General features: G+C 37.1%; 3 protein-coding genes across 3 annotated transcripts; 2 read left to right on the top strand and 1 right to left on the bottom strand.

Moving 5' to 3' along the window:
* Positions 1-33,403: 33,403 nt before the first annotated feature.
* On the top strand, positions 33,404-35,268 carry LOC145140963 (Sterile alpha motif (SAM) domain-containing protein). The gene is made up of 4 exons (XM_079074332.1): positions 33,404-33,559; positions 33,658-33,759; positions 34,369-34,561; positions 34,790-35,268. Exons 2-4 carry the CDS (start codon positions 33,706-33,708, stop codon positions 34,918-34,920), a joined length of 378 nt encoding a protein of 125 aa, XP_078930458.1. The 5' UTR covers positions 33,404-33,559; positions 33,658-33,705; the 3' UTR covers positions 34,921-35,268.
* Positions 35,269-57,875: 22,607 nt separating this feature from the next.
* LOC145140058 (uncharacterized) lies at positions 57,876-58,474 on the bottom strand. Its single transcript, XM_079073672.1, has 2 exons — positions 58,370-58,474; positions 57,876-58,262 (listed from the first exon to the last, which is right to left on the bottom strand). Exons 1-2 carry the CDS (start codon positions 58,472-58,474, stop codon positions 57,876-57,878), a joined length of 492 nt encoding a protein of 163 aa, XP_078929798.1.
* Positions 58,475-60,093: 1,619 nt separating this feature from the next.
* On the top strand, positions 60,094-61,982 carry LOC145137988 (putative serine/threonine-protein kinase WNK11). The gene is made up of 3 exons (XM_079072132.1): positions 60,094-60,226; positions 60,790-61,348; positions 61,439-61,982. The coding sequence occupies exons 2-3, from the start codon at positions 60,848-60,850 to the stop codon at positions 61,823-61,825; spliced, it is 888 nt and encodes a 295-aa protein (XP_078928258.1). The 5' UTR covers positions 60,094-60,226; positions 60,790-60,847; the 3' UTR covers positions 61,826-61,982.
* The last annotated feature ends 10,107 nt before the right edge of the window (positions 61,983-72,089 follow it).

The following is a 72,089-nucleotide window of genomic DNA, read 5'->3' as shown; positions in this document are numbered from 1 at the left end:
TGGTGGTGAATACGGGTGGGGGATTTATAATACCCCTCGAAGATGTTGATCAACCCATTGGTCAACAGTAAGAAAAACCACGACAAAGGGAACGGTGAAATGTTAGATCCCATGGGGAAAGGGGCCAACCGCAACAACTACCTCAAACATTTGAGGGTGGGGTACCAACTGACCCATTTCAAAGTCGGGTTGGTACTTATTTAGACAATCTCCGCGGGGGTGTCAATTACCACAATCAAGCTATTGATGTCTTGTTTACACATCTTAATGTGGAGCGACCTCCAACAATGCCGCCTCATTACCCGTACATTCCAACTTGGGAGGAGTTGTGGACAAGGCAAGGAGATAGAGCTGGACCAAGTGGAGCGCAAGAGGACATGGATGATTATTAATCTTTTATTTAGTTTTTATTTTGTTTTGTTTTTAAGTTTTTAATTGGTTTGTTTTGAACTTGTAACCAACTATGGGATGGATATTTTCTTCTTTCCACAATCCGTTTACTATGTTGCAGATTTGGTGAGCTATCGTGAACGGAATCTTGAGAGAAAAGAGAAAGGAGCGTTCAAGTAAAGCCGTGTAATTTGAAGTTATGAGTCGAAACCCACAAATTTTAATAAGTGTGGGGTTAAGTTCGTAAGAAAATAGAGATGAGGGAAGGGTCAAGGAAATAATAGAGTCTTGGAAGGGTCTCAAAACATTTATACTGTTAGTTGCACTTTACATGCATAGAAGAATTACTGTGCAAATGTATTCTGTGAAGTCCAGTTTACACTACGTTGATCTTCACTCCACGTCGTGACTTTGGAACCCATCGCGATTTCAAAAGACGATTTAATTCGACAACACGTCGTGAATTACAATACCACGACGTGGTCAGCATAATTGGCTTATTACTTTTCTCTTTCAAAAATAGAATGTGGCGTATGCTTTCCCAAATTGATGCACTATGCTTTGAAGACCATAAAACACCACATTTTTTGAAGATTCAAGTTTTGGATTCGCATTTTGCCGGCACATTTATCTATCTCAGAAGATCCAAGTTCCATTCACATATTCAAGATGTTCGAGTTTTCCCACCAACGACCAGAATTCGATTTCGCCACTACTACCCAAGGGGAGTTTGTTCATTTTCTCCCTTTTTACTATTTTTATGCGTTTAAATTGTTTTATGCACACGATGAGGTCATTGTATGAAATAAGTGTAAGGTAGGGGGTCAAAAAATTAAAATTTTAAGCTTAAGTTTGTAAGGAAAATTGCTAGAAAATTTAAAATTTTCAATAGATTTGAAATAATAATCTAAAAATTAAATCTGGTAATAATTAAAAACTTAAGTTGCTAGTGTTGTGTGGGATGATCCAATGCGAGCTCAGATGTTTAGTTGAGCCAACATATGTTATAGTGTATTTGTGGCTTCCCATTCTTAGTGAAAAGCCATGAGATATGAAAGATAATCTGGTAGTTTATATGCATAATAAGTTTTGCAGCGTGTACCATAAATCTATCTAGGAGAGCTTATGTAGTCATTGCACTTAGACTAATACCTCTAACCAATAAAGGTTGAAGTTAAGCTCCCTTGATTAAGCATGTAGGATTTGAGCAAAAAAGTGAGTTATATATAAAAAAAGAGAGAAATTACCAAAAAGTTGTAAGAATTTTGGAGCTATCACAGTATGAAGATCAAAAGATCCAAATTCTGAAAAGAAAAACAAAAAGTTGAAGATGCCAAATATCAAACAAAAAAAGTGGTGAGTTCAAAGAAATCAAAGATCAATTATTCAAAGAAGTGAAGAATTCCAAGAGCTCCATTGTGGTATCTTAAGTTGTAATTTTTCTAGATTATGTATGATTGGGTAGCTTAACCAAAAATACCTTGAGGTTAAGAAGGATTTCTGAGGATTGATTCGGAGGGTTGCAGAAATGAGTGTCGTATAAGCTAAGGGGTGAAGGTTCATAAGGATTGTGAGTATTTAGGATTAGGAAGTTGTTAGGATTTTAGACACAAATATACGCATTGAGGTCTTGGTATAATGGATGAGTTCAAAATGGATTGTCTTATGTGATATTGGTGATGGAAGTTTGACTTAAAATTAATAAGCTTTGCTTGAGGGCAAGCAAAAGATAAGTGTGAGGTATTTGATATTGCCATATTTATATACAATTTTAGGCATTATTTTAATGCATTTTGATTAATATTTTGGTTATTTGCAAAGATATATGATACTTATGAGATTAAATTATATTTTTCAGCCAAAAGGAATAATCTTGAAGAAAAAAGACCAAAATGACAAGAATTGGAACTTTGGAGGATTGAAGAATTAAAAGAAGAAAATCCCTGCAAAAAGCCCAAATCACGCAATGGCCATGACTTACACGACGTGGAGTGAGTGTTCTAGAAGATAAGTGCACAAGAACTCGGAATCCAATGATTCATCTTAAATCATGACATGGAATCCTTGTTCACGACGTGAATTACAATAATTCCCGAAACTATATATATTCATTCACTCTTACGAATTAGTGAGTTTTTGCGGAGACTTGGAGGGTTTAGAGAACAATTTCTGAAGGAAGTTGAATCAGAGAAACCAAGTCTAAAGCATTGGAGGAAGGAAAATTACTAAAAGAGTAGAGATTAAAGATTATAATCATCCTTTCAGTTTGGTACATTTAATTATGTCTTTCAAAATTGGATTTATGTGTGTGATTTCAGCCATGAGTAACTAAATCTAGTTGCTTCTGTTTATCTATATGAAGCTTAAACTCTACGGATTTGTTTAATTAATTATGGATTTTAATAGTTGGTTATGTTCTTGTTGTTACTACCTAGCATCTAATTATTGATACTTCAATTTCTTGAATTAATGTTATTTGTAGCTTAGTGACTACTAAATTACATGAACTTGACACCTAGAGATTTAGTGACCATTGAATTTCTAGAGCTAGGATCGACCAAATCTTAGATAAGTAATTAATATAATTAAATTTAGTTGTGCTGGAGAACATAAATTATGAGCATAATTGTGTTTGTTAAATAAATCTTACATAGCCCCATTGATAATCCATAACTGATTTTGTGTTTGATTGTGTGTGACCATACATAGTTTTACATGAATTAGTGAAACATTAGTAAATTTGGACTTAAATTACTAATAATATAAAATTTGGTAACCAACCTTAATAATCCATAATTAGTAGCTAACCATAGAGGAGAAGTGGATTCGAACTAAACATAAGTGTTCTTAGTAATTGATTGAATTTGATAGTTAAGTGATTAAGTTTGTCTGAACTTCCAAAATCAGATAAAAAATCCAATTAACTTTTACTTGTTTTTAGGTTAATTTTTAGTAGTTAAATTAGTTAATTAAATTCGTTCCCTGTCTTCGACCCCAACTTACTTTACTAGGTACACTGCCTATAGGTGCAAGAATAGATAATAAGTTAGGTTATAAATTTAAAGCTAGATAAGGTATAGTTTGCACCCACATCAGGCATCCTCGAAGCGACCTCAATGATGTTTGGGTCGATCAAGGAGGGTATCATCGAGTTGATGGAGGATCGCATTTGGATCCTTCGGGCCGATTTGGCCACAAGTCAGCACGGAGCCCATACTCTCTCCTTCAAGGATTTCAGGGGATGTGGGGCGCCAGAATTCTTTGCGGTGAAGGAACCCATTGTCGCCAGACGCTGGATAGCAGATATTAAGTGTCCTCAGATGACTAGATTTTACCCCGAGGGGTCAAAATTAAGGTTCGTTGTCGGCTGTCTGAGGGAGCGATCCTGAGATTGATAAGGAGGTTGGCTACGCTTTGGGGGCCCCAGCCATTGAGGCTATGACCTAGCCGAAATTTGGGACCCGGTTTTGAGCGGAGTTTACACTGGTTGTTGAGGTACAACAATTGGCGAGGGAGTTCCTGGATATGCGACAGACGACTAAGACCATGGCGGAGATCACCGCCAAGTTCCGAGAGGGAGATTTATTGGTGCCCCAGTACAGTACAGATGATGAGATGATGAAGACCTGATACCATGACATGTTGATATCAGATATCAGGGAGTTTGTTATTTTTTCTACATGTTCGATATTGGATGACATGATAGCTAAGTCCTGGGAACGGGAGAGGGAAATTTATTTGGAGCATATATGGAAGAGGATGGCAGAGCACGGGCAGACGACTGCGGTTTCGGTGAAGAAACCCAAGGGTTTCAATTCTAGATTGAGGGGCCAGCAGGTTCGGGGCCGCTTTGGCAAGTGCGGCAAGGCGCATGACGGAGTCTGCAGGACGGGTGGTTCAGGGCACTATTACAGGAATTGTACTGCACCTACTACCACTCAGGTATATAATCTGATTTGCTTCCATTGCAATCAAAAGGTCCATAAGAAGTCCAATTGCTCGAGTTTAGCAGCAGTATGACCAGTAGCAACACCTGCTCCGGCGAATTTGAGGATCACTGATGGCAGCCAGGAAAAGGTGGAGGCGTCAGTTGTTCGGAGTAGGGAATTTCAGATGACAGCCGAGGAGGCTCGTGCAACACCTGATGTGGTCATTGTTATGTATCTCCTCCCTATCTTTTTATTTATGTTATTTGTCATGCTTATATATCTGTGATATTTCTTAGGGTCGTTCCTGGTGAACGGTATTCCTGTATTTGTTTTATTTGATTCGAGAGCTACCCGATCATTTGTATCCCTTGCGCTTTGCAGGAGGTTTGGCAATGCTCATGGGGAGCTGGATAATCCATTAGAGGTTGAGACCGCTGACGACCATCCGGTGCAGGTATCGAGGGTTCATCAAGGATGCACTTTGGAGTTATTTAGCGAGTAGTATCCGATTGATTTGGTTCCTATTCTCATGCGAGAGAGCAAGGTCATTGTGGGGATGGATTGGCTGAGCCCCAATGGGGTGATGATTGATTGTGAGCTTCAGTTGGTGCGCGTTCTGATGGGTTTTGACACAAAATATAAATGTATTTTTCATAAAAAACGGGCAACGAAAGCTTTAAAAATAACAATATTATTTTCGAGTATATAACAAAACCAAACCATCTAGGATCCATTTATAGAGGTTTGAATGATATTAAAACAACCATAGGATGTTTTAGAGATAACCTTTGAAGCCTTTGAACCTAATTGGTTTTGGGGTGTTGATGAAGATGTAAAGATCAAAGAACATGATCTTCTCTACAAGTATCCACCATCAAGATGAAAGCACTTGGAATGCTAGTTCCTTCTTGTATAAAGTACTTCTTAAGCCTATAAGTGCTTAACTCAAATAAGCACTAAAGGAGAAGCACTTTGAACCACCAAAGACTTGAATGATCTTCAAAAGAAAAGCAAGAGGAGTAACACTTTGCTACTTACAGTTTTGGTGAGAAGAAAGGAAGAAGAAGAGAGTGTTTTCACTTGGCTAAAATGCAAGCCTCATGCATCTCTTATATAGTCCATGCAAAGTAAGGCATTTTGATTAAAATACTCTAAAGTATTTCTAGCCTTTAGAAGCATGGGAGAAAAAGCACGGGGCAAGGTATGGAGGTTGAGAAGCAACCTCCATAATATAATATATATTTCGGCCATACCTCTCAACAGAGGATGGGTTCTTTATTTTTTATAAACTCTAAGTTCATAAAATATAAACTTTGTCTTTAGATAAAAGACAAAAGAATCCAACTAGTCCAAAAGGTTGTGCATGACTTATTAATTCATACCATATATAATAATAACTAGTTATACTCTCTTATAATTATTATTTTCACAAAAAAAAAAAATTATTCCCTAATTATAATACAAGAATCAATATTATTGATTAATAATTATACAAAATGTGCCAACTTGATAAATGTGTGACCCTATAGGCTCATATATTATTAGCAATATCACTCCATAATGATTCTTGGGAATATAAATTCAACACGTTCGAACCCCAAGTGGGGGAGAGTTGGTGATCTACGGTGAGGGTGCTCAGCGTGGGCCAACTCTCTGTTCGACAACAAGGGTCGACGTTATCTTCAACAAGGATATTCCGGGTTTGTGGCATATGTGATGGATACCTGGGAAAATGATAGGGTGACTGTGGATGATATACCGATTGTTCGAGAATACCCGGATGTGTTCCCAGAGGATTTTCCCGGAGTTCCTCCGAAGAGGCAAGTGGAGTTTCGGATCAACTAGGTTCCAGGTGCAGCTCAGATAGCCAAAACACCTTGTCGGTTAGCACCTCCAGAGATGCAGAAGTTGTCTACACAACTTCAAGAGCTGTTAGACAAGTGATTTATTTAGCCGAGTAGTTGACCATGGGAGCGCCAATCTTATTATGAAGAAAAAGGATGGGTCGCATCGGATGTGTATTAACTACCAGGAGCTGAATAAGCTAATGGTGAAGATGTTGGATTAATGTCTAAGTCCATAACTATATTTGGTATGTACTTGACCCGACCCGGCATGGTCCATTTGGGTTGCACTTCACCGGTACAATTTATATGGATAGTCTTTTGAGAATAGTATATTTATGATTTATATTAATATATTATAAGTTCTAATATATTAATATGGAATCATATTATTTAATTAGTATTGATCAAGAATTAATTTAGAATTAATTAAGTGATCAAAAAGAACTAATTAAATATGGACTCTTATATATATGGAATGGACCAAGTTCATTTAGGTTGGGCTAAGCTTTCATGGATGGTCCATGGAGCTTTTAACCCATGGATCCTATGTAAATGAAAGGTCATGGGTATTAGGGTTTACATGGATGTAACCCTAATCCTCCATAATATATAAAGGGGTCCTTGGCTCACAAAATTGGCACAAGTGTGTGAAAATAAGAGTGGGCCGATTTTAGTGTGCATACATATTCTCTCAAGTTCTTCCAAGGTGTTTTGGTGATTTGTGATTCCATTTGAGGCTTCCACACTATTGGGGCTAAGCTCTTAAAGCTTGAAGAAATCAAGCACCAACAAAGAGGTATGTAATTCTACTAGATTTTATATTACATGTACTTTATATTATGCTAGTTAGAACAATACCTTGGAAAATTGATATTTGCATGTATAATAGAGAAAACATAGATCCAAGGTATTTAGGGTTGCATGTACACCATAGGTGTGTTAGAATGCTCAAAACCCAACAGTGGTATCAGAGTCATGGGTTGTTTTCTATTATATTTGATACAAATGTATTTTTTTTTCAAGTTGAAGGAAAAAAAAGGGGAAAAAACATGAAGTTTGTCATATTTTAAGATAATTACTTGATTTTATGAAAAACTAATTATTTTTAAATTTTGAGTCACTTTACTATATGAGTTGAATTAGGTCAAATTTAGTAAAAGATAAAATGATATGATTATTTTATTAGTTTTAAAAGTTTGATCTAAAGAGTTTTTTGAAACCTCCATAAGTTATGGATATGAAAAGGTTTTAAAAAAAATTGATTCAAAGTTTTTTATGGAGTTACAAAACTTGGTCTTAATGTTTTAAAATTCCATAACTTGTTCTTAAGTTATGGAACATGAAAAGTTTTTTTGTGTTACCTTGTTTTATGAGTTAATTTAGATTGATGAAAAATATTATTTGTTAAGTTGCTTTCAATCCATATTAATCTAAAAGAAGTTCATAAAAGGTGTTTTTGTAACTTTTCCTCAAGTCACATAAAAGGTCACATTTATGAATCTTAAAACTCATAAAAGTGTCATAGGTTACACAAAAATGAAGAGTTTTTTTTTTTCATTAAACTATTTTATGACTCCATAACTTGTCCTCAAGTTATGGATGCTTAAGAGTCACTTCTTTAAAAGTGTTATTAAAGAATAAGAGGTTACATAAAAATGAAGAGTCTTCATTTTAATGAACCATTAAACTCATAAGTTATGAAATGAAAGGTTTTGAATAGTTTCAAAACTTGCCCTCAAGTTTTGGAATTTGTAAAGTCTCACACACATTAATGCTTTAATTCCAAACTCTACAATTTTAAAAGTTAAAATTCAAACTTTATGGACTTCATTAAATTAGTTAAAGTGTTTAATTAAAAGAGTTAATAATTCAATAAAGACATGGTTTAAGTTTAATTAAATTAAGAGTATAGTTTAATTAATAGATTAAACCACCAAGTATTTTAAATGTTTAAAATACACCCTTATACTATTATTATAATTTTAATTATATAGATATGTATAAGATAAAGTCAATCTTACCGTTAGTAGGCCTCATTCACGAAGCCGGTCTATAAGGGGGGTATAAGGTTACTGCCTATAAAATGGCAGTTTAATGGATGTCCACTCTCACCCACCGCTTCCTTGACCGGTGGAGGGTCGTTAGCCGAACAGGTAGGACAAGGACTATAATTCTCCCTTCATTATAAGTATAATGATAAATATTAAGTAACTAAAAAAATTCCCAATCTTAGTTACTTAGGAAAATGTGAATAAGGTGCTAATCCATGAAATTACACTTTGAACTTTGTTTAAGCTGTTAGTGGAGCGTGTGTGGTTAACCGGCACACTAACCTGGACTTAACAAGGTAGGCAAAGGGTAACTTAATGTTTATCATAGTATCGTTGGAGCGTGTGTGGTTAACCGGCACATCGATTGAGGGGTAAATATTAAGGGTACCAAGTATATTTGCATAGTTACTTCACACCTTGTTTTGTGATCCTCGGCATCCCAGTCACAAAACCTGAAGGGCACACTCGAGATTGAAACATGCCATTGAAAAGTTCAATGAATCTCAAAAGAATCTAGGAGTTTCAAAACCAATTAAAACCTAATAATACATTTCGTTTATCTTGGTGGAAATTGGTGAATCGTCATTCACCTACCTTCAAATATTTTATAGCTTGGATTACGGCATCCCTCTTCCAAGTTATAAAATAGTTTGTTGGGTCCTAGCCTTAATATATCATATTGGGTGTTATATTAAGGACTTAAATCAACTTTACGTGAATTTCTCCCATTGTTGATGTCTGGTTTAGACAACAATGATCTTCCCAAACCAAGCTTTCCTAATGAATATGACTTCCCGAGTTTGGCTCATGGAAGTCATACTTCTCTTCCTCCACCTCCTCCAATTATTCTCCCTAACCCACAAGTTCAAGGTCACTCAAGCCCTAATGGCAAGCAAGGTCTATGTGTGATCACATCTTAGAGATGAAGTCACATATTGACAAGCCGGGAGAGTTGGGTGTCAAAGTCTTGAGAAAGTTGGATGTTCAATCACTTTCTAAGTCACATAGTGAGTTCCTTTGGGACTACTATGAAACAGACTATGACATGAACCTTAATGATCATATCTATTTGCTTGATGCTGCTGAATCAGCAATGATTTGGAACGATAGTAAAGCAAATTTGATTAGAAGATCAACTTCCCAAAAACTTTATGGACAGTGACAATGGTGACACTGGAAATCCAGAAAAAGCATTCTCTTCCCAATGGAAAGGGATTGGCCATAGTCAACCCGGTTGACCAAATGGGAAAGAGAAAGGCTAAGTCTGAGATAGTCCCATTACCAAAGGGTCCATATGTTTATTTTGCCAAAGGAAGGGGCGTTGATTGCAAAGCTGCCAAATTTACCTAAGGATGTTAAAGTCAATAAGTTAACTCTACATCAGGTAGAGCCCATTATCTAACTCTGTTAAGTTCTATTCTGAGATCCTCATTACATGATGTGACTGGGTCACATGTTGATGTTTTAAGAATCAAAGAATAGAGAGAAATCTTAAAGGAAGTATATGCTGATTCTGATCGCGAAGGTGGATTTCTATCGCATCAGAATTTTGAGCAGTTGCTTAAGAAGTTATGATATATTGCTAAGGAATAGATAACAACAATTTTCCATGTGGATTTTAAGGATAAGTTTTTCCGCAAAGTTTTAAAATAAAAGAAAATTGTTTAATTTTATTTATTTGAAGTATCCTTACAATGGCATTTGTGGAAAATTGTTGCTTATATGATTCCACTGACAGCAATATTGGAAAATGGATTTGATTCTTTCATTTGTGGTAGTGTCTAAATTTACCAAATCAGGAAAGTTCCTCATCGCCCAAGTTTCAATTGGACCGAAACTTGGAATTATGCAAGTTGAATAGTATGATGAATGATAACTTTCAAGCATTGGAAAATCAAGACTAATTACTTGTTCATATGGATGTGTGAGTCAAGTGAAGGACTAAAGGGATCGAGTACACATTCTTGTGCACTGGTCATGTCCACCACAAAGCTCGTTAAGGCTATTTGATTTACTAAAGTTTAGTAAACATGGTTATACTTACAAGTTTAAGTATAATTTTGAAACATTGGAAAAGTCTCAATGTATGGCAGAACGAATGGGAAGAATCAAATTAGGCAGAAAGATAAAAGTTTCTCAAATCTGAAAAGATGGGAGAGTACTTGTGTATCTTGTTTTATGATTATCTTAGTGATTATGGAATCATATCACAATTGATCCTCTAAGGACACCTTAGTGCATTGGTTTGCCTAAGGAGAGGAATCGTGAATTGTTGAAATCGTTAAATCAAAAGATAAATCATACTTCGTTCCAAAAACAAATCCTGGAGTTATACTCCAAGATTGTAACTTGAGTGACATAGTCTTTAGAAAGTTTTTAACACTTGTCAAATGTAGAAGTAAGATGTTTCCTGTTCTTGTACATTTGAGATTGGTAAGTTGTGATGTTTTGGATAAGACAAAGACCAACTAAGACCAATTGTGTGAAGTGTTTGTAAAAGAATCTGCACTATCTCTTGAATATTTGGCAAGATAGTCTTATATGTCAAGAGGATAGTGGGAGTCTTAAAGATCCTAAAAAGAATTTCAAGAACTAATCATGAATAAAACCTTTGGTTCTTCACTAGCACACGACTTGAGGTTTATAACCTATCGTGTTGACATATTCTGTGCCCATTCCAGTTAAAGTTGGCTTTGCATAGGAGTTCTGAAAGTTCCCAATTGGTTGCATAACAACTTGGAAGCAATGGCAGGCCCTGTACTGCCAGGTGGCAAGAAGTTAAGATTGCATAAGTTCAGTCCATATGAGTTTGGATTTGTCATTATCCTTGTCTTGTGACTATGGTTTTGATGATTCACATGGATAAGAACACATACACCATAAAATCTAAGGGTCATAAGGTTTCTCTCCGATTGATGAAAATGATGGTGAGGAAACACTTCCACCAAGTAGATTTGAAGCAGATGGCAAAAGGTCTAAACAATTGAGACTATGTTTACGGCATCCATTTTCATAGTTCTGAAATTGTTTAGACACGCATGCATGCTATCTAAGGAAAGGTGTATGATTTTGATAAAGTTTTATCAAAGCATCTCGTATCAGAAATCTGAACTTTGGTAAGAAAGTCAATAAAGTATTGATTTCTAGAAGTCCAGCTGATTTCTGAGTACATGTCAAAGCTAGTGGGAGCATAAGTGTTATGCTAATAATCATCATGTTAGTGGGAGCATGATAATTATTGTTAGTGTTGCAAGTTAGCAATGTTAATTATAGAAAACAAAAGTTTCAATTCGTGAGGCTGCAGGGATTGAAAAAGTTGTTTTGCTATAATTAAGGGAGAGGATATACTTCATTTCAGTTCTAAAGGCTTAGATTGAGACCTTAATCATCTTTAGTCAAGAATATATATATGAATTTCATGTTGGATTGGTTCAACTTAAGGAAATTCTATATATTGCGTTCTCAAAATTCGATTATGATTACGGCATCCCTCTTCATAGTCAAATTTTGAAAACATGGCAAATAAAAATATTGTAGCAAAAGACTAGTCTAGAATCATGTCTTTATGTGAGACATCATGAATCGTGTACCATTTGCTTTGGGTACAGGATCGATTGCATGTGCTATAATATTTGTCATTTCTAAATTTTTCGAAATGCCCAGAGGCATTAAGAAGGGAAAAGGTCTAGAATTAGATATGACTAAAATGATTAAGCAATTGTCGAGGACAATCTGAGGTTTACCAAAGATTGGTTGCTCAGGGACAGTTGGAAGTATAGTGCTAATTTTTGAAGGACCATATTGACATATTCTGAAAAGAGGCATCTCTTATTCAGAAGTGATAGTCAAAATGAGAATATGGAGTTGTCTCCATAGGTGGAAGTTATCTGTGTAAGATTAGAAAACTTAATGCAAGAAGCATGTCCAAAGCAATGTACTTTGAATATGAGACTTAGTTTCCATGGAGTTGATCTCCATTGGAATACCTTATAATGACTGTTGACAAGTCTTTGTGACTTTGTACATATTCATTACAGGAGGGTCAGTGCATATATGAGTTGTTACTATGAGTTGGTTATACATTGATTGCACGAAAACGCATTTGGTAACTCGATGTTATAAAATGTGCCTTTGTGTATGATTCAACAAGTAGTAGAACAAGCCATATGAGTCGAAGTTTATCCATTCCTTTTACCTTCGGGATAAAAGCGATATCTGTGGGCCCCTCGATGATTTAGCGATGACACATGTGAGTGCTTGGCCAAGCCAGGACTGATTTGATTTGTTCAATCAGTCAATCATCATAAATCGAAAATCGGGAAACAACAAATGGACAGAGAGAATGATTATAATCCATGTCTCAGTCCATATGATATCTAGAATGGAGGAATATATGATCCCTTATCTAATGGACAAGTCATTGACAAGGTCAGAGTTCGACAACGGCTTTAAGAGCTACGATTGCCAGTTAGGTTTTGAAGTCATACTCAATAATAGTTTTAGACTTATCCAAGTGGGAGACTGTTGGATTAATGTCTAAGTCCATAACTATATTTGGTATGTACTTGACCCGACCCGGCATGGTCCATTTGGGTTGCACTTCACCGGCACAATTTATATGGATAGTCTTTTGAGAATAGTATATTTATGATTTATATTAATATATTATAAGTTCTAATATATTAATATGGAATCATATTATTTAATTAGTATTGATCAAGAATTAATTCAGAATTAATTAAGTGATCAAAAAGAACTAATTAAATATGGACTCTTATATATATGGAATGGGCCAAGTTCATTTAGGTTGGGCTAAGCTTTCATGGATGGTCCATGGAGCTTTTAACCCATGGATCCTATGTAAATGAAAGGTCATGGGTATTAGGGTTTACATGGATGTAACCCTAATCCTCCATAATATATAAAGGGGTCCTTGGCTCACAAAATTGGCACAAGTGTGTGAAAATAAGAGTGGGCCGATTTTAGTGTGCATACATATTCTCTCAAGTTCTTCCAAGGTGTTTTGGTGATTTGTGATTCCATTTGAGGCTTCCACACTATTGGGGCTAAGCTCTTAAAGCTTGAAGAAATCAAGCACCAACAAAGAGGTATGTAATTCTACTAGATTTTATATTACATGTACTTTATATTATGCTAGTTAGAACAATACCTTGGAAAATTGATATTTGCATGTATAATAGAGAAAACATAGATCCAAGGTATTTAGGGTTGCATGTACACCATAGGTGTGTTAGAATGCTCAAAACCCAACAGAAGAACCATTATCTACTCCCGAGGATTGAAGATTTATTTGTCCAGCTTGGGGGCGCATCTTGGGTCTCCAAGATTGATCTGAATTCAGGTTATCAACAAATGAGAGTCGGAGTGAAGGATATGCAGAAGACATCCTTTCAAACTCATTATAGTCATTACGAGTTTGTGGTGATGCCCTTCAGGCTCACCAATGCTCCAATCACATTCATGGATCTCATGAATCGCATATGCATGCCTATGTAGTGATTGTGTTTATCGATGACATCTTGATCTATTCCAAGACTCAGGAACAACATGAGGAGCATCTGTGATACGTATTGGAGACTTTGAGGGGGGAGAAGTTGTATGCAAAGTTCTCCAAGTGTGAGTTTTGGTTGTGTGGGGTGCAGTTTCTGGGACACCTTGTCAACCTGAACGGTATTCTGGTCGATCCGTCCAAGGTTGAGGCGGTGATGAAGTGGGAGGTTCCGAGGTCTCCATCTGAGATTCGGAGTTTCCTTGGATTGGCAGCTTACTATTGGAGATTCATTCAGGATTTCTCCAACATATTGGTTCCTTTGACCCAGTTGACAAAGAAGACCATCACTTTTTGTTGGGGCCTGAGCAGCAAGCAACAATTGAGAGTTCGAGGCGGAGATTTTTGAGGCGCCGATTATGACCCTGCCTGAGGGTGTAGAGGATTTTGTGGTATACTGTGATGCGTCGATCATGGGTTTGGGTGTAGTTTTGATGCAGCGGGGTCATGTGATCGCTTATGCTTCGAGGCAACTGAAGCCTCATGAGGAGAATTATCCTAGACATGATTTGGAGTAGGGGCTGTAGTTTTCGCCCTCAAGATTTAGCGACATTACCTCTATGGGGTCCATTGTACTATCTACATGGATCACAAGAGTCTGAGGTATCTGATGGATTAGCTGAATCTGAACATCCGGCAACGTATATGGTTGGATGTAGTGAATGATTATGATTGTGAGATCCTTTATCACTCGGGGAAGGCCAACGTGGTGGCCAATGCTCTCAGCTGCAAGGCGGCTACTGGACCGATCAGGGATGTATGTTTGAGGATGATTGTGATTACCCCACTCTTGGAGCAGATCTGAGAGGTTCAGGTTGATGCTATGAAGGAAGAACACTGAAAGAGTGAGCATATAGTGGGTCAGGTGGCTTCTTTTGATTATGATTGAAGGGGATTATTGACCCTCATCGGAGAGTGTGGGTTCCGTATTAGGGTGGAGCGCGTCAGGTTCTGATGGAGGAGGCGAATAAGTCAAAGTTCTCTATTTATCCCGGAGCTACAAAAATGTATAGAGATCTTCGACCTGACTATTGGTGGCCATGCATGAAGCGGGATATGGTCTGGTATGTCGAGATGTGCTTGACTTGTAGGAAAGTCAAGGTCAAGCATCAGCGATCACACAATAAAATGGAGCCGCTGGGAATTCCCGTTTGGAAATGGGAAGAGATTATGATGGAATTTATCACAAAGTTACCTCGTACGGCGTGCGGAGTGGATTCAATATGGGTCATCATGGATCGATTAACTAAGAGCGCACACTTTATTCCGATCCAGGAGAGTATTTCGGCTGTAAAGTTGGCCGAAATTTACATTAGAGATGTAGTAGCACGACATGGGGTGCCAGTTTCTATGGTTTTTGATACAGATGTTCAGTTTACATCCAGATTTTGGAAGAGATTCCATGAGGAGTTGGGTACTCGTATGCATTTCCGTATGAATTTTCACCCGCAGACTGATGGTCAGAGTGAGCGGACTATCTAGACATTGGATGTCATGCTGCGGGAATGTGTAATCGATTTTGGTGGGAGTTGGGATACATTTCTTCCTTTGGCGGAATTTTCATACAACAACAGTTATCATGCTATCATTGATCGACCTCCTTTTGAGATGCTCTACGGGAGGAAGTGCAAGACCCCAATATGTGTGGGCGAGGTCGGTCAACGGGTTATGGGCAGTACAGAGGTGTTACTTCGGACGATCAAACTGATCCAGCAGGTTCACGACAAACTTCAGACTGCACAGAGCAGACAGAAGAGTTACGCAGATAGACGCCGATCAGACGTAGACTTCTAAGTTGGGGACATGGTAATCCTGAAGGTGTCACTTTAGAAAGGTGTCATTCGATTCAGGAAGTGGGGTAAGCTGGGCCCCAGGTATATTAGTACTTTCAGGGTTTTGGCCCTGGTGAGCAAGGTTGCGAATCATTTGGATATGCCAAAGGAGCTCAGTTAGATTGATAGCACTTTTCATGTCTCTTAGCTAAGGAAGTGTTTGATTGATGATTCCGCAGTGGTTCTATTGGAGGACATTCAGTTGGATGAACGCCTGAATTATATAGAGAGACCAGTGCCGATCCTTGACAAGAGGATGAAGACTCTGTTAAACAAGGTTGTGGATCTCGTAAAGGTGCAGTGCCAACACCGTAAGGGTTCATAATGGACGTGGGAGCTGCATGAAGAGATGAGAGAGAATTACCCCGAGTTGTGTGAGGTGGCGGACTTCGAGGACGAATTATAATTCAAGTGGGGGAGAGTTGTAATGCTCGGATCTTGAGGTACTTTGATCATAATAAAATGATATTGCCATGACGTGGTGGAGACACCACCACGACGTGGCGATGCAAGAAGGGTTCGAGTGCTTTATTTTAGCCACCACGGCGTGGTAGTATTGACCACGGCGTGGTGGACGGCTGACGTGAAAACCCTATTATTCCGTTTGCTCCCTATTTAAGGGAATGATGAGGATAGGGTTTGCTCATCCTCAGTCTCCATTAGCCCCCTCAAGCCCTAAAGAAACCCTAATCACTTTCCTCCATTATTTAGCTACTTTTGGTGTTCCTTGAAGCTAAAGAAGGAAGAAGGGTGAAGAAGGAAGCAAAGATCAAACAAGAAAGTCTCTATTCTTCACCTTAACACTCTTCTGGACCTTTGTAAGTGTCCAAGACTCAATTTATATCATGATAGGTTGCTAGATATTGAGTTTTGTCCCATAAAATTCTTGTTCTTGTTGGTTGGGGTGGTGAGATCTCTTAAAGTTGGCAACTTTATGAATCTTTGGGGCATTTGGTGTAGTTTGTGGTTTGGATCTGGAGTTTGGTTGGGTTTTCAATCAATGCATGAGATTTAGGTCATAAACCCTCATTTTTACCTATTATGGGTTCAAGACATGCACTGGACATATATGTCTATAAAGCACCAACTTTTAGGTTAGTTTTGGTGCTAGATTCACTTTTGGAAAGGATAGACTTCAGACTATATGGAATAAGTGCTTGTTGGTTAAGTTCTTGCATTGTTAAGCCTTTTGGAACTTAGGGATTTGGGTTTTGGACCTTCTGGGGTGGTCCTAATGGATAAATTTAGAAACTTTAGCCTTCTAGATCACATTTTGAATCAGATCCGAGCTTTCGAGCTCTTAGAATCGATGAGAAGTGCTTAATTCATTAAGCAGTTGGAACCTCGGTTACCACAACGTGGGGGCTGGGAATTTCCCGACTATTTGGTCGTATGCAGGCCACGACGTGGCCAAGGAAGACCTCGTCATGACGGTCGGCTGGAGTCAACATTGACTGTTGACTTTGACCGTTGACCTTGAGGGTTGACTTTTTACTTGTGGATTTTTGTTCAACTATTAATGTCCTAATAAGTAGATTATGGTCCGACCTTGTGTGATTATCTAGGTGGCGTTTAGCACTTGTTGTGGGATTTTGAGGCCATGTTGACTTTTGAGTTGATTTGCAAGGTGAGTTTCTTTACTGTACTCGTGGGTCGAAGGCACCAATGCCGACCCACTGGTTTATGTTTATAGGATGAAAGTGTCTTCGTCACAAGTTCCTGTTATGCTTGTTTATGCTTGTTTTCTCTGTGACTCTTGTTTTTATGATTGCATGCTATCTGTAGGGGTGAAATGGACTCGATGTCGGTTGAAAGAGACCGAAGGGGGTGAAATAGACCTAGTAACAGTTAAAAGAGACCGAAGGGGGTGAAATAGACCCAATATCAGTTGAAAGAGACCGAAGAGGGGGTGAAATAGACCCAGTACTAGTTTAAAGAGACCGAAGGGGGTGTAATATACCCAATTATGTTTTGAGTATTATATATGTATGGTATGGGGTATTTTGGGGAGCTCACTAAGCTTTGTGCTTACAATTTTTAGTTTATGTTTCAGGTACTTCCAGCTTGAAAGGGAAGAGCCCGACTTGATCGCATCGCATCCGCCCATGTTTTCCGCATTATGTGATTTTGGGATTTTGTACTCTGATGATATTTTCACTATGATACATTTTTGGTTGATTTGACATGATTATTGTATGTTTGAGAATGATTTAAAAATAAAAATTTTATCTGAATTTTTGGGATGTTACACTTAGTGTGTGACCTGCGCAAGAGTTAAAGCGCAACATCAGAAACCGTATGGGAGGTTAGAGACCTTGCCTGTACCCATGGGTAAATGGGAAGACATCACCATGTATTTTGTGATTAAACTACCTATGACGAAGAATGGTCACGACCTGATTTGGTAATCGTGGATCGGTTCACAAAAAGTGCACACTTTATAGCGACTAATGAGAGGTGGTCTATGGATAAACTTTCAGATGTCTTCGTGAAAGAGATAATAAGGCTACATGGTGTTCCTATAACGATTGTGTTAGATCACAACAACCGTTTCACTTCAAGGTTTTGGAAGAGCCTACAAGAAGAAATGTGTACGAAGTTATGTTTGAGTACAACCTACCATCCACAGACTGATGGTCAGAGTGAAAGGACAATTCAAACACTGAAAAGATATGTTGAGAGCATGTACCCTAGAATTCCAAGGTTACTGGGATGAGCATATACCCCTAGTAGAGTTTTCCTACAACAATAGTTACCATTCAAGCATTAAGATGGCACCTTATAAAGCCTTGTACGGAAAAAAATGTCGTACGCCATCTTTGTAACACCCATAAAAATCATGCCAAATTTAAACTTTTTAAAACATATAAAAACCAACAGTCATTACAAATTCGTTTTCAAAATAGTCTATATCAGAGTCTCCCAGAAACAAAGGCATAAAAAGTGAGGAGCGGTACGATTACGCCTTTGCCTTGCCACGGTCCCCTGATGTACCTGAAACAATAAACTGAAACTGTAAGCTTGAGAGCTTAGTGAGTTCCCCCAAAATACACATACATATCATAATACACATATAATCGTAAACAACATACTATGGGTCTGGTCAACCATCGGGTTGGAATACCCCAGGCCCTCAACCATCCGGTTGGAATGCCAACATACTATGGGTCCAATCATCCTCGGGATGGAATACCCCAGGCCCACAACCAACAGGTTGGGATGCCTACATACTATGAGTCCAATCATCCTCGGGATGGAATACTCATGGCCCACAACCAACATGTTGGAATGCCCAGGTCTATTGGCTTTCGCACAAAGCAGATAAGCCTCAACCGCCAAACAAACATGTGCACATATAACAGATAATCACATAATAGTCTATAGACAACAAACTAATCTAGCGGCTCATACCACATAACACATAATACCATCCTATCTACCAGGATACCGATCTAACAGATCATGCCACATACCATATAATACCATCCTATCTACTAAGATATCGTTCTAACAGATCATGCCACATACCACATAATACCATCCTATATACCAGGATACTGATCTAACAGATCATACTAGCATAACATATCCAGATATCAATCAAAAGGGCCGGCCTTGGTGCCTTAGACCCTTGAGTATAGTGAGGATAACTCACCCTGCAACTGTCGATTCGAAAGATAAGCTCAAACTCTCGGATCACCGCTACAAACTCCACCACCTATATTCACCATATAACCATACTCATAAATTTCCAATTTCCCAAAATGCCCCAGAAGTCAAATAGTCAGCCCTTGGTCAAAGTCAAATTCAACAATCCAGGTTGACCCGACTCGTCGAGTGAAGTCACTGACTCGTCGAGTCCTTCTAGAACTCGAGTAGTCGTGAAAAACCCCCCACTGACTCGTCAAGTTTCCCTGCAACGCGCCGAGTCCAAGCGTGTCCAAAAGTCAGGAAAACCCAAGTTGACTCGCTGAGTCACCCTCTGACTCGCCGAGTTCATGCAGAAGTCCTTGCACGACAATCTTCATCGGACTCGCCGAGTTGACCATGCAACTTGCCGAGTCCCTTCAGTCCACTATCCATCCAGATGCTTTTTAAGCCATTTTAAGGTCCCATATTACAGATCCAGCTTCCCAAGGCATGTTTATCACGTAAAGTTGCAAGGTATCAAGTCGTTACCTTGACCTCATTTCAATCTAGATCTCATTTGGTTAAAGATTAGGGCTTGTCTAGCATAATATGAAGTTATTCTTGGGTATGAGCTAAGATCTGAAGTTGTAACTTCAGATCTGAAGTCTCTTTGACCTCTAAGTCCATAAAGCTTTTAGCTTTAGCAAGTATGAGCCTCTCCTTAAGTGTAAAACTTCATTGCAAGCTTGGTTTGGCATTATGAGTTTTGCATGCACGTAAAGTTTGCAACTGAGGTAGATTTCAGATCCCCACACGTTCCTTGCTTCTAGCCTCTTGCTCTCCAATCTTCTTCTTACAAAGATTCACCTTCCAAAGCTTAAAACACACAAGAATGAAGCACACACACGGATTAGGGTTTTCCGGACTCTTAAGAGGCTGCAAGGGGGCTAAAGGAGGTTTATGATCCTTTAAATAGGGTGCAAAACCCTGAAATTTAGGGTTTCATCCTCCAGCTCCTACTCGTCGAGCCCATTTTTGGACTCGGTGAGTAGGTCACTTAAACACATGGCCCAACCCGCTTCTACTCTACGAGTCAGGGCATCCAACTCGTCGGGTAGACCTTGAAATTTATGAAAATTAAAGCTATAAAATTATCACTTGAGATTCAGGGCGTTACAATATTGTTGGCTTGAAGTTGGAGAAAAACAATTTATGGGACCGGATATAGTCCATCAGACTGCTGAAAAGATAAAAGTAATTAGAGAAGGTATGTTAGCAACTCAAGATCGTCAAAAGAGTTATGCTGACAAGAAACGGCGACCTATGACCTTCGAAGTTGGAGATTTGGTGTTGCTTAATGTCTCGCCATGGAAAGGACTTATCAGATTTGGAAAGAGAGGGATACTGAGTCCAAGATTTATTGGACCATTTAAGGTTCTTCAAAGAGATGGGAACCAAGATTACAAGTTGGAATTGCCAGAAGAGCTGGATGACATTCATAACACTTTCCACGTGTGTTATTTGAGGAAGTTCGCGGGACAAGTCCCCGATATAATTCCACTTTCGGAGATAAGGATTGATGAAGACAAGAGGTTAATCGAAGAACCTGAAACCATTGTTGAACGTAAGACGAAGAAGTTACAACGTAAGATGGTCGAATTAGTGCTAGTGCGTTGGAAATATTCGAATGGGCCGAACCTCACCTAGGAAACAGAAAGCGAGATGAAGAATTTCCACATCTTTTTACTGATGCATGATTCTGAGGAAGGAATCATCCTAAACGGGAGAGAATTGTAACGCCCGCGTTTCCCGCTAGAAAATTAATAAGATGATATAATAGTTAGGGTCAACAATTGTAACCTATTTGATATAATAAAAGAAGATTTTGTGAAGACTACATGTTCTATGTGTAAATATTTGTAGTATACATGCTTATAACAATATAATAAAATAAGAATAAACTACACGTCTAAAAATAATAATAATTAGGACAAATATCCTTGATGAAAGTTGAAGTACTCGTAACAAGGATTCCGGAGATATAAGGGACGATTGAATAAGACTTATAACGAAGAAGTTATGATCCGTTTAAGTTTCGCAATTCAAACCAATACGACAAGGCGCGTCGTAAAAAGTAAATTTTTGTTAGATTACCTTTTACCTTAGTGATCTAAATGAAAGTTGTAATAGTCGTTAAACTGAGATCATGCATATAGAGAACATCTAAATCCGACTTCATCAGAGAAAGTTATGGTTTTTCTAAGATTCAGCATAGTAGTATATAGCTCTAAAATCGAATTTTAGATCGGTCGATTTTTAGCCGAAATAATCTAAACGAGAGTTGAAGATCTCGTTGATAGGAGTTCACCGATATAAAGATAGTCGAAAACGGAGGTTGGATGATAAATATATGCATTTTACACAGACTTTAACAGTCTAAGCTTGTGTGAAATAAATAAAGTCAAAATTAGCCGATAGAGTCTAAATGAAAGTTGTGGATCTCGTTTATAGATACGTGTGGATATGGATTAAGTAAAAAATGGAGTCCGTATGAAGAAGTTATGCAACTTTGAAATTTTGAAATTCATCACGCATGCGTGCGCGGCGCGCATACCTTCTAGAAGGAGGCGACATGACTCCAACCAAAATCAGACACGTGTCAGTTGTAGAGAGGGCCAACCACGCCAGTGCGTGGTGTGCATCTGGTCTGTGCACGACACACATATGGATTTTGGCTTTATAAATAGCTGGTGCGAGTTCATTCTTCCTCACATTGTCCATACAATTCTCTCTCGATTTCTTTCAGTTTTAATCCCAAAATGTCCTTAGAGTTAGTATCTCGACGAAGTCCTACAATCCCCGAGTGTCTGACAAGTAGTAGCCATCGAGTAGGAACTCTTCCAATACAATTTCCACACTTTTATCTAAGGAATCTCTCTAAGTTAAATTACACTCTATACTATTTTAGTATAATTTATATTTAAAATTCATATTCGTTGTTATGAATTTATAAATAAGATTTGTTAGTGGTTCCAACGTCATATTACTGATTGATCTACTTATATGGATGATGTCTAGGCTGGATTTAGTGATGTGTTTAAAGTGGGATTTCCAAACAGTATACTATGTATACCAAACGAACCCTACCTCCGATATGATCCTACATGCTTATCTCTTATCAGATATAGATCAGTAGACATTGGGATTGTTGAGAAATTTAAACTATTAAATAGTCATAAGAGATAATAAACTAAGTATTAGAGATAACTAAACCTAGGTCATATTAAACGAAAAGTCAAGTGCTGAAGCGAAGCGTTGTCCTACTTTTTAGTCATTCAATTTAACAAGTGAGTGCATAGTTACTTTCATCTTACACATAGATATATAATATTTAAGATATTTACATGCAATATGTGCATATCATCTGTATCTATGCTAGACGAAAGATTTATACATGTTTTACTTGATTTAAACTGTATATGTATTTTACACATATAAATATATTGGGTAGAGATGGGTAGATGAAAGGTAATATAAATGATAAGAGATGAAAGATGAAATAGATGATAAGAGGCCTTGACTTTAAAGATGATCCGGTCATGTAGCGGAGTATAGATGACGACCACAAGCTATTCTAGACAGTCTAGTGGAACGCTAATAGGCTCACAATGTGTAGGTGTTTTTGAACTAAGTGTTGACCAGGTGTACTCCATCCTCCCCACGGTTGCCTTATTGACATGTAGTGGTAAGGAATCCCTTCAGCATTGTTGTCTATCCTGAAGATAATCCTTAGGATAAGTTCCTCGCATTAGATGATTTAGGGACAGAGAGTGAGGATAACGGGAATGGGTAATCAGGTTGAATGATTTGATGAAAATAAATATATAATTGTGGGTTGAAATCCTATTTCCTGACCATGCTCCTAAGCCTTACCCACTCAGTTTCTTGTATTATAGGTAGTGACACGAGAGTACATGTGTGATGATTGATGAGATATTTATGGACTATATGTGAATAGAATAATTAATGTTTTTAAGGCCTGTATTATTTCCGTTTATGCTTATGTATTGTATTGACGATGACATCCCAACGCTTTTTATATAAATAAAATACATTTCTTCGGAAATGCTTTGATAATATCATTATCATGTTTTAGGGGATAAAATTTCATAATATTATTCTTTAAAAAGAATACTCTGATTTTCAATAAGCATAAATAAATCGATCTTTTCTGGCCGTGAAATTGAAGATGTCACAACCTTAGTATCAAGGTCAATGATCATCATAGAGATCGAGGAATAGTTTCCCAATTGGATCCTCTAAGAACATCATCGTATAATGGTGTTTCTAAAAGAAGAATAAAATGTTATATGGTTCGATCTATGATGAATTATGCTTCGCTACCAATTACGTTTATAGGGAACATACACTTGTAATAGTAGAGCACTTTTTAACCTTGTAACAAACTAAATAGGTTTTGAAGACACCTCATCAAATCTGGAATTGGAAAGTTCCCTCATATTTAGGTCTGGTGTTGTGAGGTCTTTCGTTAGACGTAAAACCAATGACCAACTTGAATTGAGATTTGAGAAGTGTTACACTGTTGGGTATTCACTAAAGACTTTTGATATATTTTTTTAAAGACCCATGAGAATGTGGTGTTTATAACTCAAAAGATGTGTTCCTTGAGGGAAGAATATATACATATCAAGAAGTCAGTGGGAGTCATATTGACCTTGAAGAAATTTGAGATATGACCGATAATAAACCTGTATTGGCACTAGCTCTCAACTTAAGGTTGAAGTACTAGTTGAGTCAAACAATATTGCCTTACCTCTTCATCGATTTAGTAGAGTTAGTTCACCTCCCAAGCTTTATAAGTTTCATCTAACTGTGGAAGGAGTTACATTTATTAGTGATAATAAAATAATGATCAATTAGGATAAGCTAATAGCTACTAGGAAGCAATGCCATGCCCTTGGGCTTCCAATGAGAAAAGTCTAAGGATAGGGAAATTCAATCCATAAAAGATAACCAAGTTTGAAATTGGTTGATCCAAAGCTTAGTCATATGATAGTAGGTTGCAATTAGATCTTCGATATGCAAACTGACATGGACATGAATGTACACGATTTCAAAGCTAGTACGGTGGAAAAGGTTTTCGCTCAGACTCAAGAAATTGATTATGAGGAAACATTCTCACCTGTAGCTGAGAAAAAGGTCTATTTGGTTATTTGTTACCATTGTTACCTTCTTTGATTATAATATATGGTAAAGTGGATTTTTAAATGACTTTCCTTAACACGAAACTTTTGAAGGATGTATTACACATCCTAAAAGGATTTAAGCATACAAAAAATCCAAACAAGGTATGTAAGCTTGAGAAGTCTATTCATAGATTTAAACAACCATCGCGTGGAAAGATTTCGTGCTTTCGTGAGAAGAGTCAAAGAGTGTTGTCTTTCTAGAAGTACAAATGAGTCTTGAGTACATGTCAAAGCTAGTGGGAGTGTCGCTATCTTCCTGGTGTTGCATGTTGATGACAATAATACTCATAGGAAACATTATCCTTAAATTGAAAAGTGGCAAAAGATCGAGAATTGTTACGCTATGATGGACATAGGGGAAGCGACATTAATACTTGGTCTTTAGATCTAAAAGTATAGATCAAAATTTTCAATAGGACTCAGTAAAAGCACAATATGTTGAAAGGTTTCAACATGTAAAATTCCAAGAAAGGAATTGCTCATATGCATCATAGCAATGACTTGAGTGAATCTCAAAGTTTTTTTCTAATCATGACAATGATAGAATGAGACGAGTCCTATATGCTTCAGATATAGACTCAATCATGTATGTTATGACTTGTGTTTATTCTGATGTCTCGGATGTTTTGAGCATCATGAGATTGTGTCAGAAATTTGTTCGATTGAATCGCTAGCCAACTATTAAGAACATTTTGAGGTATCTGAGAAATACCAAGGACTGATTACTTGTAGATAGTAGAGAACATGATTAGGATGACTTTGAGTCATAGTCTAAATGAACATTCATTTTGAATTGTAGTGTGATAACATGAAATGTTTCATGTAAGAGATAGTGGTAGACTCACCAATATGAGTCAGACTACATTAGTGTAAATGAAGTATCCAAGGAGCGTACATGGACTAAAAAGCTTTATGGTTGAACTTAGAGTTGTTTTGAGTAACAAACTGCCATTAGAAATATTCTGTGAAAGTGCAATTGTGTTGACTAAGGATTCTTGGGATCGCAAAAGGTTAATGCATAGAAGGAGGAAATTCCAATACATCCAAGATAAATTTGAGGATGGAGATCTAGTTGTGAAGTGAGTATCTTCCTGATGATTCGTTCACAATGGTGATGACCAAAAGAAACCATGATGTGCATGCTAAGAGAATAGGCATGAAAAATGATGAAAACTTTAGTTGTTAAGTCGTTATCCCAAAACATTTATACAATTCATAAATTGGTAATTTTATGGTGATTAAATAACAGAGAATTATTTATATTCAGGAGTATGATACCATAGACAATTAGTTTATTATTGTGTTTCAATTTACGTGTTACTTCCTGAATATTACTTTATTCGAAATACCACAGTCAGTCATACTTCTGGGAGTAAGTATTGATTTAAGGCTTTCATGAAAATATTTATAGATTGTCTATGGTGATTGGACAGTGCATAAGGATTGTTGTAGTATTCATGAGTACTTGGAAATAAGAATTTTAAGTATTGGTTGAACCTGCGATTAGAGATTACTTCATGGATTCAATCATGAGTAATTCTAAGACAATAATATCTTCTATTCTTGAAAAAAAAGATGTATAAGTCATAATTTACAAGTCTGTTGTGCATTGGTTTTACACAACGCATCTATAAATGGATGTTATAAAATGTAATTCCATGTATGGCATAGTGAGTAAAGGGTATTATTATATAGTTAAAGTTTATTCGTTCATTTTTCCTTAACAGGAAAAGTGATATATTTAGGCCCTTCGGTGATTTGATGTTGACATTCATGTGTTAGGCCTAGCTCAGACTAAATTGATGTGTTCAATTAGTAGTCTGAATTTAGTCATCATAAACCGGAAATTGAGAAACATAATCTTGGGCTATGAGATTGATTTATATCTATGTTTCATATCTATACAATATCTTGAAGAACGAAGGAATAGTTTATCACTTATCTTAGGGCCAACGTTTGATTTTAACCAGAGTTTGGTAGTGGTTATGGAAAGCACTCTTTATTGGTTCTTCAAAGTATATACTTGCAATTGTAGTTGGCGACTTATCTAAGTGGGAGACTGTTTGATTAAGGTGTTTAAATTCTTAACTAAATCGGTATAGTCTTAGTCAATAAAAGTAAAGTCCTTTTTGAGTTACCTTCAAAAGCTAGAAATATCTAGAAATGACTTTAAGAGATAGATAAAATAATTTATTAATATATTATATGATTAATAAATTAATTAGAAATAGTTGGAATTGATTAATTATTAATCATAATTATTCTAAATTAATTCGAGATTAAATGGAACTACTTAAATATGCATGGGTTGAATTGTAATTATTCAACAAAAATGAAACGGAATTCTTGGATCTATGTACGGTCATGATGGGTATGGCGGAGTATATAGAACCCTTTTGTTGCTCCTGCGGGGTTTCCTGTGTTGTTCTCTTCTTCTTCCTCTTGTTTCTCGACTTCCGTTTATAGTCCTCTCCTTCGATGGCTCGAGAACGGGGACTACCACGCCATGGCGGACTCCATGGTTAATGAGTCGCTGAGCCAGACGTTTGGCACAATCGAATATGGCTGGGTTAGAAGACAGCACATCCCCTTGGGTCGGGCCAGTTAGACCCCAGATGTATCTTTCTATCTTCTTGTTGTCCGGGGTAACCATCCCGGGGCATAGTGCTGCTAGGTTGCTGAACCTGTCAGTGTAGGCCACTATGTCTGAGCCGACCATCGTGAGCTCCCATAGTTCTTGTTCCAGCTTTTGAACTTCGCCCAACGAGCAGTATTCTTCCAGCATTAACTCTTTTAGGTTTTCCCAACCCATTGAGTTGGCCACTGATAGGGTCAGTGACTGAACATGGCTATTCCACCATGTTAGGGCTCTGTCGGAAAAGTTGCAGGCAGCAAACTTCACTTTGCTCCCTTCTGGGCACGAAAATATTTCAAAGACCGAATATGTTTTCTCGAACCATCGCATCAGAGCAATTACTCCACCATTTCCATTAAAGGATTTGGGTTTGCAGTTTATGAAGTCCTTGTACGAACACTCCCTTGGGTGTCCTTGAGTGACTTCGGGGTTGGTTAAGTGGGTACCGCTACCAGATCCGAAGGTACCACTTTCACCGAAATGAGCTAGAGTAGTTGCCACTGCGGAGGATATCGCTGCTTGGAGAGCAGCAGGATCAAACTGTGGAGGAGGTAGTGGCGGTTGAGTTGGAGTTATCGGAGTAGTGCGTCTGTTTGATCTGCGAGGAGGCATCTTTGCTAAAAGAATACAAAGATGAGATGGAATAAGTCTATAGCAGTGGTTTATAAGCCAAAAGCTGAAAGACAAGGTTATCCTAGTTCTGAGTGTATCTGGTTCTGGAAACAATTCATAAAGGAGTCTATACCTAATAAATTTTATGAATCAGAAGTGGCTATCCTCGAATGAAAATTTGTAACCTGAATAATTGTTACCAGTTGCATGTAAAGAAAATAATCCTAACACATAGTGTGAGCAGTGTTTCCACTAACTCATTAAGTTAACCAAGATTATTATTTATTAGTGTGACGCATAAGACGTTTTGGTTACTTCGGCTGATCCTTCTTTGAAAGCTTCTCCTGAACCTGCTCTTGTTCCTCTTTAACTCTTCTGTTGACTGCTATGAGGAAGTGGTTACATCTATCTGGGTTTGTCGTGCGAGAATGGAAGTGTCTAAAGAATCTATAAGATTAAGTGTAACATTATGGGGTGATCCTTACAGAGTCCTCCTATAATTGCACAATGTATACAAGTTGTATATAATTTAAGATTAAATAGACCTTCGAATAAGTGATCCTACTCCAAAACCACAACGAAACAAGGAACAGGTAGTGAAGCGTAGATCACAAATTCTAAGTCTATAGACTCTCAATAACATAAAACCTTGGAAGTATGCATTGCAAGATTATAGACCTATCCGTAAGGGTCTTTTAAGTTATCACATAAGTTATTTATATAGTGCCTAAAATACTCCTATAGTATTTTAATGTAATGTACTTGGTATGTTTTAAACTTGTTGTTGTGTTATAGTATCATAAAATACTCCCATAGTATCTTATCCTTATGTTCTGATCCAGAATTTCCTTGAATAGAGTTAGGTAAGTTTTAAGACTGTTGCAACACCACATCACCCCCAAACACATGCCGCTCATATCTCGAATGAATATAGTTGATCAGGCTATATTGATCCTAGATATGATTACATAACTGTCCAGGTTTGACCACAGTGTTCAACCTTTAAATACTTCTGTTATGTTCTTCTTGTGATACTTGTTCTAGTATGTATATGTATAATCATGTATGTATACCTTTATAAGGTATTTTTATATCTTTAAAATATATTATTATCCAGAGCACTTCGACCCAATTGTATTTATAGTTGTATATCTTTTATCGGTTGATATACTTAGTTCACTATAAACAATGCTCTGATACCAATTTGTCACACCCCAAAACCGGAACGGCGGAAACGTTCGGGGGCGGAGGACGTCATTTTTAGTATCACAAGACATGCATCATAGTAATCAAAGTAATAAAAAACCATTTCATTAGAAAGAAAGTGTTTACAAAGTATGTGGTTCACATAACATAGACTACAAAGTAAATAACAAAACAAGACATGAAGCTATACTGCTCCATCTTCTGAATCCCAGAGCGCGTACATGTCTACTGGTCTCCTGAGAATACAAGTTATTTTGAAAGTGTAGATCAAAATTTAAGCTGGTGAGTTCATAAGATTTTAGTGATGTAAGTAAGTTGTAAGAAAGTTGTAGTAAGTTGTAAGTTCTTTTTTAGAAAAGTTCGCCTGTTCCTCCAGAAAATCCTATATTTCCTGCTTTGATGAAAGCTAAGTAACAATGACTCTACAATCCTTTCAATGAGTACTAAATGGATACAAGTTATATGAAACCCAGAGTAAACAAACAATCGGTTGTGTATATCTGCCCTAAGCCCACAACCAAACAAGGAACAGGAAATGAGGCGGAAGGCACACATCCCATTGTTTGTTAGATCATCATTGTATATAACCTTGGCGTATTCACTTGGTACTCACGGAGTTAACTGTAATAGTTCCTTTGTATTTTATGAAAAGATTCTTTAAGAAAACCCTTATTTCTTTTAGTAAAAATGGTAACCACAATAGTTCCTTCTATAATCACTTAGTTTATACTAGCTATATATAATCTAATATCGAACAGATAGTTAGTTATGTGAATCTGCCCTAAGCCCACAACCAAACAAGGAACAGGAAGTAAGGCGGAAAGCACACATCCAACTACCTATCAGATATTAATTATATATAACCCTGATGTATAAACTAAGGTATTATAGAATTAACCACCTAAGGTCCTTTAAGTTATATGGGTTTAATAAAATGGATTAAACCTTTACTGGTATGTTTCTAGTTTTGACTACCAAATGTTCTATTTGAAAAGTATGTTTTGTACTAGAAAACGGTGCATTGAATTAGTGTCCTATAACCTGACCCATTCATGGTACTCCTTATGATTACTTGGTGTATACGGAATATATATAGCTAAGATCGGAGAGATAGTAGGCTGGGTGAATTTGCTCTAAGCCCACAACCAAACAAGGAACAGAAAATGAAGCGAAAAGCACACATCCTATTACCTGTCGGATCCGATTAATATATATCCCTGATGTATAGACTAAGGAATCATAAAGTTAGCATTATAGGTCCCTTTCTACTGAATGTACTAGACCCGACTGTTCTGTTTGTCGCTTGAAAAGATGTATGTTTTCCCTAGTTTATAATTATCTTAACTCGAAAATAGTTTGCATTAACTTTCAAATGGAACTGTCACAATATGAAAGTAATGGGAAAATGTAAGTACACAGTTGTCTTTTGAATTGACAACTTGAACTACTGATTACCTTAAGACAATTTTGTTTTATTAAGGTCATAATATGATGTGGTTGTACCCATACTATACGCTCTCCCTGCAAGAGATTTTGGTTACAAAACACGACTTCAGCAAACAAATTGCTAATCCGTGAAGTAGTCTCACATTAAAGTTATAGTAGTCTTGTATACCCAATTTATTATCACCTTTTGTTTAGAACAATGAGTTAGTGATCATTGGTATATTTTGTTAATCATGATTTGTTCGTCTGTTATAGCGTATAGTGTTCTCTCTGTCATAGCATCTTAGTATATTCTTTCTGTTATAACATCTTAGTATGTTCTTTCTGTTATGGCATCTTAGTACGTTCTTTCTGTTATAGCATCTTAGTATGTTCCTTCTGTTATAGTATCTTAGTATGTTCTTTCTGTTATCGTGTATTGTATCTACCTCCCTGTTTCTCTTTATAATATGCTCTAGTATCTAGTATGAACTGAACCCCTACACTATACCTATTATAGTTTACTAGTATATTTACTTGAACTGTTACTGAAAAGACTCATTTATCTATTAAGTTATGATTGTACTTTAAAAATGGAGTTTTATAAACTATAAAGTAACATAACTTAAAAAGAGTTTTTGAAATGTTTTGATCACTTATAAAAACATAAGCAATCCTTTGAAAGATGTTTATGACACACATTTACACAATTATTATTGTGTTCAACTTGTATCCCCCCCCCCTTTAAAATCATTTAAAACAGTTTAAAAGATTGATTATAGGGGTATGAACTCACCTTATGTGGGTGATTCAAACGAATATGCGCGTAAGGATAAGAAATTCCACGAATGAAGTACCGAGACACAAACGAGTCCTAAATGACATATAATGGCATATATTGGCATGAATATAGTGTTTAGAAGCAACCACATGCAAGGAAACACCTTTAGGGACTAGGAAACACTTGGACCAAGTGTTAGAATCACATGTGATTCATCTAAGGGGAGTGTATGGCCACAATGAGGAGTGTGCGGCCATGGGTGTATGGCCATGGAGTGTGCGGCCGCACACTCATGGTAACAAGTGCACAAAAGTGTCTTTTAATGATAGGGAAGCTTGTGGGACAAATGCTCATCAAGTGTTGATGCTAGGTTTGCACTTTGAAGGCCCTTTAGGGGTGTTTTGAGGGGTGTACGGCCACCCATGAGTGTACAGCCGTACACTCCTTTGGATCTTGAGTTTTGGTCGTTTTTAGGGTGTTAATCTAGTGTTCCGATAATGTACTAAGCATAGGGAAGGAGTACTTACGATCTGGAGGCTCAAGAAGGTTCACAATCACTAAGAACAAGTGTGTGTTCTTGGTGTTCTTGGTGAAATGGATGAAGATTTGAAGATCTAGCCAAAAGATGATTTTCAATGGATGAAATCAAAGGGTGTTACTAGTTTAAGAGGAATAACAACAAATCAAAATGGAAGAAAGCTTACATTCTTGAAGATCGGGTGAAAGGCTTGATGATAGTTGAGAGAGAAATCGATGTTCTTGACTTGGAAACTGAGGAAATGGGTTAGGAATGAAGGGATATCACACTTATGGAGGGGGTGCACGGTCATGATGGGTGTGCGGCTGCACACACATGTATACGGCCGTACACTCATGTGTACGACCGTACACTCCCTCACATGGAGTGCATGGCTTGATTTCAAGGCTAAGAACTTACGCAACTCAATCCTATACCCAATGCTTGAATGTATTGAGCTTTGAACCCTTAAATAAACTCTAAACAATGCTAATTGATAGCAAAAACGGGTCTGACACACTGCGGATTGAATGGCTGAACTTACAAGGCAAAGATTTTCGGGTTGTCACATCCGATAAGGAAAAGATTGAACTGTGGATTAATTCTAATATTTAATTGTTCAAATCCGGATTTATCTGCAAGTTACCTAAACTATAAATATGACCATTATGCATCACAATTTCGTGGTTAATACCTTATAGAATGAGAAATATGGATTTCTCATCATCTATTCTCTCTACTTGTCTGTCTGGTGTTCTAAAGTTTTGGGTGTGAACCATTAAAGACATTCATACTATTGGTTGTTCGCTTTCCATGGAACTTTAGAAGACTTGAATATATGATTTGTTATATTTGATTATAACAAAAGGTATGTATTCTAACCATATGATTATTGGTTGTTCACTTTCCATGGAACTTTAGAAGACTTGAATATATGATTTGTTATATTTGATTATAACAAAAGGTATGTATTCTAACCATATGATTTTCGATATAATATAGGTTAAATGATTGTTCAATAAGTATGTTGTTATAACTTGAGAAAATACCAGAGTTCTAGGTTGCATGTACCCATAAATGTTTATGTAAAAATCTGTTGTGCAAATAATTTTGTAACCTATAAGACCCATCGGATCTAACCTAAAAAACTCAACAAAAATGAAACGGAACACTTGGTTTTTACCTAAGGTTCATAAACCCTAATAATAAAGACAAGTAAAAAGAGGTTTACTTACTTTAAGTGTTTACTCTTGATTTATTTGTTGTAAAAACATGAAATTCTAGTCATATTTCCGTCCCTAAAAATCAATTTTTTTTCTTTCTCCGCTCCTACTTAAAGTCGACATGAAAAGTGAGAAACCCAAGGAGTTTTCTTCCTTCGGCCATCTAATAGTTACACCTCTAGTCTGATTAGGAAAATTAAATATTTAGCTAGATTGTGACAATTAGTCTCTCCTCTTAAACACAAATTCTATGTTCCCCATTCGTATTATACTTAGACTTGAGTTTTAGTTCGATCAAATTTGAGTTGAATGCATTTGAGTCAAATTCTAACTTCAAAAGTTGATTTGATATTATGTTTAAGCATGCTAGACCACAAGTAAAATTTAAAAAGGTGACAAAATAGAAAATACTAAAGCAAAATGACGAGGGAGGGCCCACATGTCAATATTGACAAACAAAAAGAGACTTTGGGTCACACACTACAAGCTTCGGTGCAAACTACAAAGAACCATCCTTTCAAGTTTTCAACTTGCCTTCTTCCTTCTCTCTCTCACACACACAACACACACTGAAAAAGGGCATTATGTTCTCTCTCGCTATCATATGAACTGAATCAATAACCTCATCGGAACACCTTTTTCTTGGTAAATGTATTCGATTCTGTTGTTTTCTATTCCACGATTCGTTCAATTCGTGATCTCATCGACTGAATTGCGATTTTGACTTTTGAAACTTTTTGTAGGGTTTTGGTTGGTTCGTTTTCTTGTTTCGGGAGTGGAGATTTTGTGAGATGAGCAAAGAACGGCCACCGGAGCCGCTTGATTTCTTCATTTGGACGGTTGAGGTATGCCTAATCACTTCTTGTTTTATATCTACAGATCTCGTCGTTCAATTGTGTTTTGTGTTAATTGGGCATTTCGTTGTTTTAATCGAGAAATGTGGGAGGGAAATTGAAATTGTCGAGCCCTTTTGGGATCATGTTCTTCGTTTTCTGCAAGCGATTGTATGGTTTACACAAACTGTGCACAATTACACATCCTTTTTGATAAATTATAATTCCAGTCGTACCGTTCCTTCTCAGAATCATGCTCACTGAAAGCATCAAATTACATCATCATGTTTGAGGTTTCTTTTTACAGATACTCCACATGTGCTTAGGATCAAATAGTCAATTCAGCATACCTACCATACCCATAAATCAACCAAATTTATTCTAAATGACACCCAATTTTGATCCATCATCCCTTTGGTGCTCGGATGATTCTCCCAAATTTATTAAGACATATCAATACGTCTTTGTGTTCTATAGTCTATACTTGCTCTTGATTTCTATTTTTGCTCATAATCCCATTCTTTTACATTCGAATTTCCATTTTATATGCAACGAGGCCTTCGCAATTGCATTTAGTGGGTTAGTGGTTGACTTTTTTTGTGGTCAAAATTTGTGTGACAGGATGTTGGGCTTTGGTTGGAGGAAATAAATCTTGGAGGGTATCGCCAAACTTTTAAAGAAAATGGTGTTAATGGAGAGTATCTTGAGGGCATGTCTATGTTTACAACAGAACAAATTCTTAGGTTTATTCGACGTTGTCACATGAAATGGGGTGACTTTATAACACTATGCAAAGAACTCAGAAGGATAAAAGGTTATATATCTTTTAAACTTTCTTTCTTGCAATACTTATTATTATTATTATTATAATATGTTTTATTAGTTTCTCTTTAGCTCTTACAAGCTCCTTTATTATAGTTTTTATAATCTTGAATGGTGGCTTTTACAATATACTAAAATGTGGTATCTCATTAGCATAAAGTTTCAATTTTTGGAATGTTTTGTAGTAAATAAATTGATTAGGTTTGTGTTGATCCTCTAGTGGCTTGCTTGAAGGGGGAGCAAAAGGTTCGACGACCATGGTGGGCCCCATCTTGTTTATCTGTAGTCTTTGTGAGGGTGGCAAAGCGTAACAGACAATCACGGGTAGTTTCCATGAAACTAGAACCCTGATCTGATCCACTGATCCAACCCAACCCAACCCAGTGGGTTGGGGGGAAAAGTCTGACATCTTCGGTCCTGATCAGCTTTTCCTCGGTGGATCTTGATCAGGATTTCAGATGTTTGAAACATCATATCCGCAAGCAAACGTGTCCTTTTGTTTTGTTTTTATTTAGAAATCAAAACTAGCAAAAGAATTCGGTCTTATATTGTGTATCTTTTGTGTCGATTTTTATTTAGTTGCTTTTGTGTAAAGTTTGTGGATGAAGATTTATATAGCATAATACGGATGAGAAATTTGTATTTGTATTTTGTGTAGATATGCTTAGCTCTCAAGTCGAGAGCATGTTTTTGTGTTAATTTTTCTTCGTTAGATGAGCTATGTTTATCGATTCATCTGTATTTAGGGTTTAGGGTTTGGTATTTCGTGTGCAAAATAAATTTGAAACGAGTATAATTGATGAGCTTATTTTTTTTTTACTGGATTGCAAATAAAACAAGCGAATAGTATCAATGAAAATAGTTAAAACAAGTGAATAATATCAGAAAATTAATTGGAGTGATCCATGTAAAATGGTGTGGAATAAGTTTACAACTCTAAATTTTACGTAAAAAATCTTGAATTCCATTTTTAAGCACTTGAAGGTTGAAATGGTGTGAATGTTATTATTATTATTATTATTTTATTTTCTTTTTATTTTTTTTAGAACGGATTACACAAATCCTAGTCTATTTCTAAAGTACTTCCATAATGATCTTCTTCTATAGAGGTGATACATTTTTTTTACTTATGAAGCCAAAGAAGTCATAAACGAGAATAAGGGGTGGAGGGTGGATAAAATTTGAAGAATTAGTCCTATTGGGCTTCATCAAGGTCCATCTTGTTCTGTTTATTCCAATTGAATTCGGGCTTGATCAAAGGTTGACCTTGTTCTGTTCAGTCCAATTGTGTTCGTTCTGTTCAGTCCAGTTGTATTCCGCCTACCAAAATGCAGCCTAATAGAATTCAAAATCGATAGTTTTTTAAGAGGTTTATCATAAATAAGGCCTTTAATGTCTCTAACCGGTTCCAATCTTGCTCCCCAAATTGCCTTTTATAAGACTATTGTAAAATAGATGAGAAAACTCGTGTAATAGATACCACCGTACACTATTAACCAAGTTGGATGACTTTCAAATTGCTTTCTATCTCACGAATTACGCTTACGGGATATGCCAAGTCATGTCTAAAGTCATAAAAATCAAGTGGAAACCTACTATATGGCAAAACAACTTATGGCGACTTGCCAAGTCGTGTTCCAAGTTACAGACATATTTTCCAACATTTCGTATTGATTCAACTTGGACGGGCAACTTTCAAACCTATACATTTACTCTTTTACTTGCACCAACAATACTCCACAAATTCATTTCATACTACATGCAAAATTACCGTGTGTTTTCATTCAAGGCCACTCTAAAAGTAAACCAATGTGTAAGAGTAAATTATGAAATGTGGATCTCGTACATAACAAACATTCTAAAGATAATTCTTATTCAACTTATCAAAACATAATGTACTTCATACTCACATATTAACATAATGTTATGGGCCAAATCATAGTCTTACAATCACTTCCTACCATAGGAATCATGGTCTTACATACAAGTGTCACAGGCCAGATCCTAGTCTTTCAGGCATTTGCCAGGGGCCAGATCCTGGTCTTTAATATAATTTTCATGGGCCAAATCCTGGTCTTTCATATAACTGTTAGTGCTAGATCCTAGTCTTTCATCCAAGGGTCACAAAGACAACTAGCATCTTACATAGTATAGTGAGAAGACTCACCTCTCAATTGAAGACGTAATATAAAAGCTCTCACAGCCAAACGATGGTGCTACACACCACCTAAGGAAACATTCAAGGTCAAACCTTAGTCTACCCTCTAAAACTATCAATTTCACCCAAAGTCAACCAAGTCAAAAAAAGTCAACGATCAATGCTCACCATGTCGTGGCCAACTACTTGCCACATCGTGGCTATTCTCCGACAAAACAGTCGCGACCATCTCCACCACCACGTCGTGGCAAGCATGTCACCACGTTGTGGCAACAACCTGGCAAAATAGTCGTGACCCCCCCCCCCCATGTCGTGGCGAGCAATATGTTACATCGTGGTTTCTGGTTGAATACAACTTAATTGATTAAGCTCTGAATCTGTTAAGCCCTTTGCTCAAACTTTCCAGAAAGGCTTCTTGGGACCCTAAAGGTTCATAAAAATCCAAACTTTATAGACATGTATGACCCATTCATGTCCTTCACTTAAACTAGAACAAAAAGGTGAGGAATGGAGTCTAAACTCCATGCATGGCACTAAAACTTCACAAGAGTTCAGATCTGAAACATATAAGGCATTTGGGACTCCAAGACCTATAAAGTTGCAAACTTTAGGGTAACCAACCATTTAAACTTCACCATGAGATTTCCTACAAGAAACCAACCATCAAGATCTGAAATAGAGGACTTACAAAGGTACAGAAGTTGCTCAAATGAAATCCCTAAGCTTTCCAAGAGGTTCCCTTAATGTAACACCGTAAATTTTCAAACAAATTATTTCGTTTTAAAATCACATAATTCTCATTTACACATTTCACAAAAACCCCAAAGTGTCAAATTATCAAAACACATATCCATAAAATGTTGAATAAAAATCCAGGATCCTCAAGATATAACTCCATCCCGTGTGTACAATCAAGCCAGCGCCTTCCCGCGATCCTGAGAAGTACCTGAAACACATATCACACAACACGGTAAGCACAAATCTTAGTGAGTTCCCCAAAATACCACACACAATAAAATAGCCCCTCATGGCTATATCTCAATAAGGACCCTCCGGTCAAGTGTCTCAGTGAAGACCCTCTGGTCTCATAGCTTGGTTCGTTCCCTCCAGTTCGGTATCTCAGTGAAGACCCTCCGGTCTCACAACTCGGTTTGGACCCTCCGATCCTAACTCAGTAAAGCTCAGAATAATACACATCATAAATCACAAAGACATAATGCAGGATATTACAATACTCAATATAAGCACGCAAGACCCTCCGGTCACACAAAATTACCACTCAAGGTAAGTATAGTGAGAAGACTCACCTCGGATGATGAACAACTCCTATAAATGCTGCTGCTGCACACCGGCCTCTAACACTGAGCCAAAACCCACAATTAACCCAATTAAGATCTAGGACCAAACCTTCACTCATTAGGTCTAAAGATAGTCCACCACCCAGCCCATAAATAAGCCAAGCCCATTGGGCCTACCAAGGCCCAATACTAAATGGGCTCTCCCAAGGCCCAACTCTTAAACTTAAGTCCAAATGGCAAGTCCAACACAAGGGCCCAATATATATACATATATTTCTCTGATCAAAATCTCCAGCACAACAAGCCTAAAATCCAGGACCAACACTTAAGGCCCAATATGAGATTTAGCCCAAAAAGCCCACAGCTAGATTACGCGGGGCGTACCTTCCTTGGTACGCTCAGCATACACACGAATCCTAATCGGGCCATCGGGGACACTTGATCAGTACGCGGGGCGTACTAGAATTACGCTCGGTGTACGTCCAGACTTGTTTTTCCCACTCCCTTGGTCTTAATCCGTTAAGACCATAACTATACTCTCAGATCTGGACTCCCTAAAGGCTCATACTCAATAAAGTTCACGACTTTAAGCCTTTGCATGGCCGAGGAAGTCCCAAACCCAAAAACTCTCACTCTTTACTCCCAAAAATGCTCATATCTCATGCATGAGGTGGTGTTAACGTCCAAGACCTCATTTTTATGAATCCTCTCCACTAGAAACACTTAAAAGGACAAATATTAGGCTCTGGAGTTCAACAACTCATAAAGCTTCAAGCTTTGGGACCAAAACCCTAAAATGGACCATAATATACACAAATCAAAAAGGATGAGAAAGCTCTGAGCTTTATACCTTCAAAGGATGCTCCAACCACAGAGAAGCTCAGATCCAAAGCCTGGACTCCAACTCCATTCTCTTCAATTCTCCTTCTTCACTTCAAGGATACCCCAAGAACACTTCGAAGCTCACAAATGGACACTCAAGCTGAAGGGATGGAATTTATGGTTTTTAGAGGGTTGTGGTCTGGAAATGGTGGCCAGAAATGAGGCCATCATGTTCTTTAAATAGGGACACATCCCTCATTTAGGGTTTTCATTCTGAGCCTAGTACGCCCAGCGTACCCTCTGGTACGCCCATCGTACTAGGTGGCTCCGCTTCCAAATCACGCACATGAGTACGCTGAGCGTACACACGTACGCCCTGCGTACTCAGCTGCCACCTTTTCTCAATAAAGGACTAAACTTGCCAAAACTTCAAACTATCATAGCTCCTTCACTATAAGTCTGTTCCCAATGAATCTCATACTCACGGAAAGGTAGCAAGAAGCCCTACGCTTCTAGTAACTCGTCGCAGCCTCAAGGCTTCCTCATGCTCGGGTTGCAGCCCACGAACCCTAAATCACAGACGATCCGAAATAGGATGTTACACTTAACCACAAAGTTCTTCTCCTTCCTTCAAGGATCGCAAAGAACACCAAAATGAGATCAAATGAGGAATCAAGGTATTAGGGTTTGATTTATGAACTTGGAGGGTAACGGAGGTTGAGGGTGGACGAAATCCTAGCCATCATATCCTTTAAATAGGGCCTTAAGCCCGAAAAATTAGGTTTTGATCTTGGGACGTTGCCACGTCGTGGCCAATACGTGACCACGTCATGGCCACGAAAAATGACCGCGGCCCAGAAGTGGTTGCCATGTCGTAGTGATCTTCCCTACCACGTCGTGGCCACCAAATTGCACAAAAATTAAACACCAAAATTCATACCTGAATACCGGAAGTTACAACTCTTCCCCACTTGAATCAAATTTCGTCCTTAAAATCTGTTGCTTCAAATAACTCGGGTAATTCTCTCGCATCTCCTCATCAGGTTCCCAAGTTCATTCAGAACCCTTCTGGTGCTGCCATTGCACCCTGATCAAACCTACCACCTTCTTGCACAAGGTCTTCATCTTCCTGTCGATAATGGCAATCGGTCGCTCTATATAATTCAGACACTCATCAACCTGAATGTCATCCAAGGGTACCGCTGTAAAATCATCAGCTAAACACTTCTGCAACTGATAAATATGAAAGGTGTTATGGATATGACTAAGCTTCACATGAAGATCCAACCGATAAGCAAACTTGACCACCCGAGCAATAACTCTAAAATGAACGATGTATCTGGGGCCCAACTTGCCCCGCTTGCGGAACTGGATGACACCCTTTCATGGTGACACCTTCAGAAGCACGGAATCCCCAACCTGGAACTCGAGGTTGGAACGACACCGATCAACATAACTCTTATGTGTACTATGTGTGGTACACAGTCTACCACGCACCTACTGTATCAACTCTGTAGTATTGAGCACTACCGCAGTGCTCACCTTTACTCGCTGGCCAACCTCACCTTAGGAAATTGGGGTCCTACACTTTCTCCCATAAAGAAACTCAAAGGGAGGCATATTAATGTTGTCGTGATAGTTGTTGTAGGAGAACTCAGCTAAAAGAAGATAAGTATCATATGTCACACCCCAAAACCGGAACGACGGAAACGTTCGGGGGTGGAGGACGTCATGTTTAGTATCACAAGTCATGCATCATATTAATCAAAGTAATAAACAACCATTTCATTAGAAAGGAAGTGTTTACAAAGTATGTGGTTCACATAACATAGACTGCAAAGTAAATAACAAAATAAGACATGAAGCTATACTGCTCCATCTTCTGAATCCCAGTGCGCGTACCTGTCTACTGGTCTCCTGAGAATACAAGTTATTTTGAAAGAGTATATAAGCATTTAAGCTGGTGAGTTCATAAGATTTTAGTGATGTAAGTAAGTTGTGTGTTCTTTTAGAAAAGTTCGCATGTTCCTCCAGAAAATCCTATATTTCCTGCTTTGATGAAAGATAAGTAAAAATGTGTCACACCCCGAACCAGACGGCGGAAACGTCTGGGGGCTCGTGTGACTAACAATTGAATAATCATCACAATGAATATACATGAAACATAACACATTCATCACCAACATTACATATTACAACCAGCATTGTTCACATCAAGTACATTGTTAAAATACATAAGTTCAAATTGTTAAAAGTACGATAAGTGATGTTACATAAAACAAAACCATACACACTTGCATATCTTCCAGCTTAACGATTACATGAGAATACAAGTTATTTTGAAAACAGTCAACATATATAATGTTGGTGAGTTCATAAGTATATTTGAGTAAAAGTCTTTGTATCTTTCGTAAAAACCCAGAAAATCCGATATTTTCTGTAAAATGTTTGAAAATGATGTGAAAATCAAGTATAAATGCATGTGTGAATTTCATAGTTATAACTTATATGAGTGTAGTTTAGATTCATTGTATTTTGAATAAATGATAAGTGTATATGAATAATTTCCCCAGAAAATCTGATATTTTCTGTTTTATAATAACGTCTAGATTCTTGTATCGTTAAATAAATCGTTTTGCATTGACACAATTAAAGAGTTTATCTTCAAAGGTTAAACTTTTGGTATTGAATCCCTTTATGAGCCGTTATAACCATGCATGATAATGACTAGGTCGCCCATCTTGGTATTTTTCCAAATGTCGGTCTTGCTAAGGATTTTGTCGCCCTAGACTGAACTAGTCTAGCTGTAGCGAACAGCTAAGGCGTGGGGGGTCACCCCGTATAGATCTATATACAAACTCCCGCTTTCCTACCAGGAAACTCTGATTATAACTACAGGCTACGATTGTACACTCAGAGGTGCCAACCGACATGTCCCACTAGATTCTCAACCCATTTTGTACTATGTTTAATGTTTACGTATATATGGTATGTTTTTGTATTCGAAAGATACATATATAAGTATAGAAAGTTTAATGATTACGCAAATGTATAGTTATGGCCTACTAACATGTGAAATTTCCATTCCAAGCCCTATTAGCATGTAATTAGACCACAAAGGCCCAATAACATGTAAGAGGGTAATTTAGGCCCAATAGGCATGTAAATGGGCCACAAAAGCCTAGTAAACATGTAATTCATAACTTAGTCCCAAATTAACGTGTAAGTGGGTCGCAAGACCCAATAAACACGTCATGGAAAACATTGGGCTCAATATACACTTAATTAGGCCCTTAGGGCCCAATTGCCAAGTAACGTGAATATTAGGCCCAATAAATAGTTATCGACGTATTTTGTTCGTTTTTTTTTATTTCGTTGTTTGTTTTAGCTCGAGGTTTAATAGATTGATGAAAAAATCTTCTTTTTGTAAAAAAAAACGACGTTTTTGGCCAATCCTCCAATTTTTAATTAAGGCCCAAAGTTTTGTAAGAATGACATTTTAGTCCATAATTTATAAAAATTTGCAATTTTTGTCCCAAATGTCTAAAACTTTACGGTTTTAGCCCAAAAGTTATATTTTCACATTTAGAACCCTGTTTTGCAGAAAAGTGCATTTTCAGCCCCTTGTTTGTAAAAATTTACACTTTCGGCCCAATTTTGGAAAATTTTACATTTTTGGTCCAATTTGAAAATAAATGTTATTTTCACCCCTAAATTTGGTTTATTTACATTTATGACTCAAACTTTGGCCAAATAACATTTTTAATCCCAAAACTTCATTTTTTTCCCAAATTGAGCCCAAAACCGTGAGGCCTAAATTTTTTGGGCCATTAAGCTTAAATTTGCATTTTTGGCCCTTTTTAAAGTATGTTTAACATAAAAACACCTTTTTATACATGTAGGACCTGTTTGGCCCTTATAAAAACATAAATGTCACTTTTTGCCCTTATCTTTTGTTTTCTTGACAATTTTGACCTTTTAACAATGTTTTTATTGAAATCTTTTGTATCTTAAACATGTAATCACTTTTGGCTTGATAATGTGATGTATATCATGTCACAGTTCATAGATCTTTGCTAAATAATACTTAAAATTTCGAGATTTACTAAGATCTAACACATTATTAGCAAATAAACCAAGAATTCACACAAAACATGCATATAACACATAGATCTACACATTTTACTTGCATTCTCCCCCAGAAATCATATGAAAACCGAAAAAAAGGGGGTATGAACTCACCTTAGCTTGATGTTTCGTTTTTTGAAGAAGAATGGAAAGAGATGAAGTGATTTTCGGCCCTAGCAACTCCCTTGAGTAGTTTTCGAACTTAGGGGCTTCTAATGAGTTAGAACATGAAAGAAGGTTATGTAAGAAAAGATTTTTAGCATTAAGATGGATAATATATGTTTATATATAATAAACACTCACCAAGAAGTTGAAACCTTGAAGATTACTCTTGAAGCACAAACAAAACCTTGAGATCTTTGATGAAAGAAGAGGATGATTTTAGAGATATTTGGAGAGGATTTTTGAGTGTGTGTGTGTGTGTGTGTTGTGGCTCTCGGCCGAGAGTAGAAGAAGAGAGGGGAGAGAGGTAGTGAGGTGACTAGCATGGATGTATGGGGGTCCTTGCATGGATACATGTTGGACAAAATGGAGGTGGCACCTCCAAAGTCACCCCCCCCCCATTTCACTTCTTTTTTTTTACATGGGCCAAGATTTTGGGCCAAGAAGAAAGGGTGGAGTAGTTTAGGCCCATTAACTTTAGTTAGGATCTTTGGATCCTAAACATAAAAATTTTCGGCCCATTGGGCCCTTGGAAGCATTCATGGCCCAAATAGAATAAAAGAATGGGCTTATGGCTCACTAAGGTTAATTGGATTAGTTATGGCCCAATAAGGCCCATTAGGGTTAGAATGAATCATTCTAGACCCAAATGGTCCAAAATGTTTTAGATTTATGAATTGGGTCCAATTAGGATCCAATTTGGGCTTCTAAGTCCAATAAGGTTGAATTGGGTGCTTATTGGTCCATTAGGCCCAATAAGGAATTTCTAGTACAATATGGACTCAAACCGGGATTCTTAGGGTTTTTAGACTCTTTTTTGAACATAATTGATGAATCTAATTGAGCATTGAGTGAGATTTACTTAGAGTGCATGTTTTACAATAGATGAACGGTTACACAGGAATAGAATTTCCTAGCAAAAATGCTAGTTGTGATAAAATGACTCTACAATCCTTTCTATGAGTACTAAATGGATACAAGTTATATAAAACCCAGAGTAAACAAACAATCGGTTGTGTGTATCTGCCCTAAGCCCACAACCAAACAAGGAACAGGAAATGAGGCTGAAGGCACACAGCCCATTGGTTGTTAGATCATCGTTGTATATAACCCTGGCGTATTCACTTGGTACTCACGGAGTTAACTGTAATAGTTCCTTTATATTTGCTGAAAACATTCTTTAAGAAAAACCCTTATTTTCTTTAGTAAAAATGGTAACCACAATAGTTCCTTCTATAATCACTTAGTTTGTACTAGCTATATATAATCTAATATCGAACGGATAGTTAATTGTATGAATCTGCCCTAAGCCCACAACCAAACAAGGAACAGGAAGTAACGCGGAAATCACACATCCAACTACCTATCGGATATTAATTATATATAACCCTAATGTATAAACTAAGGTATTATAAAATTAACCACTTAAGGTCCTTTAAGTTATACTGGTTTAATAAAATGGATTAAACCCTTGTTTTATTTAGTAAAACTGGTAACCACAATAGTTCCTTCTATAATCACTTAGTTTATACTAGCTATATATAATCTAATATCGAACGGATAGTTAATTGTGTGAATATGCCCTAAGCCCACAACCAAACAAGGAACAAGAAGTAAGGCGGAAATCACACATCCAACTACCTATCGGATATTAACTATATATAACCCTGATGTATAAACTAATGTATTATAGAATTAACCACTTAAGGTCCTTTAAGTTATAAGTTTCTAGTTTAGCCTTCTACATGTTCTAACTAAAAAGAATGTTCTTGTATTAGAAAACGATGTATTGAATTTGTATACTATGACCTGACCTATACCTGGTACTCCTTATGATTACTTGGTGTATACGAAATATATATATAGCTAAGATCAAATAGATAGTAGACTGGGTGCATCTGCTCTAAGCCCACAACCAAACAAGGAATATGAAATGAAGCGGAAAGCACACATCCTACTATCTGTCGGACCCGATTAATATATATCCCTGATGTATGCACTAAGGAATCATAAAGTTAGCATTATAGGCCCCTTTCTAAGTTAATGTACTAGGAAGTTATGTGTTTTATTTAATATTATCTGGTACTTTGTAGATGTACGCCATATATATATAAATCATGGCATATTGTAGATGCACCATATATATATATATATATATATATATATATATATATATATATATATATATATCCTTATACCACTTTTATTATCATCTTTTGTTTAGAACAATGAGTTAATGATCATTGGTATAATTTTGTTAATCATGATTTGTTCTTCTGTTATAGTATGTTGTATGTTCCTCCCTGTTTCTCTTTATAGTATGTTCCTTCCTGTTTCTCTTTATAGTATGTTCCTCCCTATCCTAGTTATAGTATGTATTGAACCCCTAAACTATACCTATTATAGTTTACTAGTATGTTTACTTGAACTGTTACTGACTTGAATAAAAGACTCATTTATAGACTAAGTTATGATTGTACTTTAAAAAAATGGAGTTTTACAAACTATAAAGTAACATAACTTAAAAGAGTTTTCGAAAGGTTTTGATCACTTATAAAAACATAAGCAATCCTTTGAAAGATATTTATAACAAACATTTACACAATTATCAATTGTGTTCAACTTGTATTCCCCCCTTAAAAGCATTTAAAACAGTTTAAAAGATTAATTATAGGGGTATGAACTCACCTTATGTGGGTGATTCAAACGAATATGCGCATAAGGATGAGAAGTTCCACGAATGAAGTCCCGAAACACAAACGAGTCCTAAATGACATATAATGGCATATATTGGCATGAATATAGTGTTTAGAAGCAACCACATGCAAGGAAACACCTTTAGGGACTAGGAAACACTTGGGCCAAGTGTTAGAATCACATGTGATTCATCTAAGGGGAGTGTACAACCACTAAATGGAGTGTGCGGCCATGGCTGTGCGGCCATGGAGTGTACGGCCGTACACTCATGGTAACAAGTGCACAAAAGTTTGCTTGAATGATAGGGAAGCTTGTGGGACTATTGCTCATCAAGTGTTGAAGCTAGATTTGCATTTTGGAGGCCCTTTACGGGTGTTTTGAGGGGTGTACGGCCACATATGGGTGTACGGCCGTACACTCCTTTTGATCTTGAGTTTTGGTCGTTTTTAGGGTGTTAATCAAGTGTTCCTAACACATACTAAGCATAGGGAAGGAGTACTTACGATTTGGAGGCTCAAAAGGACTCACAATCACCAAGAACAAGTGTGTGTTCTTGGTGAAAGATGAAGATCTACCCAAAAGATGATTTGCAATGGATGAATCAAAGGGTGTTACTAGGTTAAGAAGGATAACAACAAATCAAAACGGAAGAAAGGCTTACATTCTTGAAGATCGAGTGAAAAGCTTGATGATAGTTGAGAGAAAACTCGAGTTCTTGACTTGGAAACTGAAGAAATGACTTAGGAATGAAGGGATATCACACTTATGGAGGGGGTGTACGGCCAACATAGGTGTACGGCCGCACACATAAGTGTGTACGGCCGTACACTCCCTCTAATGGAGTGTTCGGCTCGATTTTGATGCGAAGAACTTACGCAACTCAATCCTATACCCAATGCTTGAATGTACTGAGCTTTGATCCCTTAAACAGACTCTAAACAATGCTAACTGATAGCAGAAACGAGTCTGACACACTGTTGGATTGAATGGCTGAACTTACAAGGCAAAGATTTTCGGGTTGTCACATCCTAGCTCCTACCATAATCCAACACAGATGCTCAAAGCATATCCTCAAGAGTCTGGATGGTCTGCTCGCTCTGACCACCAGAAACAAGAACCCACACTCTACCGCACTAAGTCAACAAACCCTGAATATCTGTGACAAATGTAGATAGCTAACTCCCGATATTCTCTCTCTTTCGATTATCTTCCTTTAACCCCCCAATCTGCGCCTCTTCGATTAAATCCAATAGTAGCGAAGTGCTAGCCATACTCAAGCATAGGTCTCTGATAGGAGCACTAGCCGCCTTATGACTCAAGGCACCGGTCACTACGTTGGCCTTCCCAAGATGATACTAAATATCATAGTCATAATCCTTCACCACATCCAACCGCCTGTGCTTCCTTATATTCAGGTTCTGTTGATCCATCAAATATCTCAAACTTTTGTGATCCGTGTAGATGGTACAACGGACCCCATACAATTAGTGCTGCCAAATCTTGAGGGCGAAAATTACAGCCCCCAACTCCAGATCATGCGTAAGATAATTCACCTCATGAGGCTTCAACTGCCTCAAAGTGTATGCGATCACATGCACCCTCTACATAAGCACTGCACCCAAACCCATAACCGCCGCATCACAATAAACCAAAAAATCATCCACACCCTCCGAAAGGGTCAGTATCGGAGCCTCGCATAGCTTCTGTCTCAGTGTCTCAAATGTTGCTTGCTGCTCAGGCCCCATAGAAAAGTGACATTCATGTTTGTCAAACAAGTCAAAGGAACTGCAATCTTAGAGAAATCATGAATGAATCTCCAATAATACCCTACTAAACCAGGAAACTCCGAATCTCGGATGGAGACCTCGGGACCTCCCACTGCATCACAACCTCAATCTTGGCAGGATTGACCAAAATACCATTCTGGTTGATGAGGTGACCCAAGAACTAAACCTCGCGCAATCAAAACTCACATTTGGAGAACTTTTCATAAAGTCTCTTCCTCCTTAAAGCCTCAAGAACCTCTCTTAAATGCTCCTTATGCCGCTCCTTGGTCTTGGAATAGATAGAGATATAATCAATAAATACAATCACTGATCGATCCAGTATCGGCCTGCAAACCCGATTTATGAGGTCCATAAACATTGTCAATCTGTTGGTGAGCCCAAATAGTATCACCATAAACTCATAATGGCCGTAATGAGTCTTGAAGGTCGTTTTCTAAACATCCTCGTTTGTAAACTTCATCTGATGATAACCCGGTCTCAAATCAATTGTAACATCCCACAAATCAAGATAAAATTTTCATATTATAAAACCAAACCAAAACCCATAAATGTTTACAAAACATAGTTTCCAAATGTCAAAATCACAAATCAGAGTATCCAAAATGTAAATCTCTTACAATCTGAAGGATGTGCACGATCAAGCCTTCGTCTTGCCACGATCATCTGAAGTACCTGAAACATAACACTTAAATTGTAAGCCAAAGCTTAGTGAGTTCCCCCAAAGTACCCCATACAACCAAACAAATATACATATTGCATGCTGGGTCCACAGTCTCCCAACTGGATTACCCTGGCCAAAATTCTCCCAATTGGATTGCCACTCTAGCCCACATTCTCCCGATTGGATTGTCACCGGCCCACAATCTCCTGATTGGATTGCCACATTGGCCCATAATCTCCTGATTGGATTTCCACTGGCCTACAATCTTCCTATTGGATTGCTCGGGTTTGTTGGACGATAGCACAAAGCAGTACGACCTCAACCCACCTACAAGTACAGTGAGGAGAAACTCACCTGTCTCACGTGTCAGGTAAACCACAACTCAAAGCCTCACAACCGTTGCTACAACACTCCTATCACAACATACAAGGCCTAACCTTAGACTACACGCTAAAATCGGCCATCTTGCCAAAATTCAACCCAGGTCAAAAGTCAAAGTCAAAATTAAAAGCCCATAACGTGAACTATTCAGCCTCACGTCGTGACCAACCCTTGGTCACGTCGTGAGAGTCCACTCGGTCTGATTCCAACTCGCTTTGACCCAAACCAGCCAACTCAGTCAAGGAAAAACCATCAGAGCTGACCTCAAGACGTGAGCAACCTTTCTTCATGTCGTGAGCCCTAGATAAATCAACAGAAAATAGGGGTCTTCCAATCTCACATCGTGAGATCTCTTGTCTCATGTCGTGAGCACAGTCTGAAGCCAAAATCCAAAGATTTAAGTCCTTATTACGTTAATCCTTTTGCTCTAACTTTCTAGAAGGTCTTATAACTCCAAAATACACTTAAAAGTCGATGCTTTATGGACGTGTATGTCCAATACATGTCTAGATCTCATTTGGATCAAAAAATGTGGAAAAAGGTCATCAACTTTCATGCAAGGATCCAAAACTCAACCATTCACTAGATCTGAACTTCATGACACTCTAAAGACCCTTATAACCCATAAAGTTGCCAACTTTATGGTTTCCATTCATTCAAACTTGCTCAATCAAGGAGAAAAGTAGGACAAAACTTAGATCTAGCCACAAACAATAATAAAGGTGGAAGCTTTGACACTTACAAGGGTGCAAAAACAATGTGAAGTGATGATGATGACGATTCCTTGCAAGCCTCACCAAAAGATCACCTTCTTCTTCTTCTTCTTCTTCTTATTCTTCTCTTCTTCTTCAAACCAAGAAATGATCCAAAAAGACCAAGAATCAAGCAAGGAATGAAGGCTAGGGTTTTCTGAGGTGAAAGGGGGTTTGGAAGTTGATAATGAACCCTAAAATGGGTTTAGAGGAGCTTAAATACGAAGGAAACCCTAAAAGATCATGGGCTTGGGTTGCATCAATTCTCATGTCGTGAGCCTCTATGTATCGTGTCATGAGATAAGTTCGAGCACAATTTACATATTAACTCTCCTCACGTCGTGACCACTCAAAGGTCACATCGTGAGACCCCATTTCTTCCAAAATTCGACCTTTTGACTCTTTGAAAATCTAAATTGATCCATCGTGGAAAAACGGGTGTTACAACTCTCCTCCAATTATATTAGATTCCTTCCTCGAAATCACTCCTTACTACTTTTCCAGACATACCTGACATCTTAGACAATTATTCCACATCCCCGATCTGAACTAAGAAGTCAACTCATACAGGCGAATGCCTTCCCATACTAAAATCAAAACCCAATCATAGTGAAACTTACGTACCCTGACTAATAATGAATCCTTGGCCCACTAACTTTAACCAATTAAGAATAACCATCACTACTCTGCCCGAAATTCGGAAAACCAATACATTGTCTGACTCCCAAACAGGAAAAACCATCTCGAAACATAGCCAATATGACTTCACTTCACAATCCGAACCATATGGAACTCTTCTGACCCCGAATTATCTTGTTGATACCACTAGAAAACTAAACATCTGACTATTTACTGCTGTTGAACCTTCCATTTGAAAACAAAGGCGACTCCCAACACGAGTCTTAGCTAAATAACTGATGTAGTGGAACACGAACAACATCAACATATTCTACAAACTACATTTAATCGCTTCTAAATCAAGGCATCTTATAAAGAAAACTCGAGAGATCACTCGGAAACCCACAACTACCAACAAACAACCCAATAACTTGAGAATACTTAATCGCAACGACTATCTTTCTCTCCCTAACTGTAAGACCCAACTTCCAGTGAGAAACACATAACCGGGAACTCTCAAAACTACAACCAGAAACTAACTCCATCAATATACTTCCCGGAACCGGGAACCCATCAGTTTTAAACTTTAGAAACCATACTCTAAGACTGATGATCATCCATTCGTCGAACCTACCCCTAGTCCCTGACTAGGAAGACCACCAAAACATGCAGAAAGAATACTCAAAACATATTGATCGCGAATTTTCACCCAATCCTATATCTGGAAATTGTACCCAAAAACCTTAAATACACACTTGACTTACCGACAAGTCATCACCAACCCATTGCTCCCACGAGCATAATGATGGTCCATCCAAGAATTCCACATTTCATCTAAATCCTTTATCAGCTCAGGTGTACCTCCACCTGACAAATCACTCAAGACATTCACAACGAACTTCATGACTCAAGATTCCATAACCGATACCCAACATTGATAACCAAACTCCTAATAAACGGCCCACAAGGAAACATGGTTCATAATGCAAACACTCCACAAGAGACTTCTGATGCACAACTATTACTCCTAACAACCTTTAACTATCCACAGTTCATACGAGATCTTGTAGTAAGAATGAATATCTTATCACTTACCTTAGGGACATCGTTTGATTTGAATCAGAGTTCGGCAGTGGCATTGGAAAGCACTCTTTGCTGTTTAGCTTAAGGTCTATATTTGCAATTGTAGTTACAGACTTATCCAAATGGGAGACTGTTGAATTAAGGTGTCTAAGTCAGTAACTAAATTGATATATTCTTGTAATTAGAAGCAACGTCCTTTTTGGGTTGCCCTCATAAGTAGATCTTGATTAGAATGACATTTATAGAAAGAGTATGATTTATTAGATTATTATATGATTAATAAACTAATTAGAAATTATGAGAAAATGATTTGTTAATATATTATATGATTAATATATTAATTTGAAACAGATAGTTTATTTGTTAATTTATTATGTGTTAATAAATTAATATGAGATCAATAGTTAAATAATTGATTTGTTAATTTATAAGGTTAATAAATTAATAAGAAATCAATTAGAATTAATTAATTATTAATCAGAATTAATCGAGAATTAATTTGAGATTAATTAGAAGTAATTAAAGATACAAGGGGTAATTTGTAATTGTTTAATAGTTGAACAAAAGAAGCAATTCTAGATCCATCCAAGGGTGGACAGTTTTGGGAGCCTTCTTGGGGTTTCCAGAAGCCTCTTTGATGCATATAAGGAAATGATTTGGATTGGGATTAAATCAATTCAAATCTTGTTTGGTCCCTAAGTTACCTAAACTATAAATAGGGCCCCTTATGACCTTAATTTCGTTCATGTACTTCCCATAAGATTTAGGAACAAAATTTTCCTCTCATCTCTCCTCAATTGAATTCTAGTTCTAGGGTTTGGGTGTGAGCGATTAGAGGCATCATACTTTTGGTGATAGCTTTCTAAGCTCTTCAAGGAAGGATTGAAGTGATTTTTTTACTACAACAATTCAAAGGAATGTAACCCTAATTCTTTTGTTTTGATTATACTAGGGTTTCATTAGGGTTATCCTCATTTTGTTTTTCATTCTATGTTGCATTCAAAGTGTATGACATAGATCCTTTAGGTTGCATGTGCCGTAAAGTGTTAAGTGAAATTCTGCAAGCACATAGTTTTTTTTGTAACCTGCAAAACCCATCAAAAGTTGCAAACTTTAGGGTAACTAACCATTCAAACTTCACCAAATGGACCAAAAGAGCTTAAATCCTAAGTCTACAAGAAACCAATCATCAAGATCTGTAACAGAAGACTTAAAAAGGTCCAGAAGTTACTCAAATGAAATCCCTAAGCTTGCCAAGAGGTTTCATTCACCATAAAGTTCTTCTCATTTCTTCAAGGATCACCAAGAACACCAAAATAAGCTTAAATGAGGAATCAAGGTATTAGGGTTTGATTTCTGGACTTGGAGGGCGATGGAGTCTGAGGGTGGATGAAACCCTAGTCATCACATCATTTAAATAGGGCCTTAAGCCCAAAAAATTAGGGTTTAAGCCTGAGACGTCGCCACTTCGTGGTCAATACATTACCACTAAAAATGATCGCGACCCAAAAGTGGTTGCCATGTCGTGGTGATCTTCCCCAATACGTCGTGGCCACCAAATTCCACAAGATTTAAGCACCAAAATTCATACCTGAATACCGGATGTTACACCATAGGCTAAGGTGATGTGTGTGTGATTGTTGTAGCTCTTGTTTCGATGAGGTTACCAATCAAAAATCAATGGAAACGTTCCAGTTCAAGCCACGATTCACAGATGAGCAATATGGGGGAGAGAGAGAAAGAGAGAGAGAGAGAGAGAGAGAGAGAGAGAGAGAGAGTGTGTGTGTGTGTGTGCTTTTCTGGTGTATTTCAATGACTCGATGTATGCAATCCGACGAGCTCAAGTTTCACTGATAAATCAGAACTTTTGAGGGGGAGCCTAAAGGTCTACATAATACTTGGGGAGAAAGACCTATAGAACGGGGGCATGTTGTCGGCACCGGAGAAGGATGTGCATCCAGAATTGAGGTGTTGTCGGAGGAGGAGACTACACCTGAAAAAGTAACCACATAGAAGAAGAAGCGCCTGATTTAAGCGTAGCTGATGGAATTGTTGTAGGTATTTCAACCTTGACTTTTTGACTTTGGAATTTAGGGTTAACTTAGATGGGTTGATTAATGGACTAACTAATTGATGTGGGCTTTGAGTTTTGGGTTTTAATGAAAGTGAAATCTGATGATGACAAGACTTTACCTATGGGCTAGTTAATCCTGAAAATATGATTAATTAAGTTTACAAGGGGATATAAAATATTTTTTGAAACATGATTTGGTTTAATTAGTTATATGATAAATTTAGTATTAAGATCTAAATGGATTATTTGTGTTGTGTGGATTGAGATGTTAGATATGCTATAACAATGGGGTAATATTAGGTAACGACATTTAAATATGATTTATTTAAATAGACAGTTAAACTATAAATAATATACCTTATCTATGGAATAGATCATATTTTATGCTTAAGAGTGAGGTAGGCTTAACCTAATAATTGAGAAACAAAATCAAGTACAAACCAGTTGTTATAACAATAATAAGAAGTGAATAAGAAGTATATAATGAATTATTATTAAGTAATACTTGAAATATGAACTAAGTAAGGATTATGTATATGATTGTAGGTGTTCATGGAGCAGGACAATCTATCTTAGCCACTTCAATGGTTTTTATCATGTGTTTTGTTGTTTCAAGTGGGTTCTCATGAACTTACTTATTATATGGACTATGTGATTATGTTATGTGAAACCATGAAAAGCCTCTTAAGTGAGGAGAGCGGTTATGGATTGGACAATTGGATAAAAACCTCGCAGAAAGGGAATCCAATTGTTCTGTCTAGTTAGCCATGTATGGATGATCGACCATGCGAAGCCTCTTTGAGGAAGGTGGTTTATGTAGGGCAACTAGAGAAAAGCCTCACAAGTGAGGGAATCTAGTTGTGACCAGTGATCAGAATGCTAACATATGTATGAGTTTAGTTATATGTGATAAAATGTAAGTAATTTGTGAGTTATTACTTGAAGTTTATATGATATTATGTGTATTTCATATAATCTGTATAATTGGTGAGTGTTGTGATTACTCACTAAGCCTTAGGCTTACAGTTGCTATTTTATGTTTTTAGTTATATGTCATTCAGGTTCGAAGGGCAAGGAGTTGTCATGATTGGGATATCTAGACATTTTCGAAGGGGAATGACATCTAGTTTATCTACTCTATGTTATGATATGGTTTAAAAAAAAAGACTTAGCTTCCATACTTTACTACGACTATGTTGATGTAACATGAAAATATAAGTTTATGGTTTATCATGGTTACAAATAAAACCTGATAAAGCCTGCACTCTAATTTTCATAAAATCTATGATCGAGATTTTGGGATGTTACAAGACCATGTTTACAAAAAATGCAAAAACCTGAAAACTCATTGTGGACATTATAGTCTTCAGTTTCCATAATTACAAAGTTTGGAGAAGATATATGTTTTTCAACACCAACTTCTTCTTCAACAGTTTTGCCTTCATCTTCGGTGTTGTAGAGGAGTTATGTATCATAGACGGAATCGGTGTCACAAACTGGACTGCTTTCATCTTCATCCTCCTCGTCCAAATCTTGGTTCATAGTACGACAAACTTGAGAGGTATACTTCTAATCCCATGAATTCGAGATTCTCGACCTTCGAATCAATGCTCCTTAACGGTTCATTACGGTATCCTCCTTCACGGTGATCTCGTCTTGATCCAAAAAAATGATTGACCTCCTCGTAACCATCATCCCATACACTTGGTTTTGATTCAGTCTCTTCTCTTGGAAATTCTTGATGCCACAACTCGATTTCTTGTATTCGTCATCAAAAGTATTCGATCACAATGCTTTTTTCACTATATGCATATCTTGTGGGTTTGTAGCATCGGGTTCCCCATCCTCACACCATGGGTTCTGATGGTTTGTAGCCACACAAGATCTTCGTCGGCCGATCATATTGATTGGTATCTGATACTAAATGATGCATAAGAAACAATCGGAAATGATCGGACTCAATAATAACAAAGAACAAACAAAACAATTTATGCTCTTCAGAATTCTCACAAATTGTATCATAAACTTGATTAAATAAAAAAAATATCAAAAGAATAATGATAAACACCATCTTCATAACAGACTATAATAATCCTATAAGGATATAATTATCTCTAAATTTAGGAGATAATTCATGAAAAACTACTAAACTTAATCTAACAAGATATCTTCCAACTTTAGATAAATATAAAACAACTTTAGGGCATGCTTTGACACACAACTTTTGGGAGTTTCTAGCTTTTAAGAAAAAGCTTGGAAGGAAAAAAGTAAAAGTTTCATTCGGCCGTTGGAGCTTTTAGCTTTCACGTTAAACAAAAAACTTCAAAATCCAAAAATTACTTCAACTAACATTTAAAAAAAAGCTCTTTTAAATTTTAACAAATTGACTTAAATACCATTTAAAATAAATAAATCATATTCATACCTTTGGTAATTATATATATATATATATATATATATATATAGTGAACGACTAAATTTTATAAAGGGGAAATGTAACACCTGTTCTAGGTATTAATGTAATTTTCGAAATTTTAGGGTTTTGGCGCTGGGACTTGACGAGTTGGGAGCCCCGACTCGTCGAGTGGAGGCTATCAAGACGACGTGGAAGTTAGGTCCTACTCGACGAGTCGTAAGGCCCGACTCGACGAGTAGGAGCTGTAAAGAGAAACCCTAAATTTTAGGGTTTGCACCCTATATAATCTCCTTAAGGACCTTGAGGCTAACCTTCCATCAGCCTCCAAACCCTAAAACGTCTGTGCTAAACCCTAATCCCCATTCTCTTCCATTTTGTGAGCTAAGAGTGATTTGTGGAGCTTAAGAAGAAGGAGACAGTGAGAAGAAAGAGGAGATCCAGCAAGCCAATCCCTCACTCTTGAGCTTGATCATCTTGTGGACTATTGTAAGTCTTCAAGACTTGATTTTTATCTTAGAAATTGGCTAGATCTTGAGTTTACTCTTCATTTCCCATTATTCTTGTTGATTGCATGCATGTGGTTCATAAAGTTTGCAACTTTATGAATCTCCAGGGCAAAATAGTCCCAAGGTGGGCTAGATCTAGTTTTTGGTCAAGCAAGGATACCATGCAAGGGTTTTAAGTGTATTTTTCCCATTTTTGGCCATTTTGATTTAAGGACATGCATTGGACATGTATGTCAATAAAGCCTCCATCTTTGGAACGTTTTGAGGAGTAGAAACTCTTCTGGAAAGGGGGAATTCCAGATCCCTAAAGTCTTGGACCAAATGGCTAAGCTTTGGAGCTTTCTAACCTTTGATAAGGGCCTTAGAGCATTCGGAGTGGTTCTGGAAGGTAAAGTTGGAAACTTTATCCTTCTAGACACCTTAGGGTTTCAGATCTAAGCCCTGGAGTCCCTGCATTAAATGGATTATAATAATAAGCAAACAGGGAGGGGGACTCGACGAGTTGCCCTAGCAACTCGACGAGTCGGATCGGGTTTCCCCGTCGATTGGATATCAAGTGAACTCGTCGAGTTGATGAACCAACTCGACGAGTTGGCTAGGGTTTGTTCAGGTGTTCTGGACTCTGCAGGAACTCGACGAGTTGCTAGATGCACTCGACGAGTTGAGGTCAACATGGACTGTTGACCTTGACTTTGACCAGGGTTGACCAGGATTGACTTTGAGGGTAATTATGGGATTATGACAAGTTAATCACTTAATGATTATAGGCAGTTGAGTTGGAGCAGCACGTGGGGCATATCTGATTCTAGCTTGTCAACACAACTTTCGTGAGAGGTGAGTCTCCTCACCATACCAATGGGTCTAAGGCACCACGACCGACCCATTTTATGATATATGGCATCCTAGCTGTAGTTGTATTATGTGGTATGATAGTTTGTTGAGCTAGGAAGCATGCTTGTGGTATATATGGTATGTATGTGTGGAAGACCATGGGAGACCTCATGACACTTGGATGTAAGACCATGTGGAGAGCCCATGACTTTCCTATCGAAGACCATGGGGGGAGCCCATAGCACTTAGATGTAAGACCATGTGGGGAGCCCATGACATCTTGGAGTAAGACCCTGGGGACGAGCCCACGACATCCCTATATGTTGTATGCATGGCTTATGTAGTATATATGTAGCTTTTATAGCTAATATGTTATGTGTTATGTGGATTGTGTGTGGGGTATGCTCTGGGGAACTCACTAAGCATTAGTTTACAGTTTGTGAATTTGTTTCAGGTACATACGAGCCCAAGGGCAAGGGCAAGGTCTGATGGCGCGGCGTACACTCTCTCTCAGTCGTTATCATGGAACACTCTGATGTTTTAAAATAAAAAGTGTTGATGTTATGAATTTGAAAACAATTGTATTTGGGATTACATGAATGATGAAACATATTTTGGCTAATTAAAAATGAAAATTTTCTTTTGAAAAATAGGGTCGTTACAAGAAACAACTAGCAAGGAGCTAGGGAAGAGAATTACAAAGAGTTTTTGGAGCATTGAGTTTTGTAACCACATCCAAGTACTAGATCTACTACTACTTCTATAATAAAACCAATCAAATGAATGCAAAGCAATATTACAAAAAATAGAGCTTCTCTTCAACTTGATATTTTGGAAAACAACACCATTCCGGATCATACAAAGCATCCAAATCGTAGTGATCATAATGACTTTGGCTGCTTTCTTTTTTGATTTATTTAAACCGACTGAATCTACCCACAAGCATATCTCAGAAACGTTATTGAACAAAGGAAAGGGTAATCGAGCCATTTGAAAATTCTCCTCCAAACTTCCTCTGCCACTTCACAATGAAGAAACACATGAATGAAATCTTCCACCTGTAAATCACAAGAAGGAAACAACACCGACGGAAGATCAACTTTTTTCTCCAACAAGTTAGACCGAGTGGGAATTCTATCTAACAACACTCGCCAAATCAAAGCATTTAACTTAACAGGAACCACAAGACACCAACGAGTAACACCTCCTTCATCTTGTAATAAACTGCTATAAATATGACGTCTCATATTACTAACACCAAAAACACCATTTGGACATAGAACCCACTCCCATCTATCCTCGTTATTCGTGATTTGCACCTGAGAGAGAATTCAATAATCCAAAAAATGAGAAGTCATGACACTCCCTTCACAAGAGGTCTGCTCCAATTCCACACCCACTCACCATTCAAAAATCTATCGCTAACCGTACAATTCTTATTAGCTTCCAAGGCATAAACACGAGGGAATCTATCCATAAGAAGCCAATCTCCCAACCACTTTTCATCCCAAAACCGAGTCCCCTGAGCCATTACCAATAGGTTTCCGAAGATAGAAAAAAGAGACAATGTTTCTATCATGCAACATACGGAAAAGTTTAGTCAAAGAAATCCATAAACTCGAACCATTTGGATTTTTACAAAAAAAGTCGAGACCCCTATTAAGATCATGAATACTACGAATGACTTTCACTCATATATTTTAAGATGTCTTTATTTGAAACAAATTGGGGTGTTCATAATGGTTAACCGAACCGAAGTATTTCATAAGGTTAACCGAGAGTTGCGGTTCACAAATTTCTTGAACCTAAACATAAACCAAAAAAACCGGTTAATCGATTTTCGGTTTACCAATATTTTTAGTTCAGTGTTCCGGTTAACCAATTAATATAATTAATAATAGTGCTTCTTTTAGAACATCAAAACACTTGTAATATGTAAAAAAATATTTAGTCCGAGGTTTTACAAAAGTGAGAAGTCTTATTTATTTTATTTGTTAAAAATTTATCACTTGATATTAAAATTTGGATGGTTTTCACTTTTGATAATTACGGTTTATAAAAATTAATTTATCATTATTATATTTGTAATTTAGTTTATAACTATGTTATTTTATGTAATTTTACATATTTCAAAAGCTTCCTATTACTATTTGTGTCAAATAGTCTTATACAAATAAAACCTACATCTTCCAGCTTTCAGCTTACAATTATTTTTGCCGGCTTACAATTATTTTTGCCAAACACACCTTTAATATAATACTTTCTTTTGAAATAGAAAACCTAAATACGAGTTTCCATTCTAAGCATACGAATTCATAATGCATACGAGTTTCCATTCTAAGCATACATGATCTTTCCTCGTATCTTCCTTATATCTTAACGATCACTTCCTACTTAAATGGACATCTGAGTGCATGTTAAGGCTAACCCTAAGGTGCATTTTAATTTCTAACAACTTTCCACATTGGTGATTGAAATATGGTATGTGGGTCCATACATAGAGATGGAGGACATCTAGGAAAGATCGTGATTAGGAATGTTCACAAGAATAAATAAACCATAATAAAATATATTTTTTTACATACAATATCGTAATAAAAACAATTTAAATATATAGAAATAGAAAACCGTATAATGCTACAATGGACAAATACATGAAAAATAAAAATAAGTTGCTATATTTTAAGAGTTAACCTCTTAAAAATTAAATAATTTTTTGGATAAAGCTTGTAGATCAAGCAATGACAAGGACAATTTCTTGTAACTTAATCTATTATTATATACAATCATTAAGCATTATATTTATTCAAAAAAGTATTCTAGAGTTCGCAAAATTCGCAAAAGCATATTTTCAGGGTGTTTAATTTTGAATTATTTAAATGATAACTACCTAACACAAATTAGTTTGTGTTCATTGTTCATAGTTTCATTACTTCATATACAATTAAAATAATTTAATATTTAATTCTTAAAATTTAAATTTTACAATATTGAAAATATTAATAACAATTTTGAAATGGGCCAAAAGACGAAATAGCCCATACTCGAACCTTGAAACGCACGGATAATTCCAATTCAAATTTAAATCTATAATAAATAAATAAGTCAGCGCCCTAAAAAAATATTAAATCATATTTAATTAAGTTTTTGAAGTACGGAGTCGTTATCGCTCTCCTATTTATACTCATCGACTCCCACATTCATCCCACTCTTCCCACATTCATATTTACAATTCTCAGGTGTTTGTTTCGTGTCAAGAACTGAAGAACTGAATAACGTCAAGGTATGAATTTGATCTTCTTCTTTTCTTAGTCGATTGTGTATAAGTTTATATATAACATCTCATTTGATTTTCATATTGCTTAAAATTATAGCCCTAGTTCAATTTCCGCAAACGTTTTCCACATTTCTTTCAAATTTCTACGTATTCTGCGTTTTATAAATTCATTAATGGCGTAATGAATCGGATTCTTGATTCCTTGTTAATGTGGACCATGCGAATGGTAGAATTCGCTGATTCGTATATGATCGTGTTGATATTTGTAGATGTTTATCTGTTTTAAATCAGTTATCGCAATTGGCTATGGAAGTAAGAACATTGAAGCTTACATTACGCTATTGCGGACTTTTTTTTCTTCTTCTGATTGTATTTACACTGTAAATAGTTTTGTGAATCTCTTACTTCGTTTTCGATTACTAATTTGAGCAGTTGAAACTTTAATCGTTGCTTTTTATTTGAACATCACAATTTTCGAATGGGTAAATAAACTTGTATAACAAACATATCCACTAATCTTGAATGAACCCTAGCTATAAGCTAAACTGATGGTTTTTTCCATGATTTAGGTATAATTCTGGTGGATCCTATTTGATAACAACCGTGGATTCAAAAGAAATCCTTAGGATGCAAGTGGCAGATTCCGATCCATCTGATCAAGATACAGAGCAATTCATTGAGATCGATCCTTCAGGAAGATTTGGTAGATACAGTGATCTCCTAGGTGCAGGTGCAGTGAAGAAAGTCTACAGAGGATTCGATCAAAAAGAAGGTAAAGACGTAGCTTGGAACCAAGTGAAGCTAAGAAACTTCAGTGACCCAGTTGTCGTAAAGAGATTATTCTCAGAAGTAAAACTCCTCAAGACATTAAACAACGAAAACCTCATTGTTCTTTATGGTTTCTGGAGGAATACAGAGCACAACACCTTGAACTTCATCACAGAAGCATGTGCATCAGGAAATCTAAGAGATTACAGAAAGAAACACAAACGAGTTTCCCTCAAAGCCTTAAAGAAATGGTCAAAACAGATTCTCAAAGGGTTAGATTATCTCCACACTCATGACCCATGTGTCATTCACAGAGATCTCAACTGTAGCAACATCTTCATCAATGGCAACATTGGAAAGGTAAGTAAACTTCGTTCTCCAACACTTCAATTTCGTTAATCTTTATATAAAAGATTCACGTGGGGTTTATTTTTTTTTTTTTTGAAATAGGTTAAAATTGGTGACTTGGGTTTAGCAGCAGTTGTAGGGAAGAGCCACGTGGCACATTCTTTATTAGGGACACCAGAGTACATGGCACCAGAGCTATATGAGGAGGATTACAATGAGTTGGTGGATATTTACTCATTTGGGATGTGTTTACTTGAAATGGCAACAATGGAGATTCCATACACAGAGTGTGATAGTATTGCTAAAATATACAAGAAAGTTACAAGTGGAGTGATGCCAGAAGCTTTTAACAAAGTAAATGATTCAGAATTAAAGGGGTTTATTGAAAGGTGTATTGGTCAACCACGAGTCAGACCTTCAGCTTCTGATCTTCTCAAAGATCCGTTTCTTTTGGAGGTTGAAGATGAGGAGACTGATGGAAGTGCGTAATGGATTAAGAGGTTGTATAAAACATTAAAACATGTTCTTTTTTTTTTTCATATGTTTTGTGAACAAAAAAAGGTTCACATGGTTGTGATTTGTTGATATTGGGGTAGTTTTGATTGAATAGCTCTTCTTATGTTATGTTATATCTCTTGTGGTGCTATTTTTTTATTCTAAATTGACACTTTTGATGACTACTTACGAATTTTAATGATAACAAATGTGTAAAATTACTAATGCTCATTGGTGACTTATTATAAGGTAGATAGATATATCTTTGTGTATATATTTAGGATACATATAGTCTTCTCTATTACATAAATGTCAAGATACAAACAAACTAGTAAATGAGTAAATCCACTCTAACTTGTCAAGAGTGATTAAAGTGTGATGTTTTTTCATATAAAAAGACTAAAAATTTAAAATTTAAAAGTTAGAAATAAGTAATGGATTGTGGGTTGCACCATTTGATATGGGCCTTCCATGGACTAAGTACACATGTATGGGTCTCTATAATCCGTAATTCTATACATTGTAAAATCCAGTTAATTTTTTTTGACACAGTTTTATTTCTAACCATATTTTATTTTTTATATTAATTTTACCTCAAAAATATATTTTTAGTATATTATTATTTTGCAACTTATGTAAAATATCAAAAACACCATTCTATTAATTAGCTTATAATAAATGTATATTCTAGTTTTTTTTTATAATTTTATAAATAATGTTTTGACAAATTTATAACAAAATAAATTGTGAATCTACAATTAATTTAAGTTAGATTTTTATTTTTTATTTTTTAAAATTGTTATAGCAGGAATTTGAAAAGTATAAAAATGGTAACAACCCTACCCTAGAAATATCAAAACCACATGCATAGGTATCTTTGGTTAGAATATCTCATTCTAGACTATTAGACTAATAATATTGTCAATAATTGATTTTTATTAGATTTTACTGTAATATATAGGTTAGCATGTTTTGTTAAAATATCTACATTGTAAAATATATCTTAATAAAATTATAAGTTTTTATAAAATATACTACATGTTCTAATTTTTTAAAATTTGATATGAGTTCGATAAATAAATATTAAACTTCATAATTACGATTAATTAATATATTTCAATATATAACGTGCTATCATAAAATATACAACTATATTTCGTAAAAAAAACCTTATATATTGTGTTTTTTTCTAAATTAAACCTCAACTTTTTCTTTTTGCGAGAAAGATCTATTTTTTTTTTCATTTTTATCGATTTCGTCTTTTTAGCAGTTTTTTTTTCCGAAAAAAAAACATGTCAAATGTGAGGCTCTTATGAAAAAACAAAGGTTGAAAAAAATTAGAAGGTTAAAGATTTTTTTCTTCATAAACTAATAAAAGAAATTGAGGTTTTTCTGGTAAAAATGAAGAATGCAAAATCCTTTTAAAAATTGAAGTTTAATCCGTAAAAAAAAATAAAATAAATAAATAAACTCACTGTATAAGATCTTTTATGAGAGTGACTTAAAATGAATAAAATTAGAGTGACTAATATTGACAAGTAAAAGTATAAACATAAAATGAAAGTGTTTATGCATGCTTCTCGACAAAGCACATCTATAAGCTATCAAAAGAAGACTCTGATATTAAGAGAACTATTTACGATGGATTCTTCTACCCAAATAACTCCTATGCAGAGATGGGTTTGGAGATCCACTCTTGCTATGTGTGTAAAGTAAGACACAATTTTTTTGTGGGAACAAAAAGAAATGGATTCATTCTATACTCAATAAATATCAATATGCAATGGGGAGGTTAATGTCATTTATATGAACAAATGTGCCCATACTTGTTCATCATTGAAGGATATTGTTCGTAATTGTTAAATGTGACTTGAGCATTTGGAGCATTTGCATGGAGCATTTGAGTTCAATGGGGAACTTGGAGCTTATGGAGCATGTAACAAAGGAACACACCATCTGAGAATGAAATAGATCATCTGAAAAAGAACGGATCAAGTGACAAAGGAACGGATCTTCTACAAGGGGGTATGGGCACATGGAAGAGGTATGAAGCACCTGGGAGTGAAATGTGATGGAAAACATAGGTTACAAAATCTATGCACTAAGCGGAAAAACATTTAACAATTAAATGATTAGGGCACATGCAACTTATTGAGGATCTATGTCTTTCACATATAGGCAACACACTATGAACTATCATCCTACAAAACTTTTCTTATGAAAATCAAATTCAATAGAATAAGAAACTTACCTTGAAGATTGTTATTGCAAACAACCTTGAATCCTTCTTCAAATCTTTTGGCAGCTAGTACCACAAGCGTCATGCCTCTAATGGTTCACACCTAAGACTAGCAACTAAGGATTATGGAGCGGGAGGAGGTGATTTTCGGCCATATCTCTCTAAGGTTAGGAGTGTCGAAATTCATAGCCCTAGGGGCCTTTTTATAGTGCAGTCAGGAAACCTAGATAAGCCCAAACTCAGTATAATAATATTATTTTGAACCGGGTAATTATCTAGCTTCCTAATTATCCACCAAGGATAATTCCAGAAACCATAAGGCTCCTTAAAACCGTCCATAGCATCATGGAGGGTTCTAGGATGCCTCTTGTTCAACTATTGAACAATTGCACTTCAGTCCCTGCACTTTTAATTAATTCTTTTAATCACCAAATAATTTCCAATTAATTTCTGATTAAATATTAATTAAATTTTACTATTTCTAATTAATATATTATTTCCATAATATATTAACAAATTATTTATTTTTATTTATTAATCAAATAATAAATCATCCTCTCTCTCCAAAATAATTATGTCCAATTGCTAGGTTTGAGGGCAAGCCAAAAGGACTGTGCTACTATCAATTCAAGTTTATACCAATTATAGTTATGGACTTAGACTCATAATCCAACAAAATAGAGAACCTTGGTGTATGGATGCACCATCCATGATCAAGGTGCGCCACTTTAGGAACAAGGTGTGCCACTTTGAAGCATGGTGTGCCATTGGGAAATAGATGTGCCACTTTGGAAGAAGATATGCCACTTTGGAAGGAGAACGCGAGACCTTGAAGCCTCATAAGCCAAATGTGAGGAAGGTGCGTCATTCATGGGGAAGATGTTCGGTCCCTTGCACAAGTCACGCCATCCTCAAGGATGATGTGCCACCTTGGTGCAAGGATGCGCCACTTGTGTTCTTGATGAGCCATGTCATCCCTTGATGAGCCACATATGCTATGAAGTCCTCTATGATGTTCAAGATTGTTCAAGGTTGCTCAGAAGTTGAAGATACTCAAGGATACACCATGATGTATGATGCTACTGGTGTTCATGTTGCGCCACATGTGCATCATCATGCTCCGCTATGGCTCATGGTGCTCCATTATGTGCATTGTTGATGCTCATGTGTTGTATGACATGGATGAAAGTTCCAGAAGCTATTGAATGGTGGATTATGATTTCGTTGAAACCTTTCATGGACTTATGGGCCAATGGGCATGACCTATTAGGGTTTTAGGTTTGATCCCTTCACTATATTTAGGGATGCCAGCTAGTTATTTGAAGTGTATTGTATTCTAAAGTGATAGGGAAATCTATGTTGAGTTTGTACTTGTAACCTCTGTTTAAGTTCTTATAAATAAATAATACTCCCTTCATGCCCATGGACGTAGGTCACCTTGATTGAACCATGTAAATACTATGTATTGTATGCTTTTGGTTTTGCTTGTTCTTCGCTTTACTTCCTAACAAGTGGCATCGGAGCTGAGGTTTGTGTTCCTATAATTGAAGATGTCTACTCACAAGTTTGATTTGGAGAAGTTTAATGGTTCAAATTAATTTAATTTGTGGAAGGTAAAGATAAGGGATCTTCTAGTTCAACAAGGATGTACATCGACACTAGAAGGAGCTAAAATTGCCAAAGGACATGGCGGATGACAAGACGATTGATATACAGAAGAAGGCATATATTTTCATTCTGTTAAGCTTGACAGGTGAAGTACTGAGGGAGGTTGTGGATCAAACAACTACTTATGGGCTCTGGGAGAAGCTTATTGATAAGTACCAGAATAACTCTATGAAGAACAGGTTATATCAGAGGCAATGTTTTTATACACTCAGAATGTCTGAAAGTACCCAAGTGAAATATCATCTGGATAACTTCAATCGCCTCATCTTGGACCTACAAGGGGTTTATGTGAAGATTAAAGACGAAGATCAGGAGCTCATTCTCTTGTGTTCTCTTCCGAACTCATACGAGAATTTCGTTGATACCATGCTCTATGGTAGGACAACAATCACTATGAATGATGTGAATGATTCTCTGATGTTCAAGGTGATGGGTTTTGAGCATGCTAACAACCTTAAGGTGCACATACAACCCTAAATGCTTTGGATCTATGTTTTCTCTAATTATACATGCAATTTGATTTTCCAAAGCATTATCCTAACTAGCATACAAATCATGGGTACTTGTATAACAAAAAACTAGTTAGATAACATACCTTTTCTTGTAGCTTGTTAACTTGGACCTTTAAGAGCCTAGCACCCCAAATGTGATGCCTCAAATGCTTCACAAAACACCACCAACAATGGAGGACTTGAGAGAAGATTACTTGCACACAAAATCGGCTATGCTCTTCCAAAGATCACTAGTGGTCGATTTCATGAGCTAAGGGACTCCTTTTATAGTGTGGCAAGGATTAGGGTTACCTCCATGTAAATCCTAATGTGTATGACCTTTCATCTTACTTAGGCTCCATGGGTTAAACCTCCATGGACTATCCATGGACTACCATGTTGGTTTAGCCCAACCTAAATAACCATTGGCCCACACTATAAGAATCATTGATTTACCAAATCAACCCCTTACATTTAATTAGTCTCTTTTGATCACTGAATTAATTCTTGATCAATACTAATTAAATAATATGATTTCATATTAATATATTAGAACTTATAATATATTCATAAATCATAAATAACCTCTTCTCAAAAGTCCATCCTTACAAATTGTTCTGGTGAAATGCAACCCAAATGGACCATGCCACTCTCGGATCAAGTACATACCAATTATAGTTATGGACTTAGACACCTTATCCAACCGTATCCCACTTGGATAAGTCTAATAACTATAACTGCAAGTACAACCTAAAACACCGACTAGCAATCGTAGCTCTTAAAAGCCTTTGTCGAACTGTGATACACCATTTAGATAAGGGATCATATAATCCTCTGTTCTCAAGATATCAGCTGGACAAATACATGGAACATAGTCATTCTTATTGTCCAGCATTTGTTTCCCGATTTCCGATTTGTTTGACGTAGAACTTAATCAAACACATCAACTGAGTTCTGACCGGGCCCGTCACATAAGTCAAAACAAAATCATCGAGGGGCCCAAGATATCGCTTTTAATCCTCCAAGGACTAAAAGGAACAGATAAACTTCGACAGTATATGCTTGTACCAACTACTTGTTAAATCATACACAATAGTGCGTTTTATAACATCAAGTTACTAATGCGGTTTCGCACTATCAATATACAACCAACTCATAGTCAACAACTCATATATCTTGGTTTAAAGACTTATATGATATTATCGTCTCACGATCACTCGAGATAAATTCCATGAAGTGATACAAGTGAGCGTGGGTTTAATCCAATACTCAGACCTTATGAGCACTCATGAATGTTGTAGCAAACTTTGCTATGTCTAATACACTTCAGACAATCTACAAGCCAAATTCATGACAGTCTTGCCTCAATACCTACTTCCAACGTATGATCGACTGTGGATAGTTTGAATAATTTAATTATTCTGGAAGTCAAAACATGCAAAAATGAAACAATAGTAAATGATTGACACAAGATAGTAACATTACTTATAAATAAAAAACACCTTTTATTTAATTATCAAATGTCAATTACATTTCAACTATTACAAGTTTCAAAAACTATCTAATCATTACAACTAATACCGTCCTTCAGCCCGATGTGCCTTGCATGCTGTAAGTGCTTAACCCTACTCAGTCCCTTCGTGAGGGGATCTGCTGGGTTCTCCTCTGACGATACCCTCTTTGCTACGAGGAGTCCTTATTATATTCGATGTCTTATGAAGTGATATTTTTTTGTCAATGTGCCTGGATCTGTGATGATCCCTTGGTTCCTTGGCTAAGGAAACCACACTCTCGCTGTCACATAAAATCTCCATAGGCTCCTTTATAGCTGGTACAACTCCAAGGTCTCCGATGAAGTTTTTCAGCCATATCGTCTCCTTCGCCGCCTTACTTGTTGCTATGTACTATGATTCGCACGTTGAATCAGCTACTATCTCCTGCTTGGAACTTTTCCAAGTTATTGCTCCTCCATTCAGGGTAAATACCCAGCCCGACTGAGAGCGGAAATTATCTCTGTCGGTCTGAAAGTTGGCGTCACTGTACCCCACCACTCTCAAGTCATCACTCCCACCGAGGGTAAGGACCCAGTCCTTAGTCCTCCGCAAGTACTTGAGAATGTTCTTTACCGCAGTCCAGTGAGCCTTACCAGGATTCCCTTGATATCTGCTGACCATGCTTAAAGCAAAGGCCACATCAGGGCGACTACAAGTCATATCATACATGATCGAGCAAGCAGCGGAAGCATATGGTACTCGACTCATCTCAACTATCTCAGCCTCTGTACTTGGACTCTAAGTTTTACTCAGTTTGGCATTGCTCTGGATCGGTAAATCACCTTTCTTGGAATCCATCATATTGAATCTTTTCAACACCTTCTCCAAGTAGGTACTTTGACTAAGTCCAATTAGTCTCTTACTCCTGTCTCTCAATATCCTTATCCCAAGATTATAGGCAGCTTCTCCGAGGTCCTTCATAACGAAACACTTCCCAAGCCAGGACTTAACCACCTGCAAGGTTGGGATATCATTTCCTATGAGAAGAATGTCATCCACATACAACACCAGAAGGCTAACTATGCTCCCACTATCCTTGACATATACACAGGACTCATCCTCGCTTCTCGAAAAGCCAAACTCTTTGATTTTCTCATTGAAACAAAGATTCCATCTACGAGATGCTTGTTTCAATCCACAAATGGATTTCTCAAGCTTACACACTCTATTAGGGTACTTTGCATTGACAAAACCCTCTGGCTGACTCATGTAAACATCCTCAACTAACTTTCCATTAAGGAAAGCGGTTTTGACATCCATCTTCCATATTTCATAGTCATGAAATGCAACTATGGCTAGCATAAACCTAATAGACTTAATTTTCGCTACTGGTGAGAAGGTCTCATCATAGTCAACTCCCGGAGTTTGAGTAAAGCCCTTCGCAACCAGTCGCGCCTTATATGTGTGTACTTTTCCATCCATTTCTTTCTTCTTCTTGAAGATCCATTTGCACCCGACTGTCTTACGACCCGATACATTGTCAACCAAGTTCCAAACTTTATTGTCATACATGGATTGATTCTCGCTGTCCATAGCCTCTTTCCATTTAGCAGACTCGGGGCCTGCCATGGCTTCCTTGTAATTGTTAGGTTCATCCAAATTAACCAGTGTGTTATCACTGATAAATGTATCACCCTCAGATGTTATATGGAAACCATATAACACAGGTGGAACACTAACTCTACTTGAGTGCCTAAGGGGTATGGACTCGTCAACTGTATCAACAGGAGTTTCCTCCTCAGGTTGATTGCTAGTGTTTGAGGTTCCTTCACCACTTGACTCTTGAAGTTCTTCAAGGTCAATTTGCCTCCCATTGTCTCCTTGGCCTATGAGCTATCTTTCACGAAAGAATCCTCTCCTCACAACGAAGACAACATTGTCACTCGGTCTGTAGAAGATATATCCAAAGGATTTCTGTGGGTAGCCGATGAAAATACACCGCTTACTATGAGGTTCGAGCTTATCATGAGTCTCACGCCTCACGAAAGCCTCGCAAACCCAAACCTTGATGTGTGCTAACGAGGGAACATTCATTGTCCACATCTCATGAGGTGTTTTGGCAACCTTTTTAGTTGGAACTAGATTAAGGATATGGGCGGCAGTCTCTAAGGCATACCCCCAGAATGAGATAGGTAACGACGCTCAACTCATCATGGAATGAACCATGTCCAACAAGGTTCGATTGCGCCTCTCAGCCACACCATTAAGCTGTGGTGTCCTAGGTGGCGTAAATTGTGAAACAATCCCACATTCCTTAAGATAGTCAAGGAACTCGATACTAAGATACTCACCACCCCGATCAGATCGGAGCATCTTTATCTTCCTACCCAGCTGATTCTCCACTTCTTGTTTAAACTCTTTGAACTTTTCAAAGGTTTCTGACTTATGCTTGATTAAGTAGACATAGCCATATCTACTTTAATCATCAGTAAAAGTCACATAAAAGCGGTTAGCAACCCTTGTGGCGGTTCTGAAGGGCCCACACACATCGGTGTGTATGAGATCCAACAAACCTTCACCCCTTTCACAAGTACCAGTGAAGGGTGACTTGGTCATCTTTCCAAGTAAACAAGATTCACAAGTGTCTTCCGACCTTAAGTCGAATGACTCCAAAACTCCAGCCTTTTGGAGTTGGCCTATGCGCTTCTTGCTGACATGTCCAAGACGACAATGCCACAAGCATGCCTTATCCAATTCATTGGAAGAATCAATGTGTAAAACATTATTTCCTAAGTTGTCTACAACCATCACGGTTTCATATACACCATTACAAGGCAATTCTTTAAAATAAAAAAACACCATTATAAAAAGCATTAATAGCACCAATTTCATTATCAAATGAAAAACTAAAACCTTGTTTGTACAAACCATGAAAGGAAATAACATTTATTGCCATTTCATACGAGTAGCAACAATTATTCAAATCTAATTCTAACCCACTACTCAGCAATAAAGAATAAACTCCAATCTTGGTGACATGTGAAACCTTCCTATTCCCCATGATCAAGTTAATCTTCCCGTGCTCCACATCCTTACTTCTTTTTAGTCCCTGCAAATCAGAACAAATGTGAATTCCACAACTTGTATCAAGGACCCAAGAACAAGAATGTGATGAGTTATTAGATAGAATAGTATAAATACCTAAATGGGTGGCCTTAACCTTCCCATATTTGACATCCTGCAAGTATTTGGGGCAGCTTTGCTTCCAGTGCCCTTTCTCATGACAATAGAAACTCTCTGCTTTCTTAGGAACGGTAAAGGGAGAAACAGAACCAACCTTGGTCCCACTTGAAGAGGATCCATCAAGAGACTTTCCCTTGCGGATCTTAGAGGGAGCCTTCCTCTTTTTCCCCTTCCCTTGTCCAATTGCCGGAACAGGGGCGCTGGTAGGAGTAGTAACAACCGAGTTACCTTTGAGACTACTTTCAGCAGTCCTCAAAAGCCCTTGAAGTTTGCTAAGTGTGACCTCCTCCTTGTTCATATGATAGGTCATGCGGAACTGATCATAACATGGAGGTAAGGAGTGTAGAATGATATCTATAGCCAGCTCCTCATCGAAGTTCACATTCAATTTTAGAAAACGGTCCACAATCTTTGAATTTTCTGCAAGTGGGTCGTGATGGGTTCACCATCCTTCATCTTAGTTGTTATCATGGAAGAGATGATTTCATACCTCTCTTGACGAGCACTCTGATGGTATCTTTCCATCAGGTCTTGGTGCATCTCAAAAGGGTAGAAATCCTCATAGGACTTTTGGAGTTCAGCTGTCATGGTGGTCAACATGATACAAGACACCTTGGTGGCATCCTTCTCATGAGTCCTAAACTCAGCAATCTCCTCAGGAGTAGCAGAAGACTCATCGATTTACTTAAGCTCCTTGTCTAGGACATATTCATTGTCCTCATTGCGAGTTACCATCCTGATGTTCCTAATCCAGTCATTGAAGTTAGTGTCATCAAAGATGACTCTCCCACACAAGTTCGTGAGAGAGAATGAGCTAGTAGGGTTTGAGCCAGAAGCAGTGTTGGAAGACATCTGAAAAGAAAGAAAGACAAAGTTTGGATTAGATAAGAGTCCTTAATATAACACCCAAATGAAATATTAAGGCTAGGACCCAACACAATATTTTACAATTTGGAAGAGGGATGTCGTAATCCAACTTGCAAAATATTTAAAGGTAGGTAAATGACGATTTACCAATTTCCACCATGAAAAACGAAATAGATTATTAAGTTTTAATTGGATTGAAATTCCTAGAATCCTTTGAGATTCATTGAACTTTTCAATGGCATGTTTAAATCTCAATT

The sequence above is a fragment of the Lactuca virosa genome, chromosome 9 (assembly GCF_052849685.1).
Source record: "Lactuca virosa cultivar CGN04683 chromosome 9, Lactuca_virosa_CGN04683_v6, whole genome shotgun sequence".
NCBI classification, from domain to species: domain Eukaryota; kingdom Viridiplantae; phylum Streptophyta; class Magnoliopsida; order Asterales; family Asteraceae; genus Lactuca; species Lactuca virosa.
This window is presented reverse-complemented; position numbering and strand designations above follow the sequence as displayed.

Bases quoted from the DNA above. Each gene is read 5' to 3' on its own strand.
- LOC145140058 (XM_079073672.1), bottom strand. From the start codon at position 58,474: ATGGCTCAGGGGACTCGGTTTTGGGATGAAAAGTGGTTGGGAGATTGG. The intron at 58,263-58,369 runs GTTAGCGATAGA...ATTCTCTCTCAG, and splicing joins AAGCTAATAAGAATTGTACG to GTGCAAATCACGAATAACGA.
- LOC145140963 (XM_079074332.1), top strand. From the start codon at position 33,706: ATGAGCAAAGAACGGCCACCGGAGCCGCTTGATTTCTTCATTTGGACG. The intron at 33,760-34,368 runs GTATGCCTAATC...TTTGTGTGACAG, and splicing joins TCTTCATTTGGACGGTTGAG to GATGTTGGGCTTTGGTTGGA. The intron at 34,562-34,789 runs GTTATATATCTT...TTGATCCTCTAG, and splicing joins AGAACTCAGAAGGATAAAAG to TGGCTTGCTTGAAGGGGGAG.
- LOC145137988 (XM_079072132.1), top strand. From the start codon at position 60,848: ATGCAAGTGGCAGATTCCGATCCATCTGATCAAGATACAGAGCAATTC. The intron at 61,349-61,438 runs GTAAGTAAACTT...TTTTTGAAATAG, and splicing joins TCAATGGCAACATTGGAAAG to GTTAAAATTGGTGACTTGGG.